Below are 56,679 nucleotides of genomic sequence, written 5' to 3'. Positions count from 1 at the left end.
AGCTCCTCCAAAACGACGCCCCCCCCCCGCTCACATGCACGAGCGCCGCTGACTTGCGACCATATGATCGTGACTGATTCAAATCCGGTCCTCACCAAAACATTCTCATAGTGAAAGTTAAAAACACAAACAAACATGGCTGCTGTTAGCACTCACAACTGTCATGCTAGCATTATCCAGTTGTCCTGGTGACACGATATCAGGAGAAAAGTTATAACACATATATAATACTGTAACAGCTCTACTGTTTGTTAAACCTGTTCAGTGTAGATGTTCTTAATTCCTACAGTGTTGACAGTCAGTGAAGGCATCAGGTGACTGAGGTGTAGAGTGTGTGAGCGGGAGAGAGGAGAGACAAGAGGAGAAGTTCTTCATTCATTCAAACATTGATTGTTGTTTTGTTGGTTGGCGTGATCACAGCCGACATTGACCGGTTGGTAAAGATCAACGTGTTCACGAATCGGCTCGTCATCCCTACAGCGTCCGGACTGACGCTACAATAAATCTATATTTCTGTAGGACTTACTAAATGTCATTCATTCTTCTGCTTGTCAGAGCCCCCGTGATGAGAGCGTTTTAGACTCTGATCCGGACTACAGTCCTGAGCAAAACCCCTCATGGGGTCAGAGGGGACCGGCCCGAGGTGGAGCGAGAGGGGCAGTCAGTAGAGTCAGGGGAAGCAGAGGCAGGAGACGGGGTCTGGGAGTGAACGCTGGGGAAATGTACGCTCTGCAGGAGGCGGGCAGAACGGCAGGACGGGATTTGATTGGTTTAAAATTTTGGCACCCAAAAAACGGTGATTGGTTGGTGTTTTCCCAGGTTTACTCGGGCTGTAGATAGCAGCTTTTCTTCACTCTTTTTTAAGAACACATTATGTATTGATTACCATCAGGACATAAAGATCATTTTAACCAGTATAACAAAAAGTGGATCTAAATCTGAACACCAACCCCAGCTTTAAATTAGGAGGGATTATTATAAACAATCAGCCCCCTTCACTGCTCTGAAGTCTGTAACATGCAGAGTCTTACTGTCCCGTCAGACACAGAATCACAACTGATCTCGTCTTAACCAAAATGAACCTTTAATCATTCATCTCAGAACTTCTTCTCAAGGATTCAGACTCACACATTGAATCTTTCCTGTTTAGAGTCACAGCCTGAAGCTGGCTCAGACCTCTTGACACCCCCACAGGGTGATCCAATATCAGGTTCATTCCATAACACCATACCTTGTCAGAAAATACCCAATTTAAAATATGACATTAAACAAACATAAGCATTAAGAAATAAAATACTTTAAAATCTAAAATCAAGAAAGAAAGAAAGTACATTTAGTAACAAAACTTAATTAAAACTCAGTTTGTTCAGAGAAATTAAAAGTTTGTAGTTACAGAAATAAACACAAAGGTTTAAAAATGGGTTTGCATCCATTATTGAGTCAGCAGCATTAAAGAGGAATGATTGTTAGTCTGTTGGGTCTGTTTTTTAATTGGGAAGGATTATCTTAAATACCCTTTAATTATCAATTCATCTCAGAACGTCTTCCCAAAGATTAAGACTCACACATTGAATCTTTTCTGTGTCGAGTCGCAGCCCGAAGCTGGCTCAGACCTCTTGACACCCCCAACAAAATCTGACATTAAATTGAATATCTAAATTAAAAAAAAAAGTTAGATACCTAATTAACCTGCTAACATAATGATCCTTCTAACATAATGAACATGTAGGTTTGATTCCATCCCTTTGCTTTGTGTCTTCTCACTGTCTCTCATTTAAGCCATAAAATAATAAACAGGTCTCTGATTGATTGATTGATTGATTGATTGATTGATTGATTGATTGATTGATTGATTGATTGATTGATTGATTGATTGATTGATTGATTGACACATAACAAACATGTCTGCTTCCTTCAGATCCCTGGCTGATGGATTTAAACAGTATAGATGAGTTAAGAGTTGAAACAGAGTCGTCGCTCCGGCTGCATCTCCAAACATTACGCTGCATTTTTTAAATCTGGTGAGAGCACGACAGCTCAAACACGCACTGTTTGTTTAATGCGTCTGTCTTTTTCCCTGAAGCGTTTAACCACAGGAGCAAATATGTGCTGTCTGTGTTTGTACAGTTCGTCATAATGACTTCCTGTTTGTCTAAAACATATTTCATAAACGGTTCCTCTCTGCCCTCGTCTAAACTGAGATATAAACAGAAGGGAAGCTTCGGATGTGTCCTCCCTCCACCGGCTCTCTGAACCACTTCTGAGAAAAGTCTAAACTGGATTCAAAGACTCTCAAAGGCGCAAATAGACTCGCTCATTTTAGCAGAGAGCTACGCTGTCATTACAAGAGCTCAGTGTTTAACTCCTGCCACACCTCCCTCAGCCCACAGTGAGCATCAGCTGCTCTGTGAGCTGCTGCTCAGTCTGAGACCAGCTGATCACGGACTGCACAGCTTTTCAGCCTTTCCAACAAACACAGATTTTAGGATGATGCACCCCTGAGCTCAAGTGTCTCCTCTCACTGAATACTGGAAGTAAGATCATGACCTTTGACCTGTAACGCATACAACAAGTTGTTTCCATGGTACGCTGAGAGCTGTTACAGACTCCTCTGGTTACAGTGTCAACATTCAGCAGGATGCTTTTCAAGAATCTCTCTCTTCTAATTCAGCTCAAGGACGACGTCCTCGTTCATGTGTTACATGTTCAAAAGAAGAGATCAGAAATAAGAGCAGGGTGTTAACAGACTGAGCAGCTGCAGAGAGACAGGAAGTGTGGGGACAGGAAGTGTGAGGACAGGAAGTGTGGGGATAGGAAGTGTGAAGACAGGAAGTGTGGAGACAGGAAGTATAGGGATAGGAAACGTGGGGACAGGAAGTGGGGACACAGGAAGTTCGGAGACAGGAAGTGTGGAGACAGGAAGTTCGGAGGCAGAAAGTGTGGAGACAGGAAGTATAGGGATAGGAAACGTGGGGACAGGAAGTTCGGAGACAGGAAGTGTGGAGGCAGGAAGTTCCGAGGCAGGAAGTGTGGAGGCAGGAAGTTCGGAGGCAGGAAGTGTGGGGACCGGAAGTGTGGGGACAAGAAGTGTGGAGACAGGAAGTGTTGAGACAGGAAGTGTGGAGACTGGAAGTGTGGAGACTGGAAGTGTGGAGACAGGAAGTGTGGAGATAGGAAGTGTGGAGACTGGAAGTGTGGGGACAGGAAGTGTGGAGACAGGAAGTGTGAAGCCAGGAAGTGTGGGGACAGGAAGTGTGAAGCCAGGAAGTGTGGGGACAGGAAGTGTGGAGACAGGAGGTGTGAAGCCAGGAAGTGTGGAGACCTGAGGTGTGGAGACCTGAAGTGTGGAGACAGGAGGTGTGAAGCCAGGAAGTGTGGAGACTAGAAGTGTGGAGACAGGAAGTGTGAAGCCAGGAAGTGTGGAGACTGGAAGTGTGGAGACAGGAAGTGTGGAGACAGGAGATGTGAAGCCAGGAAGTGTGGGGACAGGAAATGTGGAGACAGGAAGTGTGGAGACAGGAAGTGTGGGGACAGGAAGTGTGGAGACTGGAAGTGTGGAGACAGGAAGTGTGAAGCCAGGAAGTGTGGGGACAGGAAGTGTGGAGACAGGAAATGTTGGGACAGGAAGTGTGGGGACAGGAAATGTGGAGACAGGAAGTGTGGAGACAGGAAGTGTGGGGACAGGAAGTGTGGAGACTGGAAGTGTGGAGACAGGAAGTGTGAAGCCAGGAAGTGTGGGGACAGGAAGTGTTAGGACAGGAAATGTTGGGACAGGAAGTGTGGAGACAGGAAGTGTGAAGACAGGTAAGAACAGTCTATGGTACATGCTATGGTTAACAGATTCAGAATCTGGAGACTTCTCAAAAGGGACAGGATCAGAAACCAGGATGGATGGACCTGAGATCTCAACAAGTGAGCCGGCTTCCCAACGAGCTGAAAACCCAGAACAGTTCGATCTGTGGATATCTGCAGCAGCTACGAGAAACACACTGAAACTGTGGAGCTCTTTGACTCCAGGTCTTTGTGTTGTTGATGAACCTTTACTCTGAACCTTCCCGTCACTCGCTGCTCCTCAAAGTTCCCTCCCTGAAGCGATGTGAGGAGGCAGCGTTCTGAAAGGGAACGTGTCCCTCTGGCTCTTCCTCTGAGGCCGGGTCACAGCAGCAGCAGCAGCAGAGAGCCACAGTAGCAATTACTGAGAGACGGATGCTGACAGGAGCGTCAGCAGCCGGTGGTTAACTGCAGAGCGCTGAGGGGGAGGAAGCTTCAGACGTACGACAGACGCTCTGCTGATCATTCCTACCTCGGGCTGGTTCGGGGGCATGCGTGCTCCTTTCATTCTCCCTCCAACAGTTACAGTAAAAAACAACAACACTCAACTTTAGACGGGTTCTGACATCTTTGGAAAAAGAGATAAAATATCATCACAGGGTTTCTCCTCACATGATGTCAACACGTTTAGTTTAAAGATTTAAAGTTATGTATTCTTTCTTTAACAGGAGCAAAGAAACAAACAAGCTCAACTTCATTCTGATGTTTTAAAGAGGACAGAGAAAGGACTCCTGAATGATATTAAAACTGTGTGTTTAAGGATCTTTGCAGATCCATCAGGAGCTGTTTCCTCCTGATCTAAAATCTAACTTTGAACAGAATCTGTTCCAAATGTCAGAGAGTTATTTTAATCTCTTTAAACAGCAGAGAGGAGTCACAGAGATCTGAACTTCACTGACGGAGAGCGAGGAATGTGTTCTTGGCGCCGTTTTCTAAGCGCTCCATGCCAGTTTCTCCTCAGGGTGGTCATTTCAGAGCGCTCAGGACGGTTCTTCATGGAGGTATGGATGTGACACCCGCTCATTTAGCCGGGCAGCCTGTGCCGTCCATGCTCCCGGGTCATTTTGCAGACGGCTGTGTTTACTTTGGATAGAGTTTGAACCTTTAAACCTGAGACGGAGGTATGAGGCTTTAAAGTGATTACACTTAATGCAATAACTTTATAAAGTGTGAGCTTCACAGGAGAGCTTTGGTTTATTGAACCTTGAACATGTTCCCTTTGAGACTCGATCTCTTCACTGAGGAGTCCTCAAGAAGTTAAAGAGATGATCCTGATATTTAATATTCAATGACAATAAACAGTGAGGGCTGGGTCTCATCAAGGACCTCATCGCTGGAGAACATGAATCACTTCACAAAGAAAGATACTCCAGCATCCCATCCATCAGCTGGAGATGAAACCTCTCTCACAGAACTCAAGCCAACGATCACTCACAGAACGATCTGGCGTCTCTGGTTTCAGAGTTTTGTGGTCAATAACAAATCTTCAGCACAAGAACGACCCAGAGAGAAGAAACCATCCACATCCCTAGTTCAGCCCCTGGATCCTAAAAGCAGCACATCATGCCAGGATTCCTCAAACAGCAGACAGCACAAATCTGCGCATTCATCAGGACTCAGCTGAGCCACAACAGGCCGTGAGCTCGTGCCGGTCAAACAGAGTTTCCTGAAACTCATTCACTGATTGGACCCAAGCGCCGCGCTTACCTCTGATGGTTTCTTGTGCTGGAGGCGGATCCACGTGCTGCTGGTCCCTGTGTTCTTGGATGACCTGGACCACGACGTCACCTGACCTGCAGCCACAGAAAGAGCCGTGATCAGGAAGACTTCATGTTGCACAGTTAAACATTTTATTATGGTTCATGTTATTTTATATGTTTTCCTTGTAGGGTCCATGAAACCAGAGTCCCTGCTGACAGAGAGCTTAACGTCTGATACCACTCTGACTTCATATCTGACAGCAGATCGAGCGTGTGACACTGACTTCTCCTCTTCTCTCATTTCTGTGGACACAAACCGAGCTGCCGAGGTGCTTTACATTTCTCAGAGCAGAACATCTGACAGACCTGGTTTGTGTTGAATTCATCGAGTGTGTGTATCTGTGCGCGTGAACGATGTGAATGACGTTTGGAGCAGGGGGGATGAAGGGCAGGACTCTGGCTGAAGATCAGACAACATGAATACAGTGTGCACTCACAGTCACTCCAAACTTCATCGTCCCGCTGGAGGAACAACTCAAATACAATAAAGGCTCTGTAACATGAGGAAGCAGTTTCTTATGATTGACCTTATTTGTTTTAATATTTAAAGGGGACATATCACGCTTTTTTCATCAACATATATTGGTCTAAGAGGTCCCCAAAACATGTCTTTAAAGTTTATGCTCAAAAAAACACTTTGAAATCAGATTTTGGTCTGCCTGAAAAGCCCTCTTCTTCAGTCCTCCTCAGAACACTCTGTTTTCTCTCTGACCACGCCCCCTCGGGAAGTGGATGTGCCTCGGCTCTCCAGCACGTTGATCTAATGTTTACATGTTGGCTGAATATACACGGCTGCTCAGAGATCGCGTTACTTCAACCCTCTGAATCTGATCCAGAATCTGATCCTGACGGAGAGGCACCTGCAGCAGGATCTTTCTGAAGGATTCTTGTTGTTTTATTTATCAGTATGTCGACGTGTGTCTTGGTACACAGCTACCAACATGTAGCTATGTGGCTATGCTAATTAGCGCTAGCACTTATCCATGACAAATAAAATTCATCCACTAGATCTTCAAATCTGCAGACGTGGGGAGTAAAACCGACCTCTACCAGAAAGGCAGCAGGACCTTTTCTGAAGGATTGGTCACAGATTTAGTGTTTCTTGTTGTTTTAATTGTCAGTATGTTGACGTGTGTCTTGGTACACAGCTACAGCTACGACATGTAGCTATGTAGCTATGCTAACTAGCGCTAGCACTTATCCATGATAAATAAAAATCATCCACTAGATCTTCAAATCTGCAGATGTGGGGAGTCAAACTGACCTTTGTGTTTATAAAGACAGCCTACAACTAGCATGCCTCCCTACTAAGCTCCTTGTTAGCACACATGTGTGCAGGTAATGAAAAACGGAGGAGGGGATTCAGTATTATTTTATACAGTCTATGGGCTGAACAAGTTCCGAGCTCTGACTTCCTGTTACAGACCGGATATTGTTGTTACGTAACAAAAACACTGAAGTCTGAAACGGCTCGTTTCACACACATTTACAGAAAGGTGGAGAAATCAGAACAGGGGCAGAATGGATTCTTTTCATTCTCGGGGGGTTTGTAGACAGGGACACATATTTCAGGTAGAGAACCATTAAAAAGTCCATTTTGCATGATATGTCACCTTTAATACTTTCATTTGAGAATCGTTCACTTTCCATTTCTCTATAATTGTCCTGAAATTTTCCAACAAGGGATTTTTTTATGGTCATTTTAGTTTTTTTGCAAGTTGCTGAAAAAAAGTGTGCAGAGGTTTTATTTGAGTTCCAACACACCTTAAAAATGAAAAAGGATGACTTTGTTGACAAAGAAATATAAGAGAACAAATATATATTGCAAGTGTCCATATCTGAGAATTGAAATAAAATAATAGTCTCTGAGCGTCAGGCCTTAAAGGCAGAGGATTGATGATGATCTATGAAGACCTTTCATCAGTAATGACAGTATAAATAGCATCTTGTTAAGCAGTTAGTCCACTGTGGTCCTTTACAACCTCATTAATACGTAGCTTAATGGCAATTAACCAGACGCTCCAGCCAATACCCCCCACCCCCCATCGCTCCAATCAGCAGCCCGCTGTGTGTGTGTGTTCCTCTGTGTGCACTCAGGAGTGTGTGTGATTGCATTTATGTTATTTTTCAATGTTTCAATCACAAACTTTCTGCAGCTGATGAATCCAGAGACGAGCGGCGAGGAGGAGTCATCACAACGCCATTAAATAACATCACACTCACATAATGGAAACACTAATGTACCAATACTGTGTCGTACAACTCACTGTATCCAAGACTGTGCGTGTGTGTGTGTGTGTGTGTGTGTGTGTGTGTGTGTGTGTGTGTGTGTGTGTGTGTGTGTGTGTGTGTGTGTGTGTGCTGCCTCCCACTCAACATATTTCCCTTGCCACCACAGCAGTTCTGCTAATTTTACATGTGACGTCTGAATAGAGCCGAGGGCAGCTGCTGTCAGGCCTGTCTTCAAAATGACTGACTCGCTCTCTCCAACACACACACACGCACACACACACACATCCTTGTTTTTGTGTTGTTGTGAGGTTACCAGTACAGACCATCCATTCTGAGGACCACCCTTTCTGGACGTTGTACAGCACTGAAAAAAATCATGCAGCATCCTGGAGCGCACATAAACAGAGTTATCACTTCAAATTATCAATCAGACAAAGTAGAGGTCCCTGACCAGACCAGACACAGTTATCTGGGGACCTGTCAGGTATTTAGTTACTTCTGGGGTCTAAATATACACACTGTTTGGTTTTTCTCACTTCCTGGGTACCACTTCACACAAAGTCAGGTCAAACTTACTTTGTGGAACCACTTGACACTTGATATGGAAGGGAAGTGCTGTGGATCCATTTCCCTGGGTGGTATTTACTAACTAGAGTTACCCTGAGGTTGGTAGGCTGTGATAAAAAAACTCTGCCATGTTAAGTCATTGTACAACAGGTCCTGAACACATAGTAAGGTTTATGGTATATTAAAAGTAAAAGATTCACAGGATCAGTCTCCTGACCTGCTGGGACACCTGCACTGATGTACCTTCAAGCTCACAGGAAGTGTCTCTTTCAATAGGGGTTTGTCATTAGTCAAAGTGTGTCCCTTTCTCTTGTATGTACAGCATAAATGTCCCAGATTTGCAGCAGTTCATGATTATTTCAATAGAAGAGGATGCTTTATATTTTTTGGTCAAGCTTTGTAAATTATTAAAATTAAAAAGCCATAGAAGTTTACAACTGTCTCATCCTTGTTAAGTGCACACATACATATCACATCATCATTTAAGAACTGAGACCAAAAGTTCCTGTAAGAAATGACATTAATGATGATATCACATTATTCATGTAAGTCAAAGTAAGTCTCTTTTATAGAAGCCCCTCTGTTGAAACATGTCGGACCAAGATGTTTCAGATTATTTACATTCATGGAAAAATGATTATACCACCCTTGTTTTTTGGCCTATTATATACCCTGGGAATACAAGTAAGCTTCAGCATGTCAAATATGACAAGTATCATGTAATCAGCTGCATTTTCTTGACATGTTCTTGTATTCTTCAGGTAATATACCTTTCGTGGTACCAGGCATTAAAATGAACAAGAAATTGAAGACAACAAGGGTGGTCTAAAAAAATGTCCATGACTGTATACCTGCTGTATTGGCAGTGTTATTATATTTCTAAATTCCTTGTATCACTATTTACTGTGAGCTGTTTTAAAGTAAATACTTAAGTCACTGATGCACTTTAAAGCTCAAAGCTTTTATTTTAATGTTTTTTGAACAAACATAAGTGTTTTCCATCTCTTGAAGTAAAGTACAAAAAAGTCTCACACTTGGTTAGACAAAAAATGACACTGACTGTCTTTGTAACTAAGAAAAATGAATCAGTGCGGTTAACTGACAATACAGTTACAGACACAGCCTTTGTGCTGTGCAAACTGTGCTGCACTGAACTTTAGCAAACTCCTTCCATGGCTGAACAGAACTGCCACAATATGTGATACACTTCCAACACTACACTGCGTTCCAAATTATTATGCAAGTATCATTTTTATGAACATTTTAAAAACTATTTTAAAAGTCGTTTTCAAATTAGTTTGAAGTCAGATGGTGAATATATTTTATCATCTGTGTCGTTAAAATTATGCTTTTCAAAGTAAGTCGGCCGTATTTTCAAATAAATGCAGAATCTGCAGAAATGAGTGAACCAAATTATTATGCAAGTTGGTGATAAGAGCATCTAACTTGTGAAAATCAAAAACTATGATAGATCAATCTATAGAATGTTTAAAATGGTGCCTAGTTTTTAATTTTCACAAGTTATATGCTCTTATCACCAACTTGCATAATAATTTGGTTCACTCATTTCTGCAGATTCTGCATTACTTGAAAATACAGCTGAAAAGCATAATTTTGACAGCACAGCTGATGAAACATATTCACTAACTGACTTCTTGACAAATTTGAAAACGACTTTTAACATGTTGTTAAATTATTCTCAAAAATGACACTTTCATACTATTTTGGAATGCAGTGTATGAAGCCCTACACAACTATAAAAAACGGATCACTTCTGATGTTAACAAACAAACGGGTTCAATCTAAAACTTTCGCTTGAGAGCTGTAATTCTATTTTTAATATAGAATTTGATCGCTAGCCAGTTTCTGTGTTTAAGTGCTATTTTTTCCTCTTTAAGACACTTATCACAGTCGCTTTTGCCAGGAACACGGCCCGCCGTGATGAAAGACATCATGTGCCGCTCAACAGCAAGGACCTCCTCTTTCTCCCAGATCCGTTTCTTGAGAGGCTGGCGAGCTGTAAAAAGAATGAAAAACAATTATAAACATGTTTTTGTACAGACAAGCTATGGGAATTGCATTTGAGGAACAAATGTCGATGAATGATCAATGACACAGAAAAACACGTTTACTTGATTACAGTTACAAAGGTTGAGCTCTACGCCTACAATCTCCACTAAAGCAAATACCTACAAAAGACCAGGGATGGAGATTGTTGTCAAGGATACCATTTTCCTCAGCAATCAGAGTCCTCATCGATACCACTATCAATACTTTGGTATCACATGGTAAACAGACATTACAACTAACGTTTACTGACAGAACAGTATTTATATTATTGCTAAACTAGGGTCTGTTTTCTAAACAACATAAATAAGTCTTTAATAAACAGAGCTGATGTGACATATAGTGATAAATTACAGGGTTCTAAATACAAGATTTTCTCAATCTTAAGGCTGATTTATACTTCTGCGTCGAATCAATGGCCTAGCCTACGCCGGGGGTCCGCATTGCTCCCGCACCGACACAGAGCCCTACACAAGTAGCCGATTTGCACCTCCTCCAAAATGTAACTACCCATCAAATTGACACGGACCACAAGCCCTGTGATTGGTCAGCACAGCAGCATTGTCTTTCCCGCATTTACATCTCTTCCGGGATCCCTGTTCATCGTCCGTGTATTTCATCTCCTCCTCTCTATTCTTCATGTAATCATGTCTGTATGATAAACAGCAACATGTATCAGCTGTAGATTAACAGAACACGCTCTGAATCGCTGTGGAAAAGGAAACAGATCGTAGCGAGGCTGGAAATAGGTGACTGACTATCAGAGAGTCCACACTGCCCATAAGTGTTTTGGCGGAGAATTGCTTCGCGTCACGGACACATCGACGCTCAAGTGAGTGGGGCTCATGTCCACGTCAGCCCTCGCTGTATAAGAGTGACGCAGAAGTATAAATCAGCCTTTAGAATCAGTAGTTTTATTGATGTTTTAAAAGCTGAAAAGAGCTAGTGAATATGTTTTAATTCCAAAGCCTAAATAGTCTTGACTTTACATTTGAACAGGTCAGGATGACTTTGGTTAGCTTTGCCTTGAAGTTTTTTTACTAACCTGACCTTGAACACATCATTATGTAACCTTATGTCATCTCATATAGTTAGCTAACTAGCTCCCAGTCTGCTGATCATAACACATATTTAAACACTGGATTTTAGCTCACTGGACTTGCTTCAGAGTTTGGCTGCTTCGAATACAGAGGAAGGATGAAGGTCACACATCTGCTGGTCTTTTTAGTTTGATTTGATACCCAAAGCTGAAGCACTTGACCATCAGGGTTGTGTCCCCCTTTGCAAGAAATGATTGTGCAGTATAAACTATACTTTACTTCCTCCTTATCTTTGATAGCGTTACACTTATTTGCATGTTCAGCCATCCTTCAACGTAAGTGATCACGAGAATTCTTCTTAGTGTTGTTTAGTTGGCTCACAGTTCTATTTTATTTAAAAACTTTATTAGACAATGGATGTATGTTTATACCCAGTGATTTGATTTGAATTACATGACTCTTCACAGTATCAATAAGCAATATGAATTTCAGGTCATAAGTTATAGGAAACTGGGTCCTTAATAGATCTAGGTTTGATCTCCAGTCTAACTAAACACACAATCAATCAATCAATCAATCAAACTTGTAATAAAAGATGTACCTAAAATAACTTGCCTCTTTGCCTCGTTGGTGACTGAGAGTGATGCTGAGTGCGATGAGGTACCATGGTGCTCTGCTGTGGTGGACTTGGTAGAGGTGAGGAACCGCCCAGGTGCCCATCTGACATCTGGTCTTCTTTCCTCTGGCTAGCTGTTACCTGACTCACTGAAAACAGATAGAAAACATGATCCACTACACCATGAACAAATATCCTCCACACTTTGCAACATTGGTGTAAAATATTAGTTATGAATAATTATATAATAATTCTGAATGTGTATCACAAATCAATAAGTATTCACTCGCCATTCACCTCATTCATGATATATCAGTAGGTTTTTTTAACCTGATATTTGTGACCCAGGACCTCCAGAATCTGATCAAGTAGCTCATGAACAAATAAGATAGGTCAAACACATTGAAATCAACATTTCTATGGTTAACGTAACAAACAGACCTGTTGTCAATCCAAACCCAATGTTAAAGGACCACAAAGTGAATTAGTGAAGGACATCAGCACAGTACCCGAAGTGAAATATCTAGAGTCCTCTTTTTCCCCCCGACTGACTGTCCTAAGTATAACTTATAAATCCCGCCTCCTTGTGTTAACAGACATGGGTCAAACTGTGAAGTCAAATGTATGTTTATCATTATAGTTAGTTATTTCATGCTGATTTATGTCACAGTGTTCATTTTTCTGACACGTTTAGTTGAATGGATTATTCATTTTTAATGGATATCTTGAAATATATAAAAATGGTCAGGTTTGAAATCTTATCACAGTACATACCTGGAGAGTCTGACTCATACGCTTCCTCTGCGTCACTGTCTGGGGACACGTTCTCTGTGGGGAATTGAGGGGAAAGGAATGACCATTATTAAACATCATCTTATTCTAACTTGTTCTATTAATGCCCTTAGACATGTACAAAATGCTTTAGGGAAAGTGTTCTTTCATGTAGAGACATTAAAGAGAGATACAAATATAGTACCCTCAGGGTCAATGTTGATCTCGTCCAGGGTCTTGCCCTTGAACTCTGCAAGGCGTCCTTTCTCTAGGGCCATGAGAACTTTGCTGATCTTTGCAAGCTGAAGGGTGCCCTCAGGAAGTCTGTAAAACTGCCGGTGTACCCGAATGTCGTGACCGAGGAAATCCGCTAATTGATCAAGCTCGGTGTTGCTAAGATTAAGGACCTGAGACAAAGTTCCTGTCTGCTTGCGGAGCTTTGTAGAGGTCAGACTTTCTGGACATTTTGCCCCACAGACCTTGGCAAAATGTCGGAGACAGTCAGAACCACGGTAGCATGTCAAGCATATGGCCTTCCAAATAGATATTTGTTCTCCGGACGAACCCCACAATCCTGTCGTTTTCTGACAAGGAGATCCAAAGCTTGCTTCATAGCTGGGGTCAACAGGACAGGTACCTTTCTACCTCTTTTTCCTCTGATCTCCACCCTCCTGAAGTGGTGGCATAGCTTCTTCTCTACTGCAGACAGAGCTTCATTCACATCTTCGTGAGGATCTGATGGATTGTTTGACAAAAATGAAGACAGGGGCATTTTTGATACCTCACCTGCTCTTCGCCGGTTGAATAGAATGACTTGGGTCAAACTGATCTTTGCCAGCTGTGACCATAACTGGGGGGATGTCTCAGTGGACAGTTTTGAGTGAGTCTGCTGATGTTGCTCATCTAAATATGAGTGGAGAGTCTGGACATCTTTAGTAAATGGAAGCAGCAGAGGGGTGTTCCACCTGGATTCTTGCAAAGTCCTTAGAGATGCAGCAGATATCATTTCATTCCAGCGGGTATCGTATACCCTGCGGAATGCACGGGCTTCTTTTGCAGCACTGTACTCATTCTGAACATTCGCACGGCTTTCAACAAGTAGCGAAATTTTTGTTAAGCTGTGTCCGATTTTGAGAGCAAGGCTGGGGATCTTGTAGGCATTGGTTTCACTGTCATGACCTGCCACCTGCTTCACTGCTTCAACAACTTGCATGAAGTTGGCAGGTTTGATGTGGTCTCGAATTGTCTTCATGGATGTGGTGTTTCTCGAGCATATCAGAAGCCTTCCAAGCTCTCTTAACTTCTGACGAATGTACTCATGTTTGCCTGGGTCATATCCAAGTCGGTTGTACAGGTGGTCTCCATACTCTAAGATACAGCTATCAGATTTGACTGCTGTATAAACTTCATCTTGTGTCATCTTGTTTAAAAGTTTCCACAAGTCATGTTTAACACCAGGAGGTGGAGGTACAGTAAATGCACAGAGAGCCTGGACACGGGTTTTTCCAGGCTGTTGTTTCTGTGGAACATGAGGCCGAAACTTGCAGGTCTTCATGTGACGCCAGAGGAGTTTCCTCGCGAAAAAGCCTTGGCAATATGCACAATGGAGAAAATCCTCAGCTTTGGTATCCTGTCTTGGCTGTTTACAAGGAACAAGACTTCCAACGCCAGAGTTCATTACATCAACATTGTGTGCGAAGTTGCCTCTATTTCTGAGATGTTCTAGATGCATTCGTCTTTCTTTGGAGCATTTAGGGAAGGACATTGCCTGGGCAACCTCTGACTCACTGAGATGAGCTCGCTCCAAATGTCTTGCGAGTTTTACAACACCCAACTTACAGTACAAACAATACTGCTTTTTGTTGTAGATTCTTGACCCATTCTCCTTTTTACAGGTAGCAGGGATGGAAAGAGAACCATCAGAAACTCCATCAGTAAGAGGTGACGAGGTACTGTCAGGAAGAGTTTGGTCTGGGGTCATCATTGAGTTTTCTAACCGGTCACCAGTATCTCCCACGTCCCTCTGTTGTGATGAGTGACCATGACTGGATGATGTCGTATGACAGGAAGCACTAATTAAGCGTTGCCTTTTACGTATCAAACCGGAGCTGCTTCTCCTTCTTGTGGGTGAGCGCCCTCTGTCCTGCTGTGAGGAGACATTTGCTTCTGGTGGAGAGGGATATGAATCTCTGATTTCATCCGCATTTATAAAGTTCAGGCTATTAAGCCCCCTCTCTTTGGGGTCAACTAGATCAAGAATTTCACTCGTGTCTGTACCATCAGAGTCCCCACTAGTCACCGGTACATATTCTTCTCCACTGTCGTCAGAGGTGGGGTCAAAGAGCTCATCTGAATCAAAACAAGTTTGGTATTTCATCTAGAGAAAAAATAATAAAGAAAAGTCAAAATAAAGCCCCCAAACTGATAAAACTTTTCTTATAAACTTTTAATCTTTTCCCTACATTGTCAGTGTGTTGCTTACCACTATGCTTTTAGTTCTCCTGAGCCTCGGGATAGCAATATCTTCCAGCTCAGAGTCAGGATTCATAGATGGACTCAGAGATTCATCAGAATCTGTGTAGTCGACCAGCCTGTCTCTATTTAATGAGGAGAGGGGACCAGTTGCATCTGAACCCTACAGAAAATAAAAACATAACAACTATGAAAAACACAAAAGCATACGGATGAACAACTTTACACTACATTAAAACAGAGCAAAATGAAATTGACGAGTGAAGGCATATATTCAATCACAGTAAAATGGTACCTCTGACTTCACTAACATTGATCCTAATGATATATAAACATGATTAATGGAGCTCATCAGACAGGTGAGGTTTAAAACTAGAGTATGAACACCTCAAAGACCAGAGAAGATGATCAGCACAACTCTGTACCTCTATCTGAGAGTCTGCAGGACCCAGAAGAGTCTGCTCTGAGGTGCTCCAGGTCTCATTCTCTGAGGGGTCTGTCTCAGTCAGCTGGGCTCCATCCTGCAGAAAAAGTTCAGCATCAATAAAACAAATAATATACATAACTATAAGTACTTACAATATAAAACGAAGCAGGATTAAGATTTTTTTTTAAATACTTAAATCTTTGAAAGCAGAATCAATGCTTATTTAAAAGGGATTTAATTGACTCTGATTTCAGACTTAAATATGTCTCCTGCTCTATCAAACAACACTGATACCAAGCAAAAGTAGTGCCAGAAGAGCTAAAACGTCCTGATTCTGACAGCTGGTACAACAACCGTGGACAAGAGTAACCTTAGTTTAGGGACTCATGATATTTAAATTGTTATTTGAGTTAAATGCACAGAAAAATTCAAACTTGTTAGTATTAAATGTGTAGAGTGTTACTCACTTAACGAGGTCCCCACAAATACTGTGGACCTGACAGATGTGTGTGTATAAGAGAGGGGGGAGGGGTAATAGAAATACAACATCCTGACTGGACCCCAGAACATCATAAAACCTGAATGTGACTCAGATCAGACCTCTGACTTCACTAACATTGATCCTAATGATATGTAAACATGATTAATAGAGCTCATCAAACAGGAGAGGTTCAAAACTAGAGTATGAACACCTCAAAGACCAGAGAAGATGATCAGCACAACTCTGTACCTCTATCTGAGAGTCTGCAGGACCCAGAAGAGTCTGCTCTGAGGTGCTCCAGGTCTCATTCTCTGAGGGGTCTGTCTCAGTCAGCTGGGCTCCATCCTGAAGAAAAAGTTCAGCATCAATAAAACAAATAATATACATAACTATAAGTACTTACAATATAAAAAGAAGCAGGATTAAGATTTTTTTTTAAATACTTAAATCTTTGAAAGCAGAATCAATGCTTATTTAAAAGGGATTTAATTGACTCTGATTTCAGACTTAAATATGTCTCCCGCTCTATCAAACAACACTGATACCAAGCAAAAGTAGTGCCAGAAGAGCTAAAACGTCCTGATTCTGACAGCTGGTACAACAACCGTGGACAAGAGTAACCTTAGTTTAGGGACTCATGATATTTAAATTGTTATTTGAGTTAAATGCACAGAAAAATTCAAACTTGTTAGTATTAAATGTGTAGAGTGTTACTCACTTAACGAGGTCCCCACAAATACTGTGGACCTGACAGATGTGTGTGTATAAGAGAGGGGGGGGGGGGGGGTAATAGTAATACAACATCCTGACTGGACCCCAGAACATCATAAAAACCTGAATGTGACTCAGATCAGACCTCTGACTTGACTAACATTGATCCTAATGATATATAAACATGATTAATGGAGCTCATCAAACAGGTGAGGTTTTAAAACTAGAGTATGAACACCTCAAAGACCAGAGAAGATGATCAGCACAACTCTGTACCTCTATCTGAGAGTCTGCAGGACCCAGAAGAGTCTGCTCTGAGGTGCTCCAGGTCTCATTCTCTGAGGGGTCTGTCTCAGTCAGCTGGGCTCCATCCTGCAGAAAAAGTTCAGCATCAATAAAACAAATAATATACATAACTATAAGTACTTACAATATAAAACGAAGCAGGATTAAGATTTTTTTTAAATACTTAAATCTTTGAAAGCAGAATCAATGCTTATTTAAAAGGGATTTAATTGACTCTGATTTCAGACTTAATATGTCTCCTGCTCTATCAAACAACACTGATACCAAGCAAAAGTAGTGCCAGAAGAGCTAAAACGTCCTGATTCTGACAGCTGGTACAACAACCGTGGACAAGAGTAACCTTAGTTTAGGGACTCATGATATTTAAATTGTTATTTGAGTTAAATGCACAGAAAAATTCAAACTTGTTAGTATTAAATGTGTAGAGTGTTACTCACTTAACGAGGTCCCCACAAATACTGTGGACCTGACAGATGTGTGTGTATAAGAGAGGGGGGAGGGGTAATAGAAATACAACATCCTGACTGGACCCCAGAACATCATAAAAACCTGAATGTGACTCAGATGAGACCTCTGACTTCACTAACATTGATCCTAATGATATGTAAACATGATTAATAGAGCTCATCAAACAGGAGAGGTTCAAAACTAGAGTATGAACACCTCAAAGACCAGAGAAGATGATCAGCACAACTCTGTACCTCTATCTGAGAGTCTGCAGGACCCAGAAGAGTCTGCTCTGAGGTGCTCCAGGTCTCATTCTCTGAGGGGTCTGTCTCAGTCAGCTGGGCTCCATCCTGCAGAAAAAGTTCAGCATCAATAAAACAAATAATATACATAACTATAAGTACTTACAATATAAAACGAAGCAGGATTAAGATTTTTTTTTAAATACTTAAATCTTTGAAAGCAGAATCAATGCTTATTTAAAAGGGATTTAATTGACTCTGATTTCAGACTTAAATATGTCTCCTGCTCTATCAAACAACACTGATACCAAGCAAAAGTAGTGCCAGAAGAGCTAAAACGTCCTGATTCTGACAGCTGGTACAACAACCGTGGACAAGAGTAACCTTAGTTTAGGGACTCATGATATTTAAATTGTTATTTGAGTTAAATGCACAGAAAAATTCAAACTTGTTAGTATTAAATGTGTAGAGTGTTACTCACTTAACGAGGTCCCCACAAATACTGTGGACCTGAAAGATGTGTGTGTATAAGAGAGGGGGGAGGGGTAATAGAAATACAACATCCTGACTGGACCCCAGAACATCATAAAAACCTGAATGTGACTCAGATCAGACCTCTGACTTCACTAACATTGATCCTAATGATATGTAAACATGATTAATAGAGCTCATCAAACAGGAGAGGTTCAAAACTAGAGTATGAACACCTCAAAGACCAGAGAAGATGATCAGCACAACTCTGTACCTCTATCTGAGAGTCTGCAGGACCCAGAAGAGTCTGCTCTGAGGTGCTCCAGGTCTCATTCTCTGAGGGGTCTGTCTCAGTCAGCTGGGCTCCATCCTGAAGAAAAAGTTCAGCATCAATAAAACAAATAATATACATAACTATAAGTACTTACAATATAAAACGAAGCAGGATTAAGATTTTTTTTTTAAATACTTAAATCTTTGAAAGCAGAATCAATGCTTATTTAAAAGGGATTTAATCAACTCTGATTTCACACTTAAATATGTCTCCCGCTCTATCAAACAACACTGATACCAAGCAAAAGTAGTGCCAGAAGAGCTAAAACGTCCTGATTCTGACAGCTGGTACAACAACCGTGGACAAGAGTAACCTTAGTTTAGGGACTCATGATATTTAAATTGTTATTTGAGTTAAATGCACAGAAAAATTCAAACTTGTTAGTATTAAATGTGTAGAGTGTTACTCACTTAACGAGGTCCCCACAAATACTGTGGACCTGACAGATGTGTGTGTATAAGAGAGGGGGGAGGGGTAATAGAAATACAACATCCTGACTGGACCCCAGAACATCATAAAAACCTGAATGTGACTCAGATCAGACCTCTGACTTCACTAACATTGATCCTAATGATATGTAAACATGATTAATAGAGCTCATCAAACAGGAGAGGTTCAAAACTAGAGTATGAACACCTCAAAGACCAGAGAAGATGATCAGCACAACTCTGTACCTCTATCTGAGAGTCTGCAGGACCCAGAAGAGTCTGCTCTGAGGTGCTCCAGGTCTTATTCTCTGAGGGGTCTGTCTCAGTCAGCTGGGCTCCATCCTGAAGAAAAAGTTCAGCATCAATAAAACAAATAATATACATAACTATAAGTACTTACAATATAAAACGAAGCAGGATTAAGATTTTTTTTAAAATACTTAAATCTTTGAAAGCAGAATCAATGCTTATTTAAAAGGGATTTAATTGACTCTGATTTCAGACTTAAATATGTCTCCCGCTCTATCAAACAACACTGATACCAAGCAAAAGTAGTGCCAGAAGAGCTAAAACGTCCTGATTCTGACAGCTGGTACAACAACCGTGGACAAGAGTAACCTTAGTTTAGGGACTCATGATATTTAAATTGTTATTTGAGTTAAATGCACAGAAAAATTCAAACTTGTTAGTATTAAATGTGTAGAGTGTTACTCACTTAACGAGGTCCCCACAAATACTGTGGACCTGACAGATGTGTGTGTATAAGAGAGGGGGGGGGGGGTAATAGTAATACAACATCCTGACTGGACCCCAGAACATCATAAAAACCTGAATGTGACTCAGATCAGACCTCTGACTTGACTAACATTGATCCTAATGATACATAAACATGATTAATGGAGCTCATCAAACAGGAGAGGTTTAAAACTAGAGTATGAACACCTCAAAGACCAGAGAAGATGATCAGCACAACTCTGTACCTCTATCTGAGAGTCTGCAGGACCCAGAAGAGTCTGCTCTGAGGTGCTCCAGGTCTCATTCTCTGAGGGGTCTGTCTCAGTCAGCTGGGCTCCATCCTGAAGAAAAAGTTCAGCATCAATAAAACAAATAATATACATAACTATAAGTACTTACAATATAAAACGAAGCAGGATTAAGAATTTTTTTTTAAATACTTAAATCTTTGAAAGCAGAATCAATGCTTATTTAAAAGGGATTTAATTGACTCTGATTTCAGACTTAAATATGTCTCCTGCTCTATCAAACAACACTGATACCAAGCAAAAGTAGTGCCAGAAGAGCTAAAACGTCCTGATTCTGACAGCTGGTACAACAACCGTGGACAAGAGTAACCTTAGTTTAGGGACTCATGATATTTAAATTGTTATTTGAGTTAAATGCACAGAAAAATTCAAACTTGTTAGTATTAAATGTGTAGAGTGTTACTCACTTAACGAGGTCCCCACAAATACTGTGGACCTGACAGATGTGTGTGTATAAGAGAGGGGGAGGGGTAATAGAAATTCAACATCCTGACTGGACCCCAGAACATCATAAAAACCTGAATGTGACTCAGATCAGACCTCTGACTTGACTAACATTGATCCTAATGATATGTAAACATGATTAATGGAGCTCATCAAACAGGAGAGGTTCAAAACTAGAGTATGAACACCTCAAAGACCAGAGAAGATGATCAGCACAACTCTGTACCTCTATCTGAGAGTCTGCAGGACCCAGAAGAGTCTGCTCTGAGGTGCTCCAGGTCTCATTCTCTGAGGGGTCTGTCTCAGTCAGCTGGGCTCTATCCTGAAGAAAAAGTTCAGCATCAATAAAACAAATAATATACATAACTATAAGTACTTACAATATAAAACGAAGCAGGATTAAGATTTTTTTTTAAATACTTAAATCTTTGAAAGCAGAATCAATGCTTATTTAAAAGGGATTTAATTGACTCTGATTTCAGACTTAAATATGTCTCCTGAACATCATAAAAACCTGAATGTGACTCGGATCAGACCTCTGACTTCACTAACATTGATCCTGATGATATCAAAACATACTTAAAGTGCTAACAACTTGTCAAATTTGTCAAACCTGTATTCTCCATGGCCAATCAGATCCACCATAGTCGTACGTTATCTCTTCCCCAGCATCTATGTCCCTCCCAGCGAAGAGACAGAGGTGTGGTTTCCTGTCTGCCAGGATCTTTTTCATTTTACAGTTCGGATTCTTGTGGTCATCATTGACCAGACGCCCTAGACTGCTGTCTTCTTGAGCTGCATCAATACTTTAAAAAGAATATTAATAATTTAAGAGGTCCTTGCTAAATCTTTGATTGGATCTTGGAACAATGTACCACCATGTCTTAGAACGAGAACTTAAGGCAAGATCACTTCATCTTTTTCAACTTAAACATCTCATAAGTACACATCTTTAAAGCAAAATAACTTTAGTCAATTCTTTACTCATATCCCTAACAGGAAGACTTTTAAATGAGGTGTAAAGAGGTGTAAAGTCACACTAAGCCTTACCACCAAGTTTTTTCATTCCATTGGAATTCAAACATGAAGACAGAACATCTGCCATGATAGATTGTTCTTCTCCTCAGGGATTCATCGGAATTTAAGAATTCGCCTCGGTACTCCACAACAAAGTCTCCTTTACTGAAATGGGACTTTGTAAAGACCCCTCGACCTGGCATGAACAGACAGGTTTGATGTTTGAAGCTTCACAGTTGTACATTTTCACATCCTTTGAACAGAAAGTTCTTTACATAAACCTAGCACCATAAAGAGGTAAGCTATGATACTACAAAATAACAACATGAAATCATAATGAAATCTTAAACCTCATACCTTTGACTGAATTTATATACTTCACTTCCAACTTTGCGGTCTTGTCGACGCCCTTCACAGCATGCTCTATTGCATCCTGCTTAGGTGATATCCTCCGTCGTAGTGAAGCCATTAAAGATCCTGTAATCAAATGCAGTGCAATTTCAATGTAACCTTAATCATAACCATAACATGCTCTTCATGTCTTAACAGCACCCTGCTGCGACTGCCACCTCTGTTTCAACATTAGATGATCTGTTGTTTTATTTCATTTAAACATGAATTTATATAGCTAAAACAGACTTTATTAAACACATGCAGAAAGTGTTGATTTGAAGAAAACAATGATCTCTACCTGTGACATATTCTATAAGCATGCAAACTGGAATAAAAGACATTCATAGGAATCTTCGAAGAGACATGATTCAATGGGAAACACTAGCTCCTGATCTAAAGAACATAGATGCTGACCAAAAAGAGGGACTGTGACACACCTGCAGGTAACAACCACATCAACATTCACTGTGAATATTAATGTGGTTGTTACAGGTAAAAATTTGTGGTTCATGGTAAATAAATAAATGTGAATAACATTCATGGATTAATTTGGCATAAGCCTCCACTGAACTTACAAACTGTGACCACTGTGCATGCATGTTACAGGAAAAACGTGAACTTGCTCTTGCACGTGTTAAATGAGTGATTCAATTAGCCCTAGTATCTCGAAAATGCAGCTTCATGTCTGAAACACTCATTCGCTAAAATACTGTATTTAAAAAGCATGTTTAACTTCACACTAAGGCTCAGGTGAACAAAAACATACCCTGTGTCACATTATTGTTTTCAACTAAAACAGCCAGACACAACAAGGACTAATCAGTGTACAACCATGCCGGATTAGCGTTAGCCACTTAGCTTTTGCTGGAGTAAAATAGGTGTGGGTTAGACCTGTAAAGTAAAGTACTGCAACTGCGTCAAAGTAGTGTACTAAAATAAATCACAATTGAGAAGATAAAAGTAAAACTTACCTTAGTTTTAACACCACTTTTGTTGTTTTTTTTCTCCTCCATCAAGTGCTTCTTCCATGTGTCTCCTCCGTGCGTGAGTTAAGGAGCGCTTGCTCTGTAAAGTGAGCACATCCTGGACGGGTGGTGCTGTTGACAAGTAGATGATTCTTGTGTCCGCCCGCCTGGCATGTTAATATGTATTATCAAGGCTACCCAATCCGTTGTTCCATTAAAAAAACACTCATTTAGTAGAAAAATAATACCTTTTCGATTTATCATGTAGTTCCAATGTTTATTGTACGATTTTTTTTAATTTTTATGACAGACAATATTGTTTTTAAGTGAAACTAAACTTTTAGCTTTTTAGCATTCATGTTTTCTATGTGCACCAACCATAGACTGTGGGTGCATCTCAAAGATCTTAACTTCCATCCTGGAGTATTTCACTCACGTCTTAGCCCCGCCCACCAGAGATGCGATGAAATGAAAGGATGAGAGGAAACGAGGAGATTTGTATTAAGAGAAATGAGACGTGCTTTCCTCCATCGGTTTGTGATGACGGCTTTGACAGCTGTCTGTTTATGCACACATGTTCACTGTAATAACTCTGTTAAACAGGTAAACACAGAGACAGAGCTCTGTTTATATTTATCAAACACTTGCACATGAAGAGAATCAGCTCTCTGTTTATTCTGTCCTGAATCATTGCGGATCGATTCACCAGTAAAATGCCTCATTATTAAATTATTTATTCCTTTTAGAGAAAATATAAACCATGCATCTCTTTTCAAACCCCGTGCTCATTAATGATCAGCCTGATATGAAACTTTATTAACATGACAGGAAATATAACAATTTTTTTTACAAACAGACAAACTTTACTGTCACACTGTAATTCTCTTCGTGAAGAAAACGAAAACAAACGGGGGAAACTAACAGGAGAAACAACTGACCATGAATATATCTATTCTATCCATGATATTAGACGATATGACAATTTAATCAGACAGAGAATCTGAAATAACAATCAGATAGAAAACTCAGGAGTGATCCTGTTATTTTGGTTTAATAGCTTTAGCTTTTATGTTCAGTATTTCGTGTTTAAAACTCACATCAAACCCTTTTTAATCTCAGCTTATCACACACAGACGGATGTTGATGTTCTGTTTCAGGGCACCCTTAGTGACTGTTTTAAGGTCTCCTCCGTCCTCTCTCCTCTCTCCTCCAGCAGAGTTAAGAGCTTTGGGACACAATTAAACATGGCGGGTCAGTAACTACTTCCGGTTCGAGCGAGAGGAGAGGAGACTGCGGTTAACAGCTTTGAGATGCACCCTGTATAAATAATGGACGTAGTATCCGTGACGTCACCCATCTGTTTCTGAAGCACTGTTTTGAGGCCAATCGTCAGCGGCAGCCATATTGCTGCTGTCGAGCGAGTGCGACTACACTCGTCTTTTGTACCAGGCTGTAAACATGTTTATTTCGGCAAACATCAGGCGGTGGTGCACACCAGGCGGTGGCAAACATCAGGGGGCCGTTTCAGGAAGCAAGTTTAACAAACACAGAGTCAAAACCTGAACCCTAGGTTGAGGAACCCTGAGCTGTCAAACTCAGAGTGTTCGGTTTCAGAACAGCTGATAACAATTATTTCAATCAACTCTGAGTGAAGGTAACCCTGAGTGAAGCTCAAGATATAGGAGGATATAAAAAGCCCTCTTCAATAGAACACAGATAACATGATTCACCATGGCAACAAGCGAAAAAAACACTCGATCCTCCTACTTCTCTTCAGTTAAGTTGGAGATATTGATGACCGCGTATGCAGAAAACGAGCATATCGTCAGAAAATAAAGCAACACTGTGGCAGCAGCAAAAGAGCGAGAGCTCGTGTGGCAGAAAATGACTGAGCAAGTCGATGCGTGAGGATTAACTGGAGAAAAAATAAATGTTCCGTCCTGAGTTTTTCACTCACTCAGATATTTCCACCCCCCCCCCCATAACCGTACATACACACACATACTATATGCCATTTATACATACATACTATACTACCTATTTATGTATTCATTGATTGATTCCTTCATTAATTAGTTTATTTTTTTATTAATTAATTATTTCCTTTTTTATATCATTTATTTTTGGGGTAATGATATTTTGTGGTATTTCAAAATGATAAGGGATCATGCATGTGAAAAAATGTTATCTCTCTATGGCCCCCATCAAACAAGTCTGCAATGCAACATTCAACTCATATCTGAGCCTGAGACCACAGAAAGAGGTTTTTATAATCCTCTTTCTGTTCAGAACTCAGGCCTTTTAGCTTCTTACTAAATCTTGATTATCTGAATTTCCTCTCCTCTCCTCCCCTGGTAATATAATTTAACAGTTCTTTATTTTACTCTTTCTGTCAAGATATTGCAGCTGATAACATGCTGCTTCCTGTTATAGCCATTTCAAAGTAAATTTTTTTGGGACTACGGAACATGAGGGGACGTTTATTGTGAAAAGGTTTTTCGGAAATTAAATGTTTTTCATCGAAATTAACTAAGACTAGAGGCGTCCATCGGGAGGTATAATATTTATATTTAATTTGGCCTTAAGTCGCAGGCACACTCATCGACCCTGAACATATTTAACTTAAAAAAACGGGTTTTAACCCTAGGTTGTAACACACTTTCATGCAGGTAGGGCCGATATAACAGATGAAAATCCCTGCAGAACAATGAGCGTGCCCTGAAGTGTCACAGAGAGGAGGGGGGTCCGATCGACGTTTTTGTCTGTCACATATCACTCTGCTACGCTGCTATTTTTACCTGCCTCTTCACTTCTATCACGTTTACATAGTTGGCAGAACTGGGTGTATTGTCTTTATTAATCCGTGCCGTGCCCCCCGTACGACTGCTTTCAGTCTGCATGCTTCAGTTAGGGCAGGGGTAACTCAGGGTTAGGTGAAGCAAACCTGCCAGCGAGCAGGTTAGTTTCAGGGAGTATGTTGCCCAGGTAACTGAGTCAGTGTTGCACTGAACTGGCTTTGAGAAACCGAAAAACCGGAGTACCCCTCATTTCAGGGTTGACTTACTTGGGATTTTCACTTAACCTGCTTTCTGAAACGGGCCCCAGGTGGTGCTTGTGTGGGGGCCTGCTCATATCCGCTTGCGGTTTTAATTTAATTTTATAGTTTAATATTATATATTTTTGATTTGTGGTATTTTAATCTTCTACCTTTGTTGTTTTTATTCTTCCAACATCCTCTTTTATCGTCTTTAAGTTTCTTTCTCATTTGTAAAGCTTGTAACCCTGTTTCAAAAAGTGCTATATAAATAAAGATTATGTTATTATTATTATTATTATTATTATTATTATTATTATTATATTATTGTTAATCAACTAAAAGAGGAAGCCTCTATCAAAAAAGGGCTGCATGCTCCTGCATATTTTAGCCAAGTGTGTGTAGAGTGTGTGTGGGGGCGGTACCACTCTCTGCCACTAGAGGCCGATACTGAGTAATTTTCCGACACACACCAAAGCACACTTTTTCGGGTTTATGTGCAAAGTGAGGAAAACCCTGAAAACTTCACAGGCCACTATTTTGATCTTTATTGAACTGAATTTAAGGTTATATTTGTGGGGTCCAGCATTTGGGTCCCCACGAAGATTTTGGTCCCCACGCTGTGAGTGGGCTAACATACTTCGGATCCCACAATGTAACAAAAACAAACACACACACACATGCACACACACACACGCACACACACACACACACACACACACACACACACATGAAAATATACAGTAAATAAAGAGCTTCTAACACATCCATGTGTTTCTCACATGTTCAGTAATATAATAAACACTCTGTTCTGTCACTGAGACAAAGTCAGAATATCTCAGTTCACACACACACACACACACTCTCACACACACACACACACACACACACACTTTCACAGCACGACAGGAAATATGGTGTGAATTGACAGCCCTTGGGATGAATCGTGCCCTCAGCTGTGAGGATGTACGGCTGTGAGGCTGAGCAGACATTGACAGACATTTAATTTCCTTATAACGATTATGATGCAGCATATTTTATTTAAATGTAATGACTCATTTACATAAAATCACCGCATGGAGGACAGATTTCATTTCTGCAGATTGTTGATCTTCTTCAAATTAAGCTCCTGTGAAGACCTCGTCCTCTCTCTGCTGGTTTTGTTTGAGACGGTTTGGAGATGTGAATCTTGTTGCTGCTAGTCTTTGTTTCATGATTTAGGTCAGGTCCATGATCTGATATTAAAATCATGTAGAGTAATTCTGACAAAGAAAAAAATTTTTCTGAATCAGAGTCAGTTTTTTTATTTTCCTGTTTTTGTGTTAAAACCAGCAAAGACAGTTACGGCACGATGCCTTCAGGAACCCTCTAATGTCCATTTCTTTGCCTCTGTGGTTTTTAAAGAGAGTCCTTATATTCAGTTTTTTCAAAACACATCTCAGTTTGAACAACTGAACACTTGAACACCATAAAACCTGCAAACCTGACCACCTGAAGCCCTGAACACCTGAACGCCTGAACACACAAACCCCTGAACACCCTAACGCCTGAACGCATGAACACCCTAACGCCTGAACACCTGAACACCCTAACGCCTGAACATCTGAACACCCTAACGCCTGAACACCCTAACGCCTGAACGCCTGAACACATAAACCCCTGAACACCCTAACGCCTGAACACCTGAACACCCTAACGCCTGAACACCTGAACACCCTAACTCCTGAACGCCTGAACACCCTAACGCCTGAACACCCTAACGCCTGAACGCCTGAACAACTGAACACCCTAACGCCTGAACGCCTGAACACCTGAACATCTGAACACCCTAACGCCTGAACACCTGAACACCCTAATGCCTGAACGCCTGAACGCCTGAACACCTGAACACCCTAACGCCTGAACACCTGAACACCCTAACGCCTGAACACCTGAACACCCTAACGCCTGAACGCCTGAACACCTGAACACCCTAACGCCTGAACACCTGAACACCCTAACGCCTGAACACCTGAACATCTGAACACCCTAACGCCTGAACGCCTGAACATCTGAACACCCTAACGCCTGAACACCTGATCACACAAACCCCTGAACACCCAAACGCCTGAACGCCTGAACACCTAAACACCTGAACACCTGAACACCTGAATGACTGAACACCTTAACACCTGGACACCTGAACACCCTAATGCCTGAACACCTGAACACCTGAACACCCTAACGCCTGAACACCTGAACACCTGAACACCTGAATGACTGAACACCTGGACACCTGAACCCCTGAACACCTGAACACCTGAACACCTGAACGCCTGAACACCTGAACACCCGAACACCTGAATGCCTGAATGCCTGAACACCTGAACACCCGAACACCCGAACACCAAAACCCCTGAAGGCTGACCACCTGAACACCAGAACACTCAAACACCTGAACGCTGACCACCTGAACACCTGAACACCAGAACACTCAAACACCTGAACGCTGAACATCTGAACACCTGAACACACGAACCTCTGAACACCCTAACGCCTGAACACCTGAACACCTCAACAGCTGAACACCCAAACGCCTGAACGCCTGAATGCCTGAACACCCGAACACCCAAACACCAAAACACCAAAACACCTGAACGCTGACCACGAAAACACCTGAACACCTGAACACCCGAACACCTGAACACCTGAACAACCAATCACCTGAACGCCTGAACACCGTGGAGAGATTTTGGTCGTGTGAGACAGCAGCGCTCTCTGAAATCATCCGAACACGAAGGAGACATAGAGAGTCTCTGCGAGCTGAAGCCGATCTGGAGGCTGGAGGTGGAGCGACGCCTCACTCAGACTGAGTCTGTGTTTCTTTCCATTTGTCACAGTTTTGTATATTTAACTGAGAGTGTGTAGGAGGGCTGTTTTAGGTGTGTGATATATACACATTCAGCTGGACTCTGAGTGCATCTGCTTCACATTTCAGAGAGTGCTCCAACATCTGCACTCCAGCCAGAGTGTGTGTGTTTATGTGTGTGTGCAGGTTAGATACACCCCCCCCACATGAGGCAGCTGCAGCTCTCCATCACTGCGGCGAGATAACAGAGCGGGCTGCAGCACAGTCGGAGGTTAGCATCATTGCCGTGTGTTAATTAAAAGCTCTGCTGGGTGCACGGCAGCCAAAATTATCATGGGCATCCTTCAATTAGAAACCTGATAACCTCCAGTCAACATGTGCAGCTGGAGCCCTGGCAGCTCTGTCCTGAGGAAGCTAACAGCTAACAGCTCATTATAAAGCAGGCGGCGTGCTTCTCTACAGCCCGTTAAAGCTGCTGTAAAATCCTTAAAACATGCAGACCTGTGACCACATCACAGTTAAACCTGTTTGAGGTCACTCTAACCTCTGCTGGCCCGACGCAGTAAAACTGATTCCAAGTGAAAACGCTCCCTCAGCCAGAATCCATCTCATCTCCATAAATCTGAATTTAAATCAACACTAAGTTTTAAGACTTTCCTCATCACGACAGGCTTTCATTTCAGGAGTTCATATTCTCTTCTGAAAGAAACACCCTGTTAGGATGAGGAGAGAGGAGCTGAGGAGAGAGGAGAGAGGAGATGAGGACAGAGAAGCTGAGGAGAAAGGAGTGAGGAGCTGAGGAGAGAGGAGAAAGGAGAGAAGAGCTCAGTAGAGAGGACAGAGGAAAGAGCTGAGGAGAGAGGAGCTGAGGAGAGAGGAGAGAGAAGAGAGGAGCTGAGGAGAGAGGAGAGAGGAGAGAAGAGCTGAGGAGAGAGGAGAGAAGAGCTGAGGAGAGAGGAGAGACGAGCTGAGGAGAGAGGAGAGAAGAGCTGAGGAGAGAGGAGAGAGGAGCTGAGGAGCTGAGGAGAGAGGAGATGAGGACAGAGAAGCTGAGGAGAAAGGAGAGAGGAGATGAAGACAGGAGCTGAGGAGAGAGGAGCTGAGGAAAGAGGAGAGAGGAGAGAGGAGAGAGGAGATGAGGACAGAGGAGCTGAGGAGGGACGACAGAGAGAGAATATGAGACATCCTGCAGGGCCTGACTGAAACAAGACAGGAGCTCACTTTCTGACACCTCCAGGTTTATAGCTCCCTCACACACACACATACACTCTGACACACACACACACACACGCGCGCACACACACACAGTTTTTTTCTCTCAATCTCTTTTTTCAAACTTACTGTCGGTGGTGTCAGAGTCGTTGCTGCTCGTGGAGTATTTCCTCCTCTTCTTTTCGCTCTCCATCTGTCAGAGAGAGAGAGGGAGAGAGAGAAAGAGGGGGGGGGGAGAGAGATGATGAGTGAGAAGATGTTCACCGTGAAACAGTGTTAATGAATAAGGTGCTGAGGGCAGCAGTCTGTCGGAGCGGGCAGCGGGCCAGAAGAAACCCACTCCATCACCGTTACACTTTGGACACGCTGTGAGCTCCTCAGTGAGGCTCTGTGTCTCCTCTTAGAGTTAGAGTTAGAGTTAGAGTTAGAGTTGGAGTCAGAGTCAGAGTCAGAGTCAGAGTCAGAGTTAGAGTCAGAGTTAGAAACAGAGTTGGAGTCAGAGTCAGAGTCAGAGTTTGAGTTTGAGTTTGAGTTTGAGTCAGAGTCAGAGTTAGAGTTAGAGTTAGAGTTAGAGTAAGAGTTAGAGTTAGAGTTAGAGTTGGAGTCAGAGTCGGAGTCGGAGTCGGAGTCGGAGTCGGAGTCGGAGTCGGAGTCGGAGTCAGAGTTAGTTAGAGTCAGAGTTAGAGTTAGAGTTAGAGTTAGAGTTAGAGTCAAAGTCAGAGTCAGAGTTAGAGTTAGAGTCAGAGTCAGAGTCAGAGTTAGAGTCAGAGTTAGAGTCAGAGTTAGAGTCAAAGTCAGAGTCAGAGTTAGAGTTAGAGTCAGAGTTAGAGTCAGAGTCAGAGTCAGAGTTAGAGTCAGAGTTAGAGTTAGAGTTAGAGTTAGAGTCAGAGTTAGAGTCAGAGTCAGAGTTAGAGTTAGAGTCAGAGTCAGAGTCAGAGTTAGAGTCAGAGTCAGAGTTAGAGTCAGAGTTAGAGTCAAAGTCAGAGTCAGAGTCAGAGTCAGAGTCAGAGTTAGAGTCAGAGTCAGAGTCAGAGTTAGAGTTAGCTGATGTTCAGTGAGAGAATAACTTCATTATTAATCACTTCTTCATCAGTTTGTTTTAATGCTCTGCATCTTTAAATGAACCAAGGTTACACCAAAGAGTCTCTCCAAGCGCACCGTGAAACATCCACAAGTGTTTACTTTAAAGACTCTTAAAGCCACAGTGAGCGTTTTTTTTTGGAAGCAAGACCATCAGACTGATAATAAAGAGAAAGTAGATTTCATGTTTTTAAACACGTCTGTCGGATCGGTATCAGACGACGCCGGCACGCTGCTGATCCAGAATCTGAGTTACCCCTGCTCATAATGGGTGCGGAGGTACGACAGTGGGGGCGCAGAGGTACGACAGAAACACACAGAGGAGGTCTGAGCTCGTGTTGCAGCAGCCGCCTGGATGCTGAAAGGCTACAGGAAGAAAATATATGGAGTGCCACTCGGAGGAAAAAAGGAGGGCACGGGTCAAGAGAGTGTGAAAGAGAGAGAAATGAAGCAAAAGAGAGCGGCACAGAGAGTCAAGAAGTCAAAAGGAGGTTTTAGTGTTCCTGTACACGGAGGGGAGGAGAGGAGGAGAGGAGGAGGAGGGGAGTGTTACAAGCTCCAGCGTGGGGAGGAGAGATTTATGTGGCTGTAAATCTGGGCTATTCCCTCTTATACGGGCTGTTCCTGCAGCCGGCCTCCTCGCTGCCCGGCACACACTTAACTACTCCGACATTTACACTGACAGGAAAACACAGCGCTTCTTCAGGGCCTCTGAGTATTAACATTCCCAGGTCCCCACCCCCTCCGCCTCTTTCTCTCCCTCTTCATCTTCACTTCCTTACAATAACAGAGACACAAGGAGTCTGTGGAGGAAGGTTAAGTACATTATTGACTTCCACCTCCTCCATCGCCATCTTCCCACCTCGTCCCACCCGTCTGGCTCTCCTGTCGTCTCGCTGCCTTCCAGGAGAGTTGTTAAGTACATCATTGACTTCCTCCAGCCTGACAGCGAGTCAGCACAGCTCAGGGTTTCCCCTCGCCCATTAAAACTCTGCAGCGACCCACTCAAACCTCAGTCAGGCCTCTCAAGCTGCTCTGTTATTTTAAAGCACACACGTCAGGTTTTTCCCCCGACCACCCAAACGGAAAAGTCTGAGAGAGTGAAATGTATCTTTGGTTATGTTAGAAAGCTTTATGAGATGTTTGAAGCTTTAAAACAACAGCAGAGAATTTAATGATCAAGCAAACAAACCAGAGCGTTCAGCAACACGTCGACACACTGAGCATGCTCAGAACACCTCCACCTGTAGCTACAGCTGCTCAGGGTTATTACTTCAACTACGCTCCATCCATCAACATTCAGCTCTGTAGACATCAGATCCGTTATAGGTCAGGCTTAGGAATGCATTCATCATAAACTGGGAGGTTTTCAAGAGATTCAAAACTCTGCAGGAGCCAATCGATCAGGACGCCAAGACCGCTGCAGCTCCAACAGAAACACCTCCACCTGCCGGAGTCTGCAGGACTCCTTCACCTCGAGTCTGCAGGACTCCTTCACCTCGAGTCTGCAGGACTCCTTCACCTCGAGTCTGCAGGACTCCTTCACCTCGAGTCTGCAGGACTCCTTCACCTCGAGTCTGCAGGACTCCTTCATCTCGAGTCTGCAGGACTCCTTCACCTCCACCTGACGGAGTCTGCAGGACTCCTTCACCTCCACCTGACGGAGTCTGCAGGACTCCTTCACCTCCACCTGACAGTCTGCAGGACTCCTTCACCTCCACCTGACACAGTCTGCAGGACTCCTTCACCTCGAGTCTGCAGGACTCCTTCATCTCGAGTCTGCAGGACTCCTTCACCTCCACCTGACGGAGTCTGCAGGACTCCTTCACCTCCACCTGACGGAGTCTGCAGGACTCCTTCACCTCCACCTGACACAATCTGCAGGACTCCTTCACTTCCACCTGACAGAGTCTGCAGGACTCCTTCACCTCCACCTGACGGAGTCTGCAGGACTCCTTCACCTCCACCTGACAGAGTCTGCAGGACTCCTCCACCTGACTCCACCTGACAGAGTCTGCAGGACTCCTTCACCTCCACCTGACAGAGTCTGCAGGACTCCTTCACCTCTGTTATGACAAAGGGATGAAGACTTGATTAAACGCCCTCACAGAGGAACACTAGACCGTCTCTCTCTGGCTACACTGACCAGAATTAGAAACCATCACAAGCCGCTCTGATGGATTCTGGCAGCTGGACTTTGTTTAGTCTAGCTCTCAGATTCAAAACAAAAACACAGACTGAGACGTCTTCCTCCAGCCTGCAGCGGTGTAATAATCACCAGTTACTGTGTTCGGTTATTTATGGTGATCTATGCTGAAGAGACGCTTCCTCTCGTTAAATAAACCTTCTCTTTACATTGTTATGAAGATGATTTGTAAATCTATCTTCCTATAAATCAGAATGACTCCATGTTTTGTGGAGCTGTCTCACAGACGTCATGGATGGAGCTGAACTTCTTCAATTTAAGAAAACTGACTAGTGTTTGAGAATCTGAACTCCACATGTGATGAGTAGAGATAGCTTCTTAAGGTGAACAGGACGCTCTCTGTGACCTCTCTATGACCTCTCTGTGACCTCTCGTTCCTCTCCTGACCTCTCCTTCCTCTCTGTGACCTCTTGTTCCTCTCGTGACCTCCTTCCTCTCTGTGACCTCTCTGAACTCTAGTGACCTCTCGTGACCTCTCTGTGACCTCTCCTTCCTCTCTGTGATCTCTCTTTGACCACTTGTTCCTTTCTGTGACCTCTCTGTGACCACTTGTTCCTTTCTGTGACCTCTCTGTGACCTCTCCTTCCTCTCTGTGACCTCTCCTTCTTTTCTGTGACCTCTCTGTGACCTCTCCTTCCTCTCTGTGACCTCTCCTTCCTCTCTGTGACTTCTCCTTCCTTTCTGTGACCTCCCCGTGACCTCTCCTTCCTTTCTATGACCTTTCTGTGACCTCTCCTCCCTCTCTATGACCTCTCTCTGACCTCTCCTTCCTCTCGTGACACTGCAGCGTCTCTGAAAGAAAGGACGACCTGCTCGCCCGACGAAAAGAAGGAGAGACAGAAACTAAAAAGGTCCTTTAAACTCTGGAACTCTCTTAGGGAAACATCACCTGCTGCAGAAATAACATCTCCAACAGTCTCCACCTTCATTTTTATCCTTCACTTCATCTATTCTCTCTCCCTCTCATCCCCTTCTTTTTATTACTCGTTCTTCTTCACATCTACTTCACCTCTCTCCGTTTTCCTCTCTTTATGCAGACAGCCCTGTCTCAATCAGTCCGCTGAACCAGAGCTGCAGAACAGATTGAGATATTCCCTGTTTTCTCTGGAGAGATGATGGAGAGAATGAGGGAGGGAAAGAGGGGGAGACGGGACTCTCACACGTACAACTTCATCTCAATCAGACCAGTGAACCAGACGCCCGGACTACAACGAGAGAGAGAGATAGGGAGAGAGAGTGTGTGAGGGTCTGAGCGTTCTAACAGATGTTTCATGAATCGTCTGAAACTCAAACTCAGATATTTTTGATATTTGTTCATAATTCGTTCGTCTGAAAGAGTTTTAGAGTATTAGTGCATAATCTTTAAAAACTAAGTATTTGGAGGTTTCATTTCGGCCAAATGATTCTCCTGAAGCAGCGCTGCTCCTCACAGAATATGAAAGAGTCTGAGGCCGGGATACACAAGTTACCTAACATTGAGATTGTTGAACAGCAGCATGATGAATCTCCACATGAATCTGTCTCTGTACGTCCACACGCCTCTCACCTGCTCAGGTATTATGACGTTAACCTGCTAGGAGGACAGATAGCTGGTGGAGCTAGCTCATAAAGTCAAGTTCATCCAGCAGACTCGAACACAGAGAGGTCAGAGAGATCAGAGAGAGGCCAGACAGGTCAGAGAGGTCAGAGAGAGGTCAGAGAGATCACAGAGAGGTCAGACAGGTCAGAGAGAGGCCAGAGAGAGGTCAGAGAGGTCAGAGAGAGGTTAGAAAGGTCAGAGAGGTCAGAGAGAGGTCAGAGAGATCACAGAGAGGTCAGACGGGTCAGAGAGAGGTCAGAGAGAGGTCAGAGAGGTCAGAGAGAGGTCAGAGAGAGGTTAGAAAGGTCAGAGGTCAGAGAGAGGTCAGAGAGGTCAGAGAGAGGTCAGAGAGAGGTCAGAGAGATCAGAGAGAGGTCAGAGAGAGGTCAGAGAGAGGTTTGAGAGGTCAGAGAGAGGTCAGAGAGAGGTTAAGAAAGGTCAGAGAGGTCAGAGAGATCAGAGAGAGGTCAGAGAGAGGTCAGAGAGAGGTTAAGAAAGGTCAGAGAGGACAGAGATAGGTCAGACAGGTCAGAGAGCAGTCTTGCTTCTGTCTTTGAGTTGAACTGATTCATCGTCTGACAGAAACACGACGACGTGAAGAATCAAACGGGATCATAAACCTTCAACACGCCGGGTTAAACTCAGTGAATCAATATGTTCTGTGATCTGTTGATGTGAAGTCTTCAAGAACAGACTGATGAACTATCAGCATGAACTCTATCTCAGCTGGTTGTGTGTTTGTGCTGCATTATGAACCCTGACTGTACCACACTGTCTACAGTGTGTCAGAGCTGCAGCTCCACTATCGCTGGAGGCTAACAGTTGTCACACTCAATGAGAGCTTCAAGTCACAGAGCTCCATCACACACACATATAAACACACACACGCGTAATCTGTTTCAACTGAACGTCTGACTGCAGAAACATGTCTCCTGGCTACACAACAAGATAAAAAATCAAGTCTGGAAAGAAGCAGCAGATTCAGATATCAGAGAGAGGAGACGGAGAGAGAGCATCAACGAGGGAGAGTCCCAGAAACAGGAGGACAGAAGAAGAGGAAGAACTTCAGAGTTACACACACACACCTCTCTGATTCACACACACACTCTTTAACACACACACACACACACACACACACACACACAGACACACTCACAGACACACACACAGGCACACACTTTAACACACTCTTTAACACACAGAGCTCAGAATGTACAGAGAGCTCATCTAAAAAACTGAACTCTGAGAACATGAACCTCTTTAACCTTTAACCTTTAAGCTCTGCTCCAATCAGCATGCTGCATTAAAGCGCCGTTCTGCTAACGAGCTCATTAGTTTAAATCTTCACACACCGGAGAGGATTTTAATGGTTCATAAGTTAATGTGAGAACCTGAAAAGTCTGTCCACTGTGACTCAGAGAGACCACACAATGAGCTCTCAGCGTCCTGCAGAAGGTCTTTACAGAGGCAGGAAGTGAAGAGTGAGAATATCTCACACAGAAGAAGAAGAAGAAGAAGAAGAAGAAGAAGAAGAAGAAACTTTATTTATATAGCACTTTTCTAAACAGTTACAAAGTGCTTCAAAGAAAGTAAACAATAATAATAATTAATATAACCCCAACCCCTTTTTGTACACATATACATATGTACACACATACACATATATATATACATATTTCAGCTGGTAGGTTGTTCCATAGTTTAGGAGCCCGGACTGGAAAAGCCTGAAAGCCCTTGGACTTTTAACGGGCACTAGGAAAAACCAATAAGTCCATGTTGGTGAATAATAATAGATGATAGTAATAAAATCATAGATATGAACATTAACTGATAATAACCTGAACCTGAAGGTTAACCTGCCTCCTAGTGCTCTCCTCACAGACTCCTCCTCTTCCCGTCTGAACGCTCTCAGCTGCAGTAATCCACGTTTTCTGTGCATAGCTTAGTGTCAGCCTGAAACACTTTCAATAAGACAAACAGCGAGAAGGTTGACAAAGCATGCTGGGAAGTCAAGTCGCCCGGGGAGCTAATTAATTGGCTGACGATGACACTGCCGGGAGCAGCGAGTCTGACTGAGCGCTTGAAGGGGAGCGCTCTCTGAAGCAGACCGGCCTGAGTAAACAGACGGATGTGGACTGCAGTCTGCAGGAGGGAGAGAAAGCGTGCGTCAGCTCTTTGAGACGAACACGGGATCAGGAACACGACCGCCGTGTGTTATTTAAATAAAGAGCTCAGGAACACACAATGAAGTACGAAGAGAGGACCTGATGGATGCTGCGCTCACACTCTCAGCGTGCTCATCGCAGCTCTTTCACACCCTGCAGATTTCTTCAGGTTTACATTTGCTCATTTGAGCAGGTGAGAACGAGGGGAGTGAGCCTGCACCTCTCTAACATCTCACTGTCTCCACAAACACCTGGATCATGACTGAGGATCCGTCCAGAGGAGCAGCTTCGCTTCAACAGGTGGTGAAACAAGTGTTTCAGGAACAACTGAAACATCCTGACACATCGTGAAACACCTAAAACATCCTGAAACATCCAGAAACAACCTGAAACATCCTGAAACATCTTAAACACCTGAAACATCCTGAAACAACCTGAAACAACTTGAAACATCCTGAAACATCTTAAACACCTGAAACATCCTGAAACAACCTGAAACAACTTGAAACATCCTGAAACATCCAGAAACAACCTGAAACATCCTGAAACATCTGAAACATCTGAAACATCCTGAAACATCTGAAACATCCTGAAACATCCTGAAACATCTGAAACAACTTGAAACATCCTGAAACATCTGAAACATCCTGAAACATCCTGAAACAACCTGAAACATCCTGACACACCTGAAACATCCTGAAACACCTGAAACATCTGAAACATCCTGACACATCTGAAACATCCTGAAACATCCTGAAACATCCTGAAACAACCTGAAACAACCTGAAACATCCTGAAACATCCTGAAACATCTGAAACATCCTGAAACATCCTGACACACCTGAAACATCTGAAACATCCTGAAACATCCTGAAACATCCTGAAACAACCTGAAACAACCTGAAACATCCTGAAACATCCTGAAACATCTGAAACACCTAAAACATCCTGAAACATCCTGAAACAACATGAAACATCCTGAAACATCCTGAAACACCTGAAACATCCTGAAACAACATGAAACATCCTGAAACATCCTGAAACATCCTGAAACACCTGAAACATCCTGAAACATCCTGACACATCGTGAAACACCTAAAACATCCTGAAACATCTTAAACACCTGAAACATCCTGAAACAACCTGAAACAACTTGAAACATCCTGAAACATCTTAAACACCTGAAACATCCTGAAACAACCTGAAACAACTTGAAACATCCTGAAACATCCAGAAACAACCTGAAACATCCTGAAACATCTGAAACATCTGAAACATCCTGAAACATCTGAAACATCCTGAAACATCCTGAAACATCTGAAACAACTTGAAACATCCTGAAACATCTGAAACATCCTGAAACATCCTGAAACAACCTGAAACATCCTGACACACCTGAAACATCCTGAAACACCTGAAACATCTGAAACATCCTGACACATCTGAAACATCCTGAAACATCCTGAAACATCCTGAAACAACCTGAAACAACCTGAAACATCCTGAAACATCCTGAAACATCTGAAACATCCTGAAACATCCTGACACACCTGAAACATCTGAAACATCCTGAAACATCCTGAAACATCCTGAAACATCCTGAAACAACCTGAAACAACCTGAAACATCCTGAAACATCCTGAAACATCTGAAACACCTAAAACATCCTGAAACATCCTGAAACAACATGAAACATCCTGAAACATCCTGAAACACCTGAAACATCCTGAAACAACATGAAACATCCTGAAACATCCTGAAACATCCTGAAACACCTGAAACATCCTGAAACATCCTGACACATCGTGAAACACCTAAAACATCCTGAAACATCCTGAAACATCCTGAAACACCTGAAACATCCTGAAACAACATGAAACATCCTGAAACATCCTGAAACATCCTGAAACACCTGAAACATCCTGAAACATCCTGACACATCGTGAAACACCTAAAACATCCTGAAACATCCAGAAACAACATGAAACATCCTGAAACATCCTGAAACATCCAGAAACAACCTGAAACATCCTGAAACATCCTGAAACATCCTGAAACATCTGAATAACCTGAAACATCCTCAAACACATTAAACATCCTGAAACATTCTGAAACATCTGAAACATCCTCAAACACCTTAAACATCCTGAAACATCCTGAAACATCTGAAACATCTGAAACATCCTGACACATCCTAAAACATCCTGAAACATCCTGAAACATCTGAAACACCTTAAACATCCTGAAGCATCCTGACACACCTGAAACATCCTGACACACCTGAAACATCCTGACACACCTGAAACATCCTGAAACATTTGAAACATCCTGAAACATCTGAAACATCCTGACACACCTGAAACATCCTGAAACACTTGAAACACCTGAAACCCCTGAAACACCTGAAACATCCTGAAACACTTGAAACACCTGAAACCCCTGAAACATCCTGAAACACCTGAAACATCCTGAAACAACCTGAAACACCTGAAACATCCTGAAACATCCTGAAACAACCTGAAACATCCTGAAACATCCTGAAACATCCTGAAACACTTGAAACACCTGAAACCCCTGAAACATCCTGAAACACCTGAAACACTTGAAACACCTGAAACATCCTGACACACCTGAAACATCCTGAAACACCTGAAACATCCTAAAACATCTGAAACATCTGCAACACCAGGAACATCCTGAAACACCTGAAACACCCTGAAACACCTGAAACATCCTGAAACACCTGAAACACCCTGAAACACCTGAAACATACTGAAACACCTAAAACACTTGAAACATACTGAAACACCTTAAACACTTGAAACATCCTGAAACACCCTGAAATCACTGGATCACATGGAAAGATTTAATGTACTGGATCACTTAGAGAGATCTAAGTTGCTGGATCACTTAGGAGAGAATTATTAGTGCAGACACTGACAGTTAGTGGGTTTAAGATGAAGTAGTCATCATGTGTCACAGCGGATCAAGGAGAAACAAAGAGTGGGAAAAAAGAAAGCACGGTTTAGAACATCTTGACAGCAGCATGCGATCTTCCTCAGGCGAGAATAAATGTTTTGAAAGTCTGCCACTTCAGTGAGATCAGAGCTGTCAATCACAGAGAGACGGCAGCAGCGACGTGTTCCTTCAGATTTTCATGCTCTCATCTTCTCCTGAAGCTCTGACAGAGATGTTTTCTTTGAACGTGTCTCTGTTGGTTTAAGTCTCTGATGTTAGCTGTGTTTCCTGTTAGCATTGATTCTCCTTTGGATTAGTTTCCTTTTCTTTATTGATCCATTGATCTGTACGACGTGTAAAGTCGGGCTGTCAGTGTTTAACACGATGTAATCAAGGTCAGAAGTGATGCTGGTTTTTTTCTAATCCTGTTATTTTGTCCCTTTCAGCGCACCGTAGATCAGCTGCTGCAGTGTCTTCCTGCTTCCTGCTCCCCCTCAGCATTTAGCATGAGCGCAGCTTCTAAATACAGACTTACAGAGTTACTTTCACTGCTTAAATTCTGCCTTTCATTGGATGTGACTGCAGTGACTCCGCCTAACATGACATCACGGACACGCCCTCTATATTTAGCGAGCACTGATTGGTTAATATCTCGCTTATCCCAGCAGGTAGACCCAGAGAGAAATATCTGTCTGTCTGTCTGTCTGTCTGTCTGTCTGTCTGTCTGTCTTTCAGCCTGTCTGTCTTTCTGTCTGCCTGTCTGTCTGTCTGCCTGTCTGTCTGTCTTCCAGCCTGTCTGTCTGTCTGTCTGTCTGTCTTCCAGCCTGTCTGTCTGTCTGTCTTCCAGCCTGTCTGTCTTCCAGCCTGTCTGTCTTTCTGTCTGTCTGCCTGTCTTCCAGCCTGTCTGTCTTTCTGTCTGTCTGTCTGTCTTCCAGCCTGTCTGTCTGTCTGTCTGTCTGTCTTCCAGCCTGTCTGTCTGTCTGCTTTCCAGCCTGTCTGTCTGTCTGTCTGTCTGTCTGTCTGTCTGTCTGTCTGTCTGTCTGTCTGTCTGTCTGTCTGTCTTCCAGCCTGTCTGTCTGTCTGTCTGTCTGTCTGTCTGTCTGTATGTCTGTCTTTCTGTCTGTCTGTCTGTCTTCCTGTCTGTCTGTCTTCCAGCCTGTCTTTCTGCCTGTCTGTCTGCCTTCCAGCCTGTCTGTCTGTCTGTCTGTCTGTCTGTCTGTCTGTCTGTCTGTCTGCCTTCCAGCCTGTCTGTCTGCCTGTCTGTCTTCAAGCCTGTCTGTCTTTCTGTCTGTCTGCCTGTCTTCCTGTCTGTCTGTCTTCCAGCCTGTCTGTCTTTCTGTCTGTCTGCCTGTCTGTCTGTCTTCCAGCCTGTCTGTCTTTCAGCCTGTCTGTCTTTCAGCCTGTCTGCCTGTCTGTCTGTCTGTCTGTCTGTCTGTCTGTCTGTCTGTCTGCCTGTCTGTCTGCCTGTCTGTCTGCCTGTCTGCCTCTCTGCCTCTCTGCCTCTCTGCTTCCCTGCCCACCTTCCCATTTGCCTGCCATCTGTTTGTCTGTCTGCAAATATGTCAGCCCTATGCTCGTCTGTCCATCCGTCCTTCTCTCTCTCCGTCTGTCTCTCCGTCTGTCTCTCCGTCCCTCCGTCTCTCAGTCCTCTCTCTCAGCCTGGCCCCGTGGATGACTGTGCATTTACTTCAGTGTTTTGGTTCGTGTCTGTTCGCAGCACTTTGCAGCACTTAAGGTCAGCTCACTACAACTGCTGCCTTGATGGTGATCTATTATTAAGAGAGTGTATCTGCAGAGACCCAGCGGGCACACACACACACACACACACACACACACACACTCACACACACACAGAGTGCTCTCCCGGGATGAGTCAGCAGTCTGGCTGTCAAGACATTAAGTGACTGCAGGAACATCTGGACACACACACACACACACACACATGCAAACACACACACACACACACACACACACACACACACACACACACACACACACAGGCCGGCGCTCAGAGCTCCTTGAGGAGTCAGAGGTCGGTCAGTCTGATTAAGAATCCGTGCATTTAAATTGCTTCATAACAAACCATCTCTCTGAGGCAATGCCACGTGTGTGTGTGTGTGTGTGTGTGTGTGTGTGTGTGTGTGTGTGTGTGTGTGTGTGTGTGTGTGTGTGTGTGTGTGTGTGTGTGTGTGTGTGTGTGTTAATTGAACAGGGTCAGACCTCGCTGTCTGGGGAACAACAAGCCTTTAAAACTCTTTAAATCTTCATCATCTCTTCCTCAGAAACACGGAGCATCCTCGCTCTCCATTTACTCTTCCTCACCTGTTTCCTCATCCCTCACTTTTCCTCATTCATCCTGTTCTAATGGATTTAAAGAGGATCTCCTCTGCAGGATTGATCACTGAGGGAAAGATGCAGCAGAGTAAACTGTCACCGTTTCACCTCCCTCACTTCTTTAAATCCTGACTCCCGACTCCTCCTCTTCCTCATCGCACAGACGGAGAAGTGGAGCGAAGGAGAGGAAGAGGTGGAGCAGGACGTCGTGGACTAACAAAGTAAAGGAGGTAATTGATCTACGGCTCAGAAACAAACCGGACTCACTCCTGAAGCTTCCTCTGAAGTCCTCCATCCGTTTAAAGTCATGGATTTACAACATCTCCTTATTATTGATCAATCTATTTAATAAGACACGCCCCTTTCACACGATCAGCTATGACATCACGACCTCCTTCCTTAAAGTCGTGTGTTTCATCAGATCCACATCAGCTCTGAAGAAACCTCCTCTAGACCCCTGAGGTTCTGTGGTCTCAGGGTTCAGACTGCAAGGTCTCGTCCTCTGTCTCATTGAGCGCTTCGCACAGCTGTCGTGTGTATCTGTGAGTGTGAGGTGACGTGGATCCAGGCTGTGAACCAGGTCCTGAGGTGAGGAGAGACTCAGGCTGTTTATGAAACGGCCTGCTCCATACTACCAAGCGGCAACCTCCGGTCTCAAAATATGAAGCCCATGCGGAAGTGTTATAAACTGCAATTTCAAAAAAAGAAGAAAAAGAAGAAGCGCAAAGTTGCCGCTGTGCATTGTGGGAAACGGTACGCGAGGGAGACTGGTCCGATGCAGACTTGTTCACACACTACATACTGAATTTTGGCCAAATGAGAACGTACTGCTAGTATAGTAGGCCGTTTCAAAAACAGCCTGAGTGACAGTTAGTACAATGATGGACAGAACGCATCCTCCACTCAGCCGCCATCATTTCTACACAACTCTCACCTGACACCTCATCCCCCTCTCATCTCTCACTCCCTCAATATTTCCTCTGTTTCTGAAGGGAGAGAAGACAGTGTGTGTGTGTGTGTGTGTGTGTGTGTGTGTGTGCTGTGTGTACAAGAAGCGAGACAGCAACAGCTAGAAGGCATGCAGGGAAGACCGCAACACACACACAGAGAGAGACACATACATATATACACACACACACACACACACACACAGTTATTTTTGGACAGAACCACGAGAGGGAAGGTTGGCAGAAAAAAAGAGGTTCACACCGACGAGTTTGACAGGTAGAGAGAGAACGAGCATGAAAGACAAGAATCACAAAGAGAGAGAGAGAGAGAGAGAGAGAGAGAGAGAGAGAGAGAGAGACAGAGAGACAGAGAGAGAGAAAGAGAGAGAGACAGAGAGACAGAGAGAGAGAGAGAGAGAGAGAGAGAGAGAGAGAGAAAGAGAGAGAGTCAGAGAGAGAGAAAGAGAGAGAGACAGAGAGACAGAGAGAGAGATAAAGAGAGAGAGATGGGGAAGTAGGGCAACTGTTATGAATGAGCTGAAAGAATCAAAATGTCAGGGTGACTGTGTGTGTGTGTGTGTGTGTGTGTGTGTGTGTGTGTGTGTGTGTGTGTGTGTGTGTGTGTGTGTGTGTGTGTGTGTGTGTGTGTGTGTGTGTGTGTGTGTGAGATGTTGGGCATCAAGAAATTACTTCAACATCACATACACACACTTGTCCTTGCCTTGACAAAAAACACATCACACACACACACACATCAAACGTCCTCATCAGAGTCATGCTAACAGGTGTGCAGGACACACACACACACACATACACACAGTCACACAAACAAACACACACAGTCACACACACACACTCCCTCTGTATATTGAAATCATTCTGTCACGTTTCATGTCGGCGTGTCGTAGTGGAGGTTAATAACCTCTCACGGCGTGCGATGTGTTCATGCTATCTCTACAGAGCAGGAGGCTAACGAAGGGTTAGCTTACCCAGCTGAATGATCTTTATGAAATCTATATCATCAAAGAATTTAATGTAGACCTCAAATAAAAGACCTCTTTAGGTCTTGTATTTGAGATCTACACGTTTAAATGCTGATAGCGGGCTTTACCCTCCTCACCGGGCCGGCTCCAGAACATTAACACTGTATTTATTGATGCTGCCACGTCTCCTGCCGCTGCATCACGGAGCAGGAACGAGGGAGCGAACAGAAGAGAGAGAGAAGAGGCTAAGGTCCAAACCATTCTGTAACGAAGCCTCCTGCTCCGAAATCTGCTGACAAACAAAGAGGAGGAGAGTCTGAGCCGAGCCAGGAGGAGAGAGGGAGAGAAACAGAGAGAGAGATGGAGGATTGATGCATCGCTCCTGTCTCCACTGCCATCAGGAGTTCATTAGCTCCTGGAGGGAGCGAGGGATGAAAAGGACAGAAAGATGGAGGACGAGCCCTCTGCCCTTCACTCCCAGCGACCCCTACAACCAGCTCTCTCCTCTCCTCCTGTCATCTCTCACACTCTCTACATCTCTTCACCTTTTCATTCCCTGCCCAACATCTCTCCATCCATCACTCCTCCCTTTAAAGGAATGATCCGTATAAATGATCTGAGAGTAAACTTTGTCTCGACGGTCCAAACTCAGATTAACGTCAGTGATCCTGGATGGATGGATGGATCTGTACTACGGTCACGATGCTGTGAGTCACACGTCACACACTTCATTCAGTACTCCACGATGGGAGATCTGTGGTTGATGACTGTCAGTCAGGTAAACCTCTACCACTGTAACAGTCAGAGATGAGCCACCTCAACACTTTCCTGCTCCTCAGATATAAAACACAAGACCCAGAACTTTATTATCTGACTGAGTCACTGAGACAGGAACTCTAATCTGGAACATTTAATAATCATAAAACATCTGAAGCATCATAAACTGTTAAAGCTGCCATGCTTTATTCTGCTGAGAGGAAATAGACTCTGAGTGAAGTTAAAGGAAGCAAAACGTCCGCTCAGAGAGAGAGTCCTGATTATATCAGCGTCCTCGACTCTGTGGGAACGATGCAGGCTTCAGGTTGACACTGGATCATTAATTCAACCTGAGGAACCCTCTGCTGCCGTCACTGCTCTGAGACACGTTCTGCAGGAACAACACTACGAGCCATTACTCCAGCAGAAACCTCTCTGTGAAGGAAGAGCTCCTCCTCCTCCTCCTCCTCCTCCTCCTCCTCCTCCTCCTCCTCCTCCTCCTCCTCCTCCTCCTCCTCCTCCTCCACCACAGGTGACGTGTGCAGGTGAGCACGCTCTGCAATTATCCCTCACTAATGAAGAAGAGTCACTGTGAGCTGAGGGAGACGAGTCAGAGCTCAAACACTCTCCTGGAGGTCTGACGTCACCTCCTGCCCACCGAACAGCAGGTTAGCAGGGCACACACACACACACACAGTTACACACACTATCACACACACACACTAACACACAAACTCCAGATCCTACTAATGAGACCGTGGGCCACAGCAGGGTCATCCTCTGAGAACAAACAGGGACAGAAGGCAGACGGGCTGATGCGTAAACACGCAGCCTGCAGCCTCTGATCCAGCACACGGCTGGTTTCATGTTTCCAAACATGTCACACATGAGGACTCGAGGACTCAAGGACTCGAGGACATGAGGACATGAGGACACAATGACACAAGGACTACAGGACTCGAGGACACAAGGCTACAAAGACTACAGGACTAGAAGACTAGAAGACATGAGGACACAAGGACACAAGGACACAAGGACACAAGGACACAAGGACACAAGGACATGAGGACACAATGACTCAAATACTAGAGGACATGAGTACACAACGACACGAGGACTACAAGACTCAAGGACGCAAGGACATAAGGACTCAAAGACTAGAAGACATGGGGACACAAGGACACAAGGACACAAAGACTACAGGACTCAAAGACATTAGGATACAAGGACACAAGGACACAAGGACACAAGGTCATGAGGACTAGAGGACTTGAGGACTCAAAGACACAAGGACTGGAGGACTCTAGGACACAAGGACAGGAGGGAACAAGGACATGAGGACAAGAGGACTCGAGGACTCAAGAATTTGAGGACACGAAGACACAAGGACTCGAGGACATGAGAACACGAGGAGACGAGGACTCCAGGACACAAGGACTCAAGGACTCAAGGACTTAAGGACTCAATGACACGAGGACACGAGGACCCAAAGACTTTAGGACTCAAGGACATGAGTACACGCAGCCTGCAGCCTCTGATCCAGCACACGGCTGGTTTCATGTTCCAAACATTCAGACATGAGGACACGAGGACTGGAGGACTGGAGGACTCAAGGATACGAGGACTCTAGGACACGAGAACTCAAGGGCTCAAGGACACAAGGAGACGAGGACAAGAGGACAGGAGGACACAAGGACAAGAGGAGACGTGGACTCCAGGACACGAGGACTCGTAGACATGACACACTCACAACAAACACAAACACACTCAGAGGACCACAGGATGAGACCAAATCATTGTGAAGTGTTTGATTCACTGTTGTCATCATTAAAATAAAGAGCTGCTGAAACACTGACAGGAGTCCATGAGGGTTTTATAAAACATACAGATGAGTATTACACATTCATGATCCTGATCTCAGAAACACTTTGATTCACTCTTTACTTTAAAGAGTATTTCTAAAACAAACAGAAATCTCTTCTCTGAATGAAATCTGTTTCTGACTCATATCGATGTTCATGGAGACTAACACACGTTTTGTTAGGTGCAATTACACATTCTGACCTCCAGGGGAAAACCAAGCTGCAAAAACTGCAGTTCCTAGAGCGTCCACTAGAGGCCGGCTGCAGAAACACCAGAAACCACATACACACCCATTCAAAGAAGACAATCTCTACAGCAGAAATAAACATGTTTACAGCCTGGTTCAAAAAACAGTTTAGGTCTGACTAGCTCATTTTTCTATCAGCACAAACTGTACGGGGTGAATTTATCATAACTTGTTATTTAAGAAGATATTAAACTTACAAGTTTTGCCCAAATAAGGGCGTGGCTGACTTGATTAACAGGCGGGAACACTGTAGCTGTTAGTAAGGAGGCTAAAGGCCCACCTCTTTATGACACACTTAGACTGGTTGAGTTCAGTATTTCCAATATGGCACCCACCGATGATCGGCTTCAAAACAGAGCTTAGTAACAAAAATAAAGACATGAGATTGTTGTGTGTGTTATAATTCATGGTCTGTTTGTGTAAACATTTTAATAATAAAGTTTCAGATATTTTGTTTGTTCTACCTTTTTGAATTCTTCCTCCTGAAGTAGAAAAAAAATATTCACTATATTGGATCAGAGACCAAAATTCAAAGATCAGGTTTCATCTGACTCACAAAATTACAATCTTTGAAACTACACACCAACATGAACACACAACCACACACACACAACCAGACACACACACACACACACACACACACACACACAAATCCTCCTCAGCCAGTGTGATACTCCTGCGGCCGACATGCTGGTTAGTTAGTTAGTAAGCAGAGCAAAGCTCAGCAGAGAGCGGGTGACATGACAGCCAGTCAGCCCGCCTGCAGGCAGCCACACACACACACACACACACACACACACACACACACACACACTCACTCACCCACACACACACTCACACTCACAAACACACACTCACAAAAATCCTTCAGCTCAGTTGGATTCTGTCCTTCTGATCTGACACATTTTTCTGAATCTCATGCACACACACACTAGCACACGCACACACGCACACACGCACACACACACACACAAACTGTGGCCCTGCAGCCATCCTTAACACTCTGTAAATTGAGCATATGTGCACATAGGGAGAGAGCACACATGTTCTGTGTATGTGTGTCCATGTGTGTGTGTGTGTGTGTGAGCATGTCAGTGCATGTGAGAGTCAGGGACTCAGTGTACAGTTAGCTTGACGTCAGCGCTCCATTCATGAACATCCCCCCTCCTCCTCCTCCTCCTCCTCCTCCTCCTCACTCGTAGCTGCTAATGCGATACAACGCGTCACGTGGGGTCCTTACCCCCTTTTTCATCCAATCAGAGCTCAGCGCTTAACGCAGCACACACACAAACACACACACGCCAGGACACACCCCTGCCTTGCACACGTGTGCCGATGTACACATGTGAGACTTCAAAAGGTCTCCAGCTTGAGTTTCACATGACAGACTGTACACACACACACACTCACACTCACACACACTCACACTCACACACACCCTCACACACATAGAAACACACACCCTCCCCAGCTGAGCCCCTGAGTCAGAGAAGAGATGATGAGGGAGCATGATGGAGGGATGGAGGGATGTGTGAAGGGCTGAGGAGTGATACGACAGGGTAGGAAAGAGAGAAGATGACAGGAAGTAAAGGAGTGATGGAGGAAAAGAAGGGATGAGGATGGAGGATACAGAAACAAAGATGATTGGCTGAAAGAAAAAATGAATGAACGAACGCTCACTTCCCAGTAAACAAGCTCTGTCTCTAGGCAAGGGAAGGCAAGCCTCAAGGGAGGGAGAGAGGAGAGAGGGAGGGAGAGGGAAGAGAGAGAGGGGAGAGAGAGAGAGCAAAAACAAGATAGCCCTGTATCAGGGAAGATATGGAGAACAGAGAGGGGGATAGAGGGATGGAGAGAGAGTAGTTATGCCCCCACACACCATGACTCATCTCCAGCAAGAGGGATGTGTGTGTGTGTGTGTGTATGTGTGTGTGTGTGTGTGTGTGTGTGTGTGTGTGTGTGTGTGTGTGTGTGTGTGAGTATGTGTGTGTGTGTTTCTGTGTGTGTGTGTGTTTATGTGTGTGTTTCTGTGAGTGTGTTTCTGTGTGTCTGTTTGTCTGTGTGTCTGTGTGTGTGTGTGTGTGTGTGTGTGTGTGTGTGTGTGTGTGTGATTCAGTATCTGTGTTTCAGTGTGTGTTTTGTGTGTGTACATGTGTTTTAGTGTGTGTTTCAGTGTGTGTGTTTCAGTGTGTGTGTGTGTGTGTTTTTCTGTGTGTGTTTCAGTGTTTGTGTGTGTGTGTGTGCGTGTGTGTGTGTGTGTTTCAGCGTGTGTGTGTTCCTGTGTGTGTGTTTCAGTGTGTTCCTGGGTGTGTGTTTCAATGTGCATGTGTTTCCGTGTGTGCGTTTCTGTGTGTGTGTTTCAGTGTGTGTGTTTCCGTGTGTGTGTTTCAGTGTGTGTGTGTATTTCAGTGTGTGTGTTTCTGTGTGTGTGTGTTTCAGTGTGTGTGTTTCTGTGTGTGTGTGTTTCAGTGTGTGTGTTTCCGTGTGTGTGTTTCTGTGTGTGTGTGTGTTTCAGTGTGTGTGTGTGTTTCAGTGTGTGTGTGTATATCAGTGTGTGTGTTTCTGTGTGTGTGTGTGTGTTTCAGTGTGTGTTTCTGTGTGTGTGTTTTAGTGTGTGTGTGTTAGTTTGTTGAGAGTTTGAAGAGCACAGTTTGTGCGTCTGCTCCTGAATTTGTTTGTAGTGAAAGAGGTACACAGAGTAGTTGGTGTGTGTGTGTGTGTGTGTGTGTGTGTGTGTGTGTGTGTGTGTGTGTGTGTGTGTGTGTGTGTGTGTGTGTAGACTGGAGACCTTGTGTGGGTGCATGTGTGTGTGTGAGGGGGGGAGGGCTGTCACAACTGGGAACATTTAACAAGTCCCCAGACAATCGCAGCTTAATTGATTGAAGGCCTGAGCTCGCTCGGCCTCACGTGAGACTGAAGAGTTCATTCAGCATCAACAGATCAGATCCTTCAGTTAGAGAGAGGAGGAGGTGGCAACAGCACTGACTATCACACCACGGACAAACACTTCCACCCCATTAATCCTGCTCACATGTGACTCAGCCTGCACACACAACACATACACAAAAACAACACACACACTGTTTGTTGTTGTTGTTTGCAGGTGAGCATGAAACAGTAAGCTCCACTCTATGGAGGTAAACAATAGCCACTCCCCCCTCATCCTCCTCTTCCTCAAAGCTAGAAACCAAGGAGAGGAGAGGAGAGGAGAGGAGAGGAGAGGAGAGGAGAGGAGAGGAGAGGAGAGGAGAGGAGAGGAGTAGCTCTAATTCGTTGATGTGTGTGTTTGCGTGCTCAGCCTTCCTAAAATCCTGCGCGTGCTCCCTCCTTCCCCCTCATTTCCTCAGCAGAGGAGGAGAGGAGGGGAGGAGGAGAGGAGAGGAGGAACCTGCAACTCCTCAGGGATCGGAGTGTTTGGTGGCTCCATCCTGCAGACCTGCTGCTGCTGCTCATCCTCACTGAGGAGAGTATGGAGGGGGGAGTGTTTGTGTGTGTGTGTGTGTGTGTGTGTGTGTGTGTGTGTGTGTGTGTGTGTGTGTGTGTGTGTGTGTGTGTCTGCCAGTCTCCCTCACATTCCTCTTCACGCTGCAGAAGGAAACCTTCCTATTTGTTGAAATTACGCGCAAAAAAATAATCCCCACCTGGACTCTCTCCAACTCCCCGCGCGCGCTCTTTGATTCCCACTGGGGCGCGTTCACGTTCCGTTTCTGCAGCAACAACAAGTTTCATTTGTGTGCGTGCTGTTTCCTTCACTGCGACACATCAAACACATACACACACACACACGCGCACACACACCCTCCTTCCTCCCCTCCTTGACCCACATGCAGTGACTGACAAGCCCGCAGCAGAAGTGCGTACCGAGCCTCCTCTGCTGCTGCTAGCCTAGCTCTGGTAGCTCCTGCAGAAGCAGCAAAGTGGACTTGGTGCGTCCTGCAACACTCCCACTCTCACACACTCCTGTGATCTGAGTCTCTAAAGGTGATTCTGTGTTTTTTTTTACCTTCAGTCAGCTTTGGGTGCAGATGCGTCCTCAATCCTGGACGGCGCGCGGTTCCCAGAGATTAGGAGATCATTTGGAGCCGGGCACATGTAGTTCACAGGGCAGGTTTTAGTTCCCTGTGCCCACTCGGTCCCTTAGCAGTGCAGCTACACAGCCCCTGAGTCTGGATCCACGTTGGGTGACAGGATCGTCCTCTCTCCCCTCCCTTCCTTTCCTTCCCCTCTCGGTGCGCGTTGACAGCGCGTCAGTCCCCCTCAACACAGACTCCAATAATCCAAATAAATCCAGAGAGAGTCCTGAAGAAGTTACAGCTGATCAGAGTGAGGAAAACAAACCCGGTGCTGGTACTGGTCCTGGTCCTGGTCCCGGTGTGTTCACAGTGCAGCAGGCTGCGAGGTGCGCACAACGCACCGCTCACAGGAAAGCATGTCGCATTTTGCAAAAGGAACCCAAACGTGGTGTCAAAATCCTCCTGAGCTCTCCTCTCCGGTGCCAGAGGTACGGGTGGGGGCCCGGGGGAGCGCGAGGAGGGGGGAGGAAATAAAAAGGATGCCTTATATCCAAACGATGAGTCAGAAAAGATTGCAAGCCAGTTTCGCAATGTCCCTCCTTCAAAAAGAAAACATCCAGCTCTCCTCTCTTCACTCCTTCCCCCTGCGTGCACACTGCTCCGCTCTAACGCACAGGTCCTCTCCTGCAGCCTCTTCTCCTCTCCTCCTCTCCTCCTCCTCCACAGAAACTAAGATTACTCTCAAAAATCTGCTTTTATCAGCAGCTTGAAAACTCTTTTGGCGCCATATTTATGGCGTACTTTCAATTCACTGTTACCGCAAACTGCAAGCTGCAAGCTGCACTTCCTACTCTGACACAGGCGAGGAGACTGCGCCCCCCAGAGGACAGGACGGGGAATGCACCTCAGATCACACTGCGCCCCTCAGAGGACAGGACGGGGGCTGCACCTCACATCAGATTGAGGACAGGATGGGGACTGCACCTCGCATCAGACTGCTCCCCTCAGAGGACAGGACGGGGACTGCACCTCACATCAGACTGAGGACAGGATGGGGACTGCACCTCACATCACACTGGGGACAGGACAGGAACTGCATCCCACATCAGACTGAGGACAGGATGGGGACTGCACCTCACATCAGACTGCACCCCTCAGAGGACAGGATGGAGACTGCACCTCAGCTCAGACTGCACCCCTCAGAGGACAGGACGGGGACTGCACCTCAGCTCAGACTGCACCCCTAAGAAGACAGGAGGGGGACTGCACCCCACATCAGACTGCACCCCTCAGAGGACAGGACAGGGACTGCACCTCACATCAGACTGAGGACAGGACAGGGACTGCACCCCACATCAGACTGCAACCCTCGGAGGACTGGACAGGGACTGCACCTCACATTAGGCTGAGGACAGGACGGGGACTGCACCTCACATCAGACTGAGGAGAGGACGGGACTGCACCTCACATCAGACTGCAACCCTCAGAGAACTGGACGGGGACTGCACCTCACATCAGACTGCAACCCTCAGAGGACAAGAAGAGGACTGCACCTTACATCAGACTGAGGACAGGACGGGGACTGCACCTCACATCAGACAGAGGACAGGACGGGGACTGCACCTCACATCAGACTGCAACCCTCAGAGGACAAGAAGAGGACTGCACCTCACATCAGACTGCTCCTCTCAGAGGACAGGACGGGGACTGCACCTCACATCAGGCCGAGGACAGGATGGTATTTTATTCTATTTTTGAGATCAGACCTAAAGAGAATTAAAAATGGATGTGATGATTCTGTGGTTGTCTGTGAGCGGCCCTGTAGCTAACAGAGAACATCATAACATCCATACAGGGTTATCAATAAAGAGCTTTTAACATAACTAATATTTTTATCACTGGAATCAGAGTAGTTAGCATTTATTATATTTGATTTAAAACTCATCCACGACTGATATTCATATTCGTTAATTTGAATCCAATCTCCTGGTTCAGTTGAATCCTCTCTGTGTTTTTAGAGCTTTAATTCTCAACAGGAGCTGCTGTCAGAATAATTGGCAGCCACAGCTTCAGCTCAGAGTGAAAGGCTGTAGTTGCACTTTACTTTAAGTGATAATATCTCTCCTCCAGTGATTGATTCGCTCGCAGTGATCCAAAGGGAACGGTTGGTAAGTAAATTATCTTCCTTCACATTTTCTCTAAAATCTATATTTAAAGGGGAGGAGGGCGTTTGATCAATGCCTAATCTACTCCCATCCACTGTCTCTAAATCTCTGTCCTCTGCCTCTCATCAAGCCGGGGTTCTTTTTCATTTCCTCACATTACAGACCTGCAGGCCTTCCTCACAGAGTTCAGCTCTCTGCGTCATCTAAATTATCGTAAGTCATCTAAGGTCATCAAAGGTCATACAAGGTCCTCTTAGCACGAAGAACCCAAAGAGCTCAAAGAGCTCCAAGAAGCTGAAGAGCTCCAAGAGCACGAAGAGCATGAAGAGCCTGAAGAGCTCGAAGAGCCTGAAGAGCACGAAGAGCCCAAAGAGCTTGAAGAGCCTAAAGAGCTCGAAGAGCACGAAGAGCCCAAAGAGCTTGAAGAGCCTGAATAGCTCGAAGAACACGAGGAGCCTGGAGAGCCCAAAGAGCATGAAGAGCCTGAATAGCTCGAAGAACACGAGGAGCCTGAAGAGCCTAAAGAGCTCGAAGAGCACGAAGAGCTCCAAGAGCCTGAAGAGCCCAAATAGCCTGAAGAGCTCAAAGAGCTCAAAGAGCCTGAAGAGCTCCAAGAGCACGAAGAGCACGAAGAGCATGAAGAGCCTGAAGAGCCTGAAGAGCTCGAAGAGCCTGAAGAGCATGAAGAGCCCAAAGAGCTTGAAGAGCCTGAATAGCTCGAAGAACACGAGGAGCCTGAAGAGCCCAAAGAGCCCAAAGAGCTTGAAGAGCACGAAGAGCTCAAAGAGCCTAAAGAGCTCAAAGAGCCTGAAGAGCTCCAAGAGCACGAAGAGCACGAAGAGCATGAAGAGCCTGAAGAGCCTGAAGAGCTCGAAGAGCCCGAAGAGCACGAAGAGCCCAAAGAGCATGAAGAGCCTGAATAGCTCGAAGAACACGAGGAGCCTGAAGAGCCCAAAGAGCCCAAAGAGCTTGAAGAGCACGAAGAGCTCAAAGAGCCTAAAGAGCTCAAAGAGCATGAAGAGCCTGAAGAGCTCGAAGAGCCTAAAGAGCTCGAAGAGCCCAAAGAGTATGAAGAGCCTGAATAGCTCGAAGAACACGAGGAGCCTGGAGAGCCCAAAGAGCATGAAGAGCCTGAATAGCTCGAAGAACCCGAGGAGCCTGGAGAGCCCAAAGAGCATGAAGAGCCTGAATAGCTCGAAGAACACGAGGAGCCTGAAGAGCTCGAAGAGCATGAAGAGCCTGAAGAGCCTAAAGAGCTCGAAGAGCACGAAGAGCTCCAAGAGCCTGAAGAGCCCAAAGAGCCTGAAGAGCTCAAAGAGCACGAAAGAGCCTGAAGAGCTTGAAGATCATGAAGAGCACTAAGAGTGTTCCTTTTTCACTACCTATCGGGTGTGTTTGCAGAAATGTGAGGAAACACTGATCCATCATCACACAGGCTCAACATGCTGGGTTTCGCTGAACAGTTTTTAAACAGGGAAGATTTAAATGAAATCTCCTCTGCTGTCGGGTCCACTATCCTGTCATGCTGGAGGATGTAAAGTCCTCTGTACACATAGCACAAATGTTAAATGCTGGTCTCAGGGATTTGATCAGTCCCAGGGTGCAGACAGTAGGGGGCATGACTGTTGGGGAACCAGATGGAAAAGTTCAGGTTTGGATAGTAGTACCTGCAGTCTAGCTTTTATGGTAAAGATAACAATGCTTTCATCCAAAGACACATTCCTGTAGACGGGGTGTGAGACAGTGTGGTCCGCAGCAGAGACATTGGTTTATGGCTAAAACAAAGTTTACAGTGCTCCATGGAGACACACACACACACTCACACACACACACACACATACACACACACACACACTCACACACACATTCCCACAAAGCTCGAGCGCAGGCAAGACTGTTAGGTGCACAAATGCTGGAATCAGCTGTATCAGGTGTCACTCAGAGAGGGGGGGGTGATGCTGTTTTGCAGAAAGTGAAATGAGGCGCTGAAGGACACAGAGGGGGGACTCTTTGGCACATATTCAAATGAAACAGCAGCATCCCACAGCTCCTCCTCCTCCTCCTCCTCCTCCCCCTCCTCCTCCTCTCTCTGTTTCCTTCACATTAAGCAGGTATCAGTGTCCCCAGAGGAACAGCCCTGACCTCTCTCCACGGTCCGTTTTAATGTGAGCAGTGTTCTGAGATGAGATGCACGCTTTGTTTGTGTAGGAAGCAGACCCATGCAGATCTGGGTCACATCGTGGTTGTGGTTTATTTAATCTGCTGGGTGCACGGATGGGTGGGGTTCACAGCTGCACAGCATTTCTAGTTGTTCTGATATTTTTGCTGAAGGTGCTTCATGCAGCATTAAGTCATTAAATCATCCCTGCTGTCTCTCTGCTGCTCTGCTTTTACTTTCAGACATCACTAATGTGGACCTGAAACTTTCACTGAGTGACAGACAGTGACTTATGAATGTTTTCCTCTCATATAAAAGATCTAAATTTTCACCACAACAGAGGGTCAGAGGATCATTCAGAGGTTTATAAATCCACACTTAATCAGTCATCGCGTGTTGTGTGGTCAGGACGGTCGACGTCCTCAACATGTCACAGATAGATTCTGACTGTATGTGGAGCGGGACACCTGTGCAGAACTTTGTTTAGTTATTTAACCCTCCTATAATCCTTGGGGTCAATTTGACCCCATTCAATGTTTAATGTCTCTAAATTAATGATCATTTTTTTGGCTTCATATTTCATGACTTTTCCTAATTCAATGGGGACAACTGGGAAAATCTCAAATTAAAATGTTGATATGTTCCAATTTCCTATAAAAAAAATTACGCTTAATTGTTCCTTGGGGTCAATTTGACCCCAGGCTGTTTTAGCTGTATATACAATAAGAAATATCAACATTTTACACATGTTTGTTTTGGTTGTTTTGGATGATATTGAGGTCACTATAATCAAGGACACTTCCTCATGTGACTGCAGGAGCTGGGATCAAACCGCCAACCTTTACATTGAGATATAATATTTCCAGCCGCCATGTCTCTAAAGACATTCAGTGATGAGTCCTGTGTCAGACGTTTTGATAACATAGAAACAAGGCAGGGCCGACGAGAGCATGACAAACTCTCAGCAGTTTGATGTTCTGTTTTACAAATAAAGTCCTTCTGAATGATTTAAATTGTCTTTATGCTTGAAATATATTGTATTTAAAGGATGTTTAGTTAGTCAACAAAG

At 44.3% G+C, this 56,679-nt stretch overlaps 1 protein-coding gene and 1 long non-coding RNA gene across 2 annotated transcripts in view; both read right to left on the bottom strand.

The window, feature by feature from the left end:
• LOC117812656 (glucocorticoid receptor-like) overlaps window positions 1-7,784 on the bottom strand; it is a 60,705-nt gene extending 52,921 nt beyond the window's left edge. Inside the window, exons 1-3 of the mRNA XM_034683562.1 lie at window positions 7,739-7,784; window positions 5,539-5,624; window positions 2,865-3,381 (exon numbers count right to left, since the gene is read on the bottom strand). Coding sequence (XP_034539453.1) covers window positions 2,865-3,381; window positions 5,539-5,624; window positions 7,739-7,784 — 649 coding nt within the window. The remainder of the gene's footprint in view (window positions 1-2,864; window positions 3,382-5,538; window positions 5,625-7,738) is intronic.
• A 19,447-nt stretch (window positions 7,785-27,231) lies between these two features.
• Window positions 27,232-52,094, bottom strand: LOC117813354. Its single transcript, XR_004631400.1, has 3 exons — window positions 51,278-52,094; window positions 30,289-30,352; window positions 27,232-27,361 (listed from the first exon to the last, which is right to left on the bottom strand). It is a non-coding gene; the product is annotated as an uncharacterized LOC117813354 (long non-coding RNA).
• Between the last annotated feature and the right edge of the window lie 4,585 nt (window positions 52,095-56,679).

The sequence above is a fragment of the Notolabrus celidotus genome, chromosome 5 (assembly GCF_009762535.1).
Source record: "Notolabrus celidotus isolate fNotCel1 chromosome 5, fNotCel1.pri, whole genome shotgun sequence".
NCBI lineage: Eukaryota > Metazoa > Chordata > Actinopteri > Labriformes > Labridae > Notolabrus > Notolabrus celidotus.
This window is presented reverse-complemented; position numbering and strand designations above follow the sequence as displayed.